Source organism: Salmo salar, chromosome 08 (assembly GCF_965601325.2).
Source record: "Salmo salar chromosome 08, fSalSal1, whole genome shotgun sequence".
Lineage (NCBI taxonomy): Eukaryota > Metazoa > Chordata > Actinopteri > Salmoniformes > Salmonidae > Salmo > Salmo salar.
Genome location: NC_138298.1, coordinates 16,870,932 through 16,942,792, shown reverse-complemented (window position 1 = coordinate 16,942,792; position 71,861 = coordinate 16,870,932). Strand labels below are relative to the sequence as shown.

The window sequence follows — 71,861 nt, the reverse complement described above, 5'->3', positions numbered from 1 at the left end:
GATCATCACCACCAGTGACCAATGCGTCACCATCTCCACAGGAGTGAACCGTCCCCTGGCTCTGGTGAAATACTGGTAAATACTCTGAGCCGGCACTGGCCGTGGTGGGGTCCTTCGTGGCTACAGAGGACGCTCCAGTCTGGATGTTTCTGCTGTGCCGTAGGTCCTCCTCTCTTTCAGACTTCTCTTGCTTCACCCCAGGACCTGCAGCCTCTGTATCTGCAGACTGACACAATAAGATAGGATGTTATTACCGGGACATCAGTTGTTCCCAAACTTTTATAGTCCCATACCTCTTCAAACATTCAACATCCAATTGCGTACCCCCTCTAGCACCAGGGTCAGCGCACTCTCAAATGTTGTTTTTTGCTATCATTGTAAGCCTGCAACACACACACACACACACACACACACACACACACACACACACACACACACACACACACACACACACACACACCACACACACACACACACACACACAACATTTATTAAACATAAGAATGAGTGTGAGTTTTTGCCACAACCCGGCTCGTGGGAAGTGACAAAGAGCTCTTATAGGACCAGTGCACAAATAATAATATAATAATAATCAATAATTTTGCTCTTTATTTAGCCATCTTACATATAAAACTTTATTTGTTCATCGAAAATTGTGATTAACTCACCACAGTTTAATGAGAAGTGTGTGCTTGAAAGGACGCACATAACTACAATGTTGGGTTGTATTGGAGAGTCTCAGTCTTAAATCATTTTCCACACACAGTCTGTGCCAGTATTTAGTTTTCATGCTAGTGAGGGCCAAGAATCCACTCTCACATAGGTACGTGGTTGCAAAGGGCATCAGTGTCTTAACAGCGCGATTTGCCAAGGCAGGATACTCTGAGCTCAGCCCAATCCAGAAATCTGGTAGTGGCTTCTGATTAAATGAAATTTTCACAGAACCGCTTGTTGCAATTTCGATGAGGCTCTCTTGTTCAGATATCGGTAAGTGGACTGGAGGCAGGGCATGAAAGAGACAACGAATCTAGTTGTTTATGTCATCCGTTTCGGGAAAGTACCTGCGTAATTGCGCACCCAACTCACTCAGGTCCTTCGCTATATCACATTTGACATTATCTGTAAACTTGAGTTCATTTGCACACAAAAAAAATCATACAATGATGGAAAGACCTGTGTGTTGTTGTCCAACTTCTTAATCATAGCCTCAATTTTGTCCCGCACATTGAATATATTTGCGGAGAGTCCCTGTAATCGTAGATTCAGATCATTCAGGTGAGAAAAAACATCACCCAGATAGGCCAGTCATGTGAGAAACTCGTCATCATGCAAGCGGTCAGACAAGTGAGAATTATGGTCAGTAAAGAAAACTTGCTCGTCTCTCAATTCAAAAAAGCGTGTCAATACTTTTCCCCTTGATAACCAGCACACTTCTGTATGTTGTAAATGCGTTACATGGTCGAGAGTTCAGGGCCTTGCTTTAACAAAGTTAACCATTTTCACTGTAATGTCGAAAACATCTTTGAAACCGTCAGGCATTCCCTTGGCAGCAAGAGCCTCTCGGTGGATGCTGCAGTGTACCCAAGTGGCGTCGGGTGCAACTGTTTGCACGCACGTTACCACTCCACTATGTCTCCCTGTCATGGCTTTTGCACCATCAGTACAGATACCAACACATCTTGACCACCAAAGTTCGTTTAACCTGTTAGGGCTAGGGGGCAGTATTGACACGGCCGGATAAAAAAACGTACCCAATTTTATCTGGTTACTACTCCTGCCCAGTAACTAGAATATGCATATAATTATTGGCTTTGGATAGAAAACACCCTAAAGTTTCTAAAACTGTTTGAATGGTGTCTGTGAGTATAACAGAACTCATATAGCAGGCAAAAACTTGAGAAAATTCCAAACAGGAAGCGCCCTCTCTGACAAGTTGTTGTTCATCTTGGCTCTTTTTATTGAAGACTGAGGATCTTTGCCGTAATGTGACACTTCCTACGGCTCCCATAGGCTCTCAGAACCCGGGAAAAAGCTGAATGATATCGAGGCAGCCTCTGGCTGAAACACATTATCGCGTTTGGATAGTGGCAGGTCAGAGTACTCTGAGACTCACGCTCGTGCACGAGGGCACGAGATGTATTTATTTTCTCTCTCTTTGTACGTATACAGGCTTTCCCGGTCGGAATATTATCGCTTTTTTACGAGAAAAATGGCATAAAAATTTATTTTAAACAGCGGTTGACATGCTTCGAAGTACGGTAATGGAATATTTAGAATTTTTTTGTCACGAAATGCGCCATGCTCGTCACCCTTATTTACCCTTTCGGATAGTGTCTTGAACGCACGAACAAAACACCGCTATTTGGATATAACAATGGATTATTTGGGACCAAACCAACATTTGTTATTGAAGTAGAAGTCCTGGGAGTGCATTCTGACAAAGACAGCAAAGGTAATAACATTTTTCTTATAGTAAATCTGACTTTGGTGAGTGCTAAACTTGCTGGGTGTCTAAATAGCTAGCCCTGTGATGCCGGGCTATCTACTGAGAATATTGCAAAATGTGCTTTCACCGAAAAGCTATTTTAAAATCGGACATATCGAGTGCATAGAGGAGTTCTGTACCTATAATTCTTAAAATAATTGTTATGTTTTTTGTGAACGTTTATCGTGAGTAATTTAGTAAATTCACCGGCAGTGTTCGGTGGGAATGCTAGTCACATGCTAGTCACATGCTAATGTAAAAAGCAGTTTTTTGATATAAATATTAACTTGATTGAACAAAACATGCATGTATTGTATAACATAATGTCCTAGGATTGTCATCTGATGAAGATCAAAGGTTAGTGCTGCATTTAGCTGTGGTTTGGGTTTATGTGACATTATATGCTAGCTTGAAAAATGGGTGTCTGATTATTTCTGGCTGGGTACTCTGCTGACATAATCTAATGTTTTGCTTTCGTTGTAAAGCCTTTTTGAAATCGGACAGTGTGGTTAGATTACCGAGAGTCTTGTCTTTAAAATGGTGTAAAATAGTCATGTGTTTGAGAAATTGTAATAGCATTTCTAAGGTATTTGAATAACGCGCCACGGGATTACACTGGCTGTTGAGTAGGTGGGACGCTAGCCCATAGAAGTTAATGTCACAAAGCAGTCATGTACTTAAAAAATATCCTCTCCTGTTGTCCTGGTTTCCAGAAGAGGATGTCTTCCTTAATTGACCCCCCATCAACGTAACGGACATGTGCCAGGCCCGCCACGTCTGTTGACTCATTATTTCACTGAACACTAGATGGTTTAATTGAATTTTTGTCTGTAAAACGAGGCTACTCAGGCGAGAAAAAAACTTCACCCAAATGTATAGCCCCGTTGGAACATATAAATGGTCTGTTTGAAAATGTGAAGAATTATATAGATATTATTTTTTAAATGCGAATCACATTTTTATTTGGCGTACCCCCGACGGCATTGCGCGTACCCCCCCAGTTTGGGAATACCTGCGGTACATGAGAATTTAATAATGTTATAGGGAGGTCTTATGGCAGATACATTTACATCTTAATTTAAGCAAGTGAATAGCTGAGGGGAGCCTTTCTGAAATAAACAGGCCACATTTGATTTACCAAGTAACACATTTATTATACAACATTATTACACTAACCTCTATCAAGATAATGTGCTGGGTTGAGGTTCTACTCCCCTCATCAACAGTGATTGGTTGATCATCTCTCCATGTATTGTGTCCCGCTGGCTTCACAATGCTTCCGTGGCCTCCAGTGAGATGTCCTTCACCTGAAAGTGATTGGGGGAAAAGAGGCGGTTAGGTTAGCTACTGTCAATGCTATATTGTACACTATTGACAGTTTTGACACTGTGTGGAATTGGCAAGGATGTAAGGTAACACTTCTCATAACTCCTTGATATACTATTTATTGATAAATGTATTATGTTCCATGCATCACATTTTTTTCATTGAGTAAATAATAGGAAATGCAGTAAATCAAGAATCTGGTTAGAATGTGGTGTCTTTGCCCAAGATGGCTAAGTAGTCAGGGGAATTATTAGCTACAGATTGTAACACTAGATAATGTGATTTAACCCAAACATTTTGGTATCCATTGTACTGGGAGTTACAGGTCTAGCTATGCAAAACGTCTGCAGAGATGTTTTAACTAAGCTGGTATTGGCAATACTATCTTCGTTCTCAATTTGTGGAAAGAGTGTCATAAAATGTCAGTGTCCAGTTGCAGGGGGTTCATTTGAATTTAGAAAATGTGTCAAAGACTCCATGAAGTACTCCATGAACTAATCCAAGAATGTGTACTCCGACAACTTGTGTATTTCAAATCTTCTCTCCTTGATTGAGACAGGTGGGGGTCCACCCCAAAGTGCTGCATGACAGACACCCGTCTCATCAATGAGAGAAGAATTGAAATAGACAAGATGGCGGCGCGCACACATTGTTGGATGACAGAATGGAGCAAAACATTGATTTATTTTTAATAATGGAGCATTTTCTACATTCAAACGTAGCCCCTGCCACTGGACAGAGACATTTTAGGAGACTCCTGTTTCCACCAATTGAGAACGAAGATAGTATTGCCAAGACCAGGTTAGCTGGAAAATCTCTGCTTTGTATAGGCAAACCTGTAACTCCCAGTATAATGCCTGTATACCATTATTTATGTTGTTGTTGTTGCTTAAATCACATCTGGTGTTACAATCTACATCTGAACACGTGCAGAGGCGAACCACGACGACAGGCACCGTGCGACTCAGTGGTGTAAAGTACTTAAGTCGTTTTTGGGGCTATCTGTACTTTACTATTTATATTTTTGACAACTTTTACTTCACTACATTCCTAAAGAAAATGATGTACTTTTTACTCCATACATTTTCCCTGACACCCAAAAGTATTGCTTACATTTTGAATGCTTAGCAGGACAGGAAAATGGTCAAATTCAAGCACTTATCAAGAGAACACTCCTGGTCATCCTACTGCCTCTGATCTGGCAGACTCAATAAACACAAATGCTTCGTTTGTAAATTATGTCTGAGTGTTTGAGTGTGCCACAGGGCTATCTGTACATTTAAAAAAAAACAAGAAAACGTGCAGTCTGGTTTGCTTAATATAAGGAATTTGAAAATGATATTTACTTTTGATACTTAAGTATATTTCAAACCAAATACTTTAAGACTTTTACTCAAGTAGTATTTTACTGGGTGACTTTTACTTGAGTCATTTTCTATTAAGGCATCTTTACTTTTACTCAAGTATGACAACGGGGTACTTTTTCCACCAGTGGAGCTACTGTACATATGAACAACTTAGGCCGCGCAGCATCAGCCTTCTGCAAAATGTACCTCTTGCCGTTCCTCTGTATCGGTCGAGGATCTTGACACTACTGGGACGACTGGCGAGGACGCGCTCTCGCATTGTCCTCTCTGCGCGCTCCCGTGCCACCTTCAGTTCCAGTAGCTGTAGTTTCCTCCGTAATGTCCTGTTTTCTTTCTGGCTTTGAGTTATTTCCAAACGAAACACTGCATAGTCGTCGTCTACGAGTTTACATATATCTGCAACAGCAGCATTCGCTAGCACCTCCATGATGGAGGCTATTTGAGTTTGAAAAACCATACAGTTAGCCATTGTTAACTAACATTAGCAGCTAGCTAGTGTTACTTAGATACGCGAATTAAAGACTGCATGGGGTACATATGTGATGCTGTGCGGGTAAATAAACGTCTAAATAACAACAATAAAAACGCTAACGTGTAAAATGTTATTCGACACTGTTCACTTCCGTTTACACTGGCGAGAAAGGATGTTACATGGATTAGGAATTAGAATACCGGTAATAGAAAGGACATAAACCTTCTTATGGGGTCGTTACCACAGCCACAAAGTCATAAACCCCGCCCATTTCTACAATGTATTTTATTAAAATGCGATTTTAAACTTAACCACACTGCTAACCGTATCTCTAACCTTAAATTAAAACCAAAAAGCACATTTTTGTTTTCATGAATCTTTACGATATAGCCAATTTTGACTTTGCCTGTGATGGGATAAAGGTCAGCCATTTCTGTCAGGGAGTTGGTCAACCATGCCTTGCCAGTGCTGTGATAAAATATTGACCTGACCTAAAATAATGAATTTGAAGAATGTATCTGCACTGCATGTTTGTTAGCTAACTAGCTAGCCTGTTTTAGAGGAATAATTCTATGAATTTTTCAAATTAACTGCCAATATACCATACACTGGCTGAAATCAGTTGATGATAGGACATAGACAAGTTGTAAATGCAACAAGTACTGATATACTATCATATAATAGCACTCACAGCTTTCCAAGAAAACACAACTTGAGACATTTATGGTCTGTTTACATAAACTGTACTTATAATTATGACAATATTTTACGTTGACGAATTCTATTATACCATTTTTTATATCACACGCCTTACTTTTATTTTCCTGTATAAACAAAATCAGGATTATGCCCCTACTGCCAATCATTCCAATTCGATTGGTTTGGATTTCTCCCTGACCAACATGGCTGCCATTTCGATCCATTCTAGAACTTTTAGGATTTATGACAAAGCCCCTCTAGTAATTTAGTGGGATCTCTATGGGATGTTATTGGTGTTATTGATCGTTCAAAGGGTGTGGCTAAATGAAAAGGTTATATCATGCGCGCTGTTCTTTTAAATACTCTACTGCCTATTACATTAGACATCAAATCTCCTTTTCACGATCAATATCTTGCCAGCGCAGAGCATACTTGTTTAGAAAGAACAGTGTTTTAGCAAGAATATAGTAGAAAATAATATAAATACTTTATTCCATCTGCATCACCTCAGTAAGGTAAATATTAGGTTTACTGTCTCTCTAAAAACAGGTATTTACACAAGCCTGTTTCAAATGACAAGTTAACAAAGGGTTAATGTGGGAATGTGGTTAATTATACTCCTAAACAGAAGTAAACAGATGGAATACTCTGACCCAGTTTGTAGAGACAAGTCAGTCTGGAATAACAAGTACATGTGCACTTTAGTTCATAATATTTCATCACATGACCTGAAGGAAACAGCTTGAGGTCAAGGACTGTAGATTAAAAGGTGCTGTATGGTCAAACCGCCATCTGTATTGACCACGCAGCATTTACAGTGATATGGCCTCTGCAGAAGTCAGGGCATTCATACTTCTTGCACTTCACCAAGCAGCACAGAGCTGTTGTGAGTTTGTGTTTATTTTAGACCTCCCGCCCTCACCTACCGTCAACCAATCATGACAATGCGGCGCTATACGGAGCCCTCCACATTGTTACACAATTTGAGAGGCGCACGTCGATGTGGTACAGAGATCAATTTGGCTTCTGCGTGCCTCCGGAGGCTCCGCAATTGCGTCACACCATCCATACGGCACCTCCGACCACATTTTCAGATCAAGCATAAATTGGCTCTTATCACAGTGACATGGTGACATACACTCTCCTATGTATTTATTTGGACAGTGAAGCTAATACTTTTAATTTGGTTGTACTCCAGCATTTTGGATTTTAAATCAAATGTTTTATGAGGCAACAGACAGATTAAGTTGTGCCCAATAGAATAGAATGGTAAATCATGTATTGTGTCATTTGAGTCACTTTTGTTGTAAGTAAGAATATAATATGTTTATGAACACTGTTACATTAATGTGAATGCTGCCATGATTATGGATAGTCCAGAATGAATCGTGAATAATGATGAGTGAGAAAGTTACAAATGCACAAAGATCATACCCCCACGACATGCAACCTCTTACCATTACCAATAACAAGGGAGGTTAGGATAAAAAAAAAAAATTGTGGGGGGGTGATATTTATGCCTCTAACTTTTTCACTCATCATGGTAGCATCCACATTAATGTAGCAGTGTTATTATTATTTAATTACCTACATTATGTTATTTAAAGTTATCCCTTTGGAGCACAATATCACGTTGTTAAAATCTGCCTAAATTGAGCATGCCCATAAATTGGGCAATTGAAGGCATCTAGGGCTTATGTTAACTTTGGTTGTGGTTAAATTAAAATAATAGACCTTTAATAGACCTTAAATGTTGTAGGCAACATTGTATACAACATTATCGGTAAGTGACTTGATTCCTACTGTGCCAAAGCAATTTACAATTGTCAAACAGGAGTGACGAGTGTGTTGATATAACGGTAATTGTAAAAAAAAATAAATAAAAAAATAAATGGTTATGCATGCCAACATAAATTCATTAGTGGATAATTCAGAGAAGGAAAAGTGATCTTGTCAGGTGAAAATGATAAAACGTTTTACCATCGCAACATTTGATCACACACACAGAAACACACTGGATACACACACACAAACACACTGGATACACACACACAAACACACTGGATACACACACACACACACACACTGACACACACACACTGACACACACACACACACTGAACACACACACACTGGACACACAAACACACTGGACACACACACACACACTGAACAAACACACTCTGGACATGGACACACACACACACACTGGACACACACACACACACTGAAACACACACACACTGGACACAGACACACACACACGCTGGCCACCCATTCAAACTGGACAAACACAAATACACACAAACACTGGGCAAACACACTGGACACACACACACTCACTGGACACACACACACACACAAACACTGGAATGACACATACACACTCACTGGACACACACACTCACTCAAACGGACATACAAACACACTGGAAACACACTGGACACACACACACACTGGACACACACACACACACTGGACCCACTGGACACACACACACACTGGACAAACACACACACACACACACTAGACAAACACACACACACACACACTTACCTTTTTTTCGCACTATTGGTTAGAGCCTGTAAGTAAGCATTTCACTCTAAGGTCTGTTGCATTCGGCGCACGTGACAAATAAACTTTGATTTGATTTGAGACCTATTTATTAACATAAAGTCCACCACTGTAAGAGTCCTCAGTTGTAGTGAGAACATTGTGTCATATGTTTAAGGGGGGTTTCATGACTGTGATTCCAAAATGTTCCAGTGCTGAGGAACTGTGTGTCATTTTTTTCCCAGTACGGGAAAATAAAAATGTATGAAATGCTTGCATTCACTACTGTAAGTCGCTCTGGATAAGAGCGTCTGCTAAATGACTAAAATGTAAATGTAAATGTAAATTTGATGGACAGTCACATTCACCGTGGTTGTCTGAAGCGTGCTACAGAGTTCACAGCGGGCGATACCTCATTACGATTGGTTATTCTCCATCATTTGCAACAATTTCAATGAGCATCATTACTATCTTTCCTTTGCGGTACCTCAAACTGTCGTGATTACCAGCTGAGAAACTTTTATGAGTCGATTTTACTCCTGGCTCAAGAGTTTGTCTGGGCAGTGTCTTAACATAATCTTAAAACCTACTCTTAGGCCTCCCGAGTGGCGCAGTGGTCTAAGGCCACTAGAGATTTGGGGTTAGAGTCCAGGCTCTGTCGCAGCCAGCTTCGGCCGGGAGACCCATGGGGCGGCGCACAATTGGCCCAGCGTCGCCCGGGTTAGGGGAGGGTTTGGCCGGCAGGGATGTACTTATCCCATCGCGCACTAGCGACTCCTGTGGCGGGCCGGGCGTAGTGCACGCTGACACGGTCACCAGGTGTACGGCGTTTCCTCCGACACATTTGTGCGGCTGCCTTCCGGGTTAAGCGGGCATTGCGTCAAGAAGCAATGTGGCTTTGTTGGGATGGGTTTTGGAGGATGCACAGCTCTCCACCTTCGCCTCTCCCGAGTCCGTACGGGAGTTGCAGTGATGAGACAAGACTGTAACTACCAATTGGATACCAAAAAAAAGGGGTAACATTTTTTTTTTTTAAATACTCTGTGCAGGGAGTTTTTAAGTCTTAAAATAAGGTTCTTATAGGATTCTTAGGACATTTTCTGAGATGCTTTGTGGATACGGGCCCAGCACAAAGAGTCTGAGTAAAAGTGCTGATTGAGGATCAGGTCTTATTCATTACGATCTAAAAGACAAAACTGATCCTAGATTAGCAATCCTACTCTGATAGGCTTTGTGGATACAGTCCCTGACCTAATAGCATACAGACAGTAGTTCACAGTGGGCTCACCTCAGTGAGACTGTGTGTGGTCCTGTGCTGCTCAGCTGGTTCCTCTGTGGGTTCAGGAGGTGTAGTCTGGTTGTCCTCCATGACCATGGTCCCCTCAGAGTTCCCCAGACCCTCCTCACACCCCTCCTTCACCAGCAGCACCTCTGGACCCTCCTCCATCTCCACGTCATGAGTCCTACACTGTAGTTATAGAATGACTTCATTGTTGTTAAACCAACCATGGTGGACATTTATTTTTTATTTTACCTTTATTTAACCAGGTAGGCAAGTTGAGAACAAGTTCTCATTTACAATTGCGACCTGGCCAAGATAAAGCAAAGCAGTTTGACACATACAACAACACAGAGTTACACATGGAGTAAAACAAACATACAGTCAATAATATAGTAGAAAAATAAGTCTTTATACAAAGTGAGCAAATGAGGTGAGATAAGGGAGGTAAAGGCAAAAAAGGCCATGGTGGCAAAGTAAATACAATATAGCAAGTAAAACACTGGAATGGTAGATTTGCAGTGGAAGAAAGTGCAAAGTAGAAATAGAAATAATGGGGTGCAAAGGAGCAAAATAAATAAATAAATACAGTAGGGGAAGAGGTAGTTGTTTGGGCTAAATTATAGATGGGCTATGTACAGGTGCAGTAATATGTGAGCTGCTCTGACAGCTGGTGCTTAAAGCTAGTGAGGGAGATAAGTGTTTCCAGTTTTGGAGATTTTTTTAGTTCGTTCTAGTCATTGGCAGCAGAGAACTGGAAGGAGAGGCGGCCGAAGGAGGAATTGGCTTTGGGGGTGACCAGAGAGATATACCTGCTGGAGCGCGTGCTACAGGTGGGTGCTGCTATGGTGACCAGCGAGCTGCGATAAGGGGGAACGTTACCGAGCAGGGTCTTGTAGATGACCTGGAGCCAGTGGGTTTGGCGACGAGTATGAAGCGAGGACCAGCCGACGAGAGCGTACAGGTCGCAGTGGTGGGTAGTATATGGGGCTTTGGTGACAAAGTGATAGACTGCATCCAATTTATTGAGTAGGGTATTAGAGGCTATTTTGTAAATGACATCGCCGAAGTCGAGGATTGGTAGGATGGTCAGTTTTACGAGGGTATGTTTGGCAGCATGAGTGAAAGATGCTTTGTTGCGAAATAGGAAGCCAATTCTAGATTTAACTTTGGATTGGAGATGTTTGATATGAGTTTGGAAGGAGAGTTTACAGTCTAACCAGACACCTAGGTATTTGTAGTTGTCCACATATTCTAAGTCAGAACCGTCCAGAGTAGTGATGCTGGACAGGCGGGTAGGTGCAGGCAGCGATCGGTTGAAGAGCATGCATTTAGTTTTACTTGTATTTAAGAGCAGTTGGAGGCCACGGAAGGAGAGTTCTATGGCATTGAAGCTCGTCTGGAGGGTAGTTAACACAGTGTCCAAAGAAGGGCCAGAAGTATACAGAATGGTGTCGTCTGCGTAGAGGTGGATCAGAGACTCACCAGCAGCAAGAGCGACATCATTGATGTATACAGAGAAAAGTCGTCCCAAGAATTGAACCCTGTGGCACCCCCATAGACTGCCAGAGGCCCGGACAACAGGCCCTCCGATGTGACCCACTGAACTCTATCAGAGAAGTAGTTGGTAAACCAGGCGAGGCAATCATTTGAGAAACCAAGGCTGTTGAGTCGGCCGATGAGGATGTGGTGATTGATAGTCTCGAAAGCCTTGGCCAGGTCAATGAATACGGCTGCACATAAATGTGATGTTGTGGGAAAATATAAGTCAGCTATGATAAGTCAAAAGTCATCAGACAAACCTGACTAAACTATTTTGACGTGTACAGTAGCTATTTGTAAGTGTGTGGTTATATTTAGTAAGTACATGGTTATAAAGCGCTGTCAGGTGAATACAGATGTGATGTATACTAAAGAGTCTCAATGAAAGTCTTAAAATGAAAAGTCAAATTTTGTGTTTATTAAACAAACAACTTAAATACACCATAAGTAAACCACACATACATCAACAAAAAATTAGGCATGAACTTGATAAACTGCATTCACTTTCTCATTAAAAGTGTTTTGGGAAAAAAATTAAGTAGTTTAATGGAAGTAATCAAATGGGCATTTGTGAACATCATATAGCCTACACAGTACAAACACAATATGTAACAGATTTGTAGGCTTATATATGCCAATGTCTGGATGTAACATTCTACCCAGGAATATTCAACACCGAAATCTGTTACTCCTGTTATTCTAAACCTCAGAAGCTATTGAGTGGAATGGTTACTTTCTATGTTATAGAGCAGAGTGTTTTTTCTGCTGGTGTATCCTGAGGTAGCTCCTCTCTGAAAACCTCTTCCCGCAGTGCGTACAAGTGAATGGCCTCTCTCCTGTGTGGACCTTCAGGTGCATCTTCAAGTGGCCGGCCTGGGCAAAGCGCATGTGGCACTGGGTACAGCTATAGGGTTTCTCCCCAGTGTGCACCCTCTGGTGCCTCTTCAGGTTGCCAGCCTGGGTGAAGCGCATGTGACACTGGGTACAGCTGTAGGGTTTCTCCCCCGTGTGTACCCTCTGGTGGATCTCCACCTTCTGGGGGCAGCTGAAGCCTTTGTTACAGAACATGCAGAGGAACCGTTTATCTTTACTATTGCCTGATGTAGCTTCCCCTCTCTGAGCCTGGACTCTAGTCCTGTCGTTTGAGTTCAATACCTGATCGAAGAGGACGCTGCCATGTGAATCAGAAGGCCCCATCGACGTGGACAATGGGTCGCGATCCCTGAGTGTGTGTAAAGGGTAGTGGGTAGCGACATTTGGATTTGTCTCCAAGCTTTCCCTGTAATCTAAGAAATCTCTGCCCTGTGAGTGTCGATCTCCTAAGAGACTATCTGCATTCCATGTGGGAGGAATGTCGCCCTCCACTTTCACAGTCACTTCATCTACGGCCAGACCCTCCCCTGCCTTATATAGGCACCCTTCAGAGTATACACTTCTACTGCACCGGTTCCAGTCCCGTCTAGACAGATCAGTCTGTGTCTCTAAATCCAAGGGAATGTTGCTAGGGTCCATCTCTGAAGTGTAAGAACAAGACGGATCATTACCAGTTTCTGACGCGCCACCTGAGTCCGGATGGGAATGAACCGTCCTTGGGCTCGGGTTTCCATAATGTAAATACTCTGAGGCGGGAGCAGGAGGGCAGCCCAGTCTCCCCAGCCCCAGTCTCTCTGGGTCCGACATTTGGTCAGATCCTGTGTGTAAAAGCCTGTGTGTTACAGTTAAAATCTCTGTGTCTGTCTCTGACTTGAGGACGGCGTTCAGCGTTCCACTGACCTCCGTCACGCTGCGTCGGGTATTGGGTTGCGCTGGGGCGGTGTCGGGTTCATCCGTGGCTACAGGGGGCGCTCCAGACAATCCAGTCTGGATGTCCCTAATGTGCAGTGTGTCCTCCTCTCCTTCAGACCTCTCCTGCTTGACCCCAGGACCTGCAGCCTCTGCAGACTGACACAAGAAGAGAGGTGGTTATTACCGGTACATGAGTTGAATTGGAAAACAATGTCGTTCGGAAGTCTTACAAGCGCCCCTACGATGAGAATGTACATGCAAGCAAGTGAATAGCTGAGGGGAGCCTTTCTGAAATAAAGGGGCAACAAAGTAACTAATGTTTTATGCAACACTATTACACTAACCTCGATCACGATAATGTGCTGGGTTGAGGTTCCACTCCCCTCATCAACAGTGATTGGTTGGTCATCTCTCAATGTATTGTGTCCCGCTGGCTTCACAAAGTTCCTGTGGCCTCCAGTGAGATGTCCTTCACCTGAGAGAGTAATTGGAGGAAAATAAGCAGTTTGTTTAGCTACTGTCAACACTATATTGTACACTGTTGACCGTTTTTGGTATGTTGTACACTATTGACACTGTCTAGAGTTGGCAAGGATGTAAGCTAACACTTTGCATAACTTCTTGATATACTATTTATTGATCAATGTATAATGTTTGATGCATCACATTGTTTTAAATGAGTAAATAGGAAATGCAGTAATTTCAAGAATATTATATTTTGTCTTTGAGCAAGATAGCTAAGTAATCAGGGGAATTATGGCATACTATCCAAAAACTGACCTACCTCTTGCTATTCCTCTGTATCGGTCAAGGATCTTGATACTTGGACGACTGGCGAGGACGCGCTCTCGCATTGTCCTCTCTGCGCGCTCCCGTGCCACCTTCAGTTCCAGTAGTTTCCTCCGCAATGCCCTGTTTTCTTTCTGGCTTTGTGTTATTTCCAAACGAAACACTGCATAGTCGTCGTCTACGAGTTTACAGATTTCTGCCACGGCTGCATTCGCTAACACCTCCATGATGGAGGCTATTTGAGTATGAAAAACCATACAGTTAGCCATTGTTAGCAGCTAGCCAGTGTTACCTAGATAACCTCTATCAACCAAGTTCTGTCTCCAATGCGAATTAAGTATGTGATGCTATACAGTTAAATTAGTAATATTTTTAGTTGGGTGTTAATACACGCCTAAATAACAATAAAAACGCGAACGTGGAAATTGTTCTTGGACACTTCATTTCCGTAAAGATTATATACAACTTAGTCGTATTTATCAGTTGCCGGAATTCCACGTGCGTCCACTTATATCAGTACATTTTTAATTGCCTAAACATTACGAAACTTATATTCGATTGAATAAGTCTCACGTATTTTGACACTCCTAAACCTTATCTCACGAGGACCGATTTTGGGCGGCGTAAATCCTTTCACTTCGACTCTGCTTCCGTTTACTTCATCTTCCTGTGAGTTTCCGGCAGACTTGACTCTGTGTTGCTGACTTTTACAGGTCGGAGTGTGAATTGCACAATATGTCACAGAAAAGAAGGGAAAAAATTAATCTCCCCACTATCTAACGCTACACATATACAACTTTATACCAATAATTTAGCCCTACCAGATCCTACTCCAGGCCAACAGCTGCTGCCACTACCACATCTATTTTCTGGGATTTACGCTCCATCAGTGCAGACAATTAATAACCATAGCAATAAAAGCAATAAATCCTACCTTACTAAAACGCATCCTCTCTGGATCTCTCTCTTCAGACCTGCTCACTGGGGGGCTCCCAGTGAAATCACTCACCCTTGGGCAGTGGCGATTTTAGCATGTAAATCTTGGTGGGGTAAACAAAACAAAAAATGTTAGATGCATGCCAGTGTAACCGGCACCTTTATGCGTTGTGTTCTTGTAAGGTGTAGATGGAAGACAAGGCCCTGGAAACAATTCTGCCGGTTGTCTCTCTTTTAACGACTGCATGGAATGGGTACAAATACAAGGCAAAAGTTTATGCTGCCGTCTGGACTCCCATACAAGTATATTTGCCTCTCCTCATCACGCTCTGAGCAAACTCCGCAGTAAAAGCATCAACAAAAAAATACATTGTACAAAAATGTACAATAAATGTTCATATTTTCAAAAAACTCACATTTCGTTTTATAAATGTTGTACACCAATACACTAATAATCTGCTAATAAGTGCTCAATATTTCTTAGAGAGTGTACTATTGTACCATTATACCTGAGGCATACTAATGAAGCAACAACGCCATTTTTTAAATGACCGGACAGGTAACAAAATGAACGACAGCTAACTAGGCACATTAAATATTAAATACAAAATCGTCACATTTCACAACATTCATGCATGGAATGGGTAAAAATACAAGGCTAAAATTAACGCTGCCGTCTGGACTCCCATACAAGTCTATGTGTCTGACAAAAGACAGTGCAGAATACCCGTAAGAAAATCATCAGAAAACTCATGCTGTCTGCACCTGAAAGAGACCCTCTCCCACAACAAAGCTATCGACCGAGGTAAAGACAGTTTAAAATGGGATATTCGAGGAATATTCGCGCTTTCAAACCACTTGAGCCACACACTCTAAATAAGTGTCATGATGTTGGAAAAATTGGCACAACATTGCACAGGTCTTATTTTCACGATCTGGACATTAATTCGCGTTCCAAAGCTTATAAACATGTGTAAATGTGAGCAGCATTTTGTTTTCCTAGTTGAATTAGTTAGGGAGTGTAAACAAAGTACAAACTTTTTTTACATTCATTACATGCTCCTGGGTCATGTGACCTACTTGACTCAAACAAGGTTCAGAATGTCCAGACTACCCTTCTATATTGCACACCCTTTGATTTGTCCATTTTCATCTCACGTTTTACATGAATTTGTCAAACTTTCAAATTTCAATAGCTCTTTGGTCATGTGACCTACTGACTTCAAACAAGGTTCAGAATGTCCACTCAGTGGGCCTACACATTGCACACCCTTTAGTTTGTCAATTTTCATCTCACACGTTTTTACATGAATTTTTAAAACTTTCAAAATTCAATAGCTCCTAGGTCATGTGACCTACTGACTCAAACAAACTTCAGAATGTCCACGGACTAGCCTTATATATTGCACACTCTTGTTTGTGTACTGTGAAATCAAGCAGTGTAACGTACATTTTTCATAGTTTTACATTTCAATAGCTGCTTGGTCATGTCAATTACCCACCTAAGAAGCGTGAGGTGGATATACACCCATATTGCATAATCTGTATCTTCTATATTGTTGTACATTAATATTAGTTTGACAATTAGGAGGTTCAGTCCAGTGTTGTGTTTACCCTTTTCTTTAATATTTATCTATCTATAATAATTGGTAGTTCTAAGTACCTATTTTCCCTGTTTTGTATTTTGCTACAGTATTTAACAGCGGTACACAATAGGAGAGAGACAGATAATATCTCCTTTCATTGTTAATATCAACCATAAAGGAAAAGGGCAAAGTACGAGAGTCATGTTATTAATTGTCCAAAGCAGGGATGGAGAGTAAGCTAGTAAGGTAGGCTGCAGTGGGTTTGCTGGTCAATACATATACTGAACATGTACCCACAGTAATGGTGGCCAGAAAATCAATGAATAAAAATCGAATATTGACAGAAATTGTAGACCTTTAATCTTTTCCAAAATGTCAACAGACACTTTACTTCAAATAAGTATGAAACATTTCACAGTGTTAACTTTCTCTTTATCCCTGGTTGATGTACATTTCAGAGCCTCTTCAGTGTGGATGGGGCATAGCATACATTTTCAACAACAAAGACAGCACTTCCAGTTTCTGTTCTTAACTCTGTTCAACTCTTTTGTCTTCATTCCTAGGCACAGCACATGGAACCAACGTTGGCATGCAAAACATTAAATCTGTAACAAAACAAAGCGTAACTTGTTATAAATAATATCAAATATCAATGCAGTATGACCAATTAGCCATCCATTGTGTTATATCATAAATTGTCTTACATGCCGTCACTGTTGTCAAAAGATTATAAACGTTAAATAAAGTTACTAGTCAGTCTTTGGGCCACAACCAGGTTCTTTATCAGTGGCACACATGAAGCAGTTGTTGGCTTTGTTGAACTCTGAAATCATAGGCATGAACTGAACATATGGCTGTCCCACACAACCACATAAAAATAAAGAATTTACATTTACTTTGAATTAAATGTCATTACATATCAGAAATTTTTAGTATATCCTCAGCCATTTCTTTTCGCAGTTGCTCCATGTGTTTTTGTTAAGGTTCTATATCAATTTGGGAGGGGATGTTGGGGAAGTTCTATGCAACTTTCTTGGCCATCTACACCAAAAAAATAAAATAGAGTTTTTGACGTAATTGTCACATAACAGCTTATTATTGAAAATATAACTATCAAACCTGCATTACAAAGACCCGGCAGCTGAAGGTGTCCTGCTGCATGGTGTGAGTTATTTCCCCTCATTTCCACTTTGCGTCCACCCAGTCGTCTTTTCCATGGCAAGATCTTCTCATTTTGAAGTATTCTCTTTTTTTATGTAAACATAATGGAATTCTGATTAGTTATAGGCAAATTAATACACAGGCCAAAACTGTATGCTGATTTCCTTATCACTATAATCTAGTAGAGGTAATTTCCTTTATGCCCCATTCTACACACAGCCTAAATTATAGGCACTGAACCATTTACAGGAGAATAATACAAGTAGCATATAGGACGGACATTCCCAAATACAGCATACACATACATAGAGGCATTTTTCAGCTATGATTTTACCACTCAGAATCCAGAATGGATATGACAATGGGGCCAGCACAGGATGTAATACACCCTTACAACAATCTACTTTTTGATCTTCTTGACTTCTTATCTGGTAAACTGCTACTGTCTGTCAAGAAAAGAGCCCCCATTAGGGGTTAGTGTATTCCAGTAAAAAAGGGGCTGGTTTAGATTAAAAACTATTGCTCTGTGTCCCCGTTCATAGGGGCATGAGAGACTAGTCAGAGGTAGAATTGAGTTGGCACTTTATTGGCCCAAAGACCCACAAGGTTGAGGTTATCATTGGCAGTAATTAGTAATTTATATATTTTTTGCAGTGATGCATTGTGTCTTCTAACTGTCCAAGAATAGGATCCAAAGTGTTAGGAAATATTTGTTCCCATAAATACAAAGGAGGATGTCTGTTCTCATACCTCTGGCACTTAAGTCAGATAGCCAGACTGTGTAAAAACTTTATGATGGGGCCAGCAACGGAGTTCCCATTGACTAAGCACCACGGAGACCAATCAGGAGAGAATACATACAGGTCAAGGGTGCCAATTGAAAGTCAAGGGGTGTGTCTGTGCCTTTTGGATTACTCTCTTGCAAGCCGAAGAACACCATCCCAACCGTGAAGCACGGGGGTGGCAGCATGTTGTGGGGGTGCTTTGCTGCAGGAGGGACTGGTGCACTTCACAAAATAGATGGCATCATGAGGCAGGAAAATTATGTGGATATATTGAAGCAGCATCTCAAGACATCAGTCAGGAAGTTAAAGCCTAGTCGCAAATGGGTCTTCCAAATGGACAATCACCGCAAGCATACTTCCAAAGTTGTGGCAAAATGGCTTAAGGACAACAAAGTCAAGGTATTGGAGTGGCCACCACAAAGCCCTGACCTCAATTCTATAGAAAATGTGTGGGCAGAACTGAAAAGCGTGTGCGAGCAAGGAGGCCTACAAACCTGACTCAGTTACACCAGCTCTGTCAGGAGGAATGGGCCAAAATTCACCCAACTTATTGTGGGAAGCTTGTGGAAGGCTACCCGAAATGTTTGACCCAAGTTAAACAATTTAAAGGCAATGCTACCAAATACTAATTGAGTGTATGTAAACGTCTGACCCACTGGGAATGTGATGAAATAAATAAAAGCTGAAATAAATAATTATTTCTACCATTTTTCTGACATTTCACATTCTTAAAATAGTGGTGATCCTAACTGACCTAAAACAGGGAATTTTTACTAGGATTAAATGTCAGGAATTGTGAAAAACTGAGTTTAAATGTACAGTGAAGGAAAAAAGTAGTTGATCCCCTTGATCCCTGATTTTGTACGTTTGCCCACTGACAAGAAATGATCAGTCTATAATTTTAATGGTAGGTTTATTTGAACAGTGAGAGACAGAATAACATAAAAAAAATCCAGAAAAACGCATGTCAAAAATGTTATAAAATGATTTGCATTTTAATGAGGGAAATAAGTATTTGACCCCTCTGCAAAACATGACTTAGTACTTGGTGGCAAAACCCTTGTTGGCAATCACAGAGGTCAGACGTTTCTTGTAGTTGGCCACCAGGTTTGCACACATCTCAGGAGGGATTTTGTCCCACTCCTCTTTGCAGATCTTCTCCAAGTCATTAAGGTTTCGAGGCTGACGTTTGGCAACTCGAACCTTCAGCTCCCTTCACAGATTTTCTATGGGATTAAGGTCTGGAGACTGGCTAGGCCACTCCAGGACCTTAATGTGCTTCTTCTTGAGTCACTCCTTTGTTGCCTTGGCCGTGTGTTTTGGGTCATTGTCATGCTGGAATACCCATCCACGACCAATTTTCAATGCCCTGGCTGAGGGAAGGAGGTTCTCACCCAAGATTTGACGGTACATGGCCCCGTCCATCGTCCCTTTGATGCGGTGAAGTTGTCCTGTCCCCTTAGCAGAAAAACACCCCAAAGCATAATGTTTCCACCTCCATGTTTGACGGTGGGGATGGTGTTCTTGGGATCATAGGCAGCATTCCTCCTCCTCCAAACACGGCGAGTTGAGTTGATGCCAAAGAGCTCCATTTTGGTCTCATCTGACCACAACACTTTCACTAGTTGTCCTCTGAATCATTCAGATGTTCATTGGCAAACTTCAGACGGGCATGTAAAGGTGCTTTCTTGAGCAGGGGGACCTTGCAGGTGCTGCAGGAATTCAGTCCTTCACGGCGTAGTGTGTTACCAATTGTTTTCTTGGTGACTATGGTCCCAGCTGCCTTGAGATCATTGACAAGATCCTCCCGTGTAGTTCTGGGCTGATTCCTCACCGTTCTCACGATTATTGAAACTCCACGAGGTGAGATCTTGCATGGAGCCCCAGGCCGAGGGAGATTGACAGTTCTTTTGTGTTTCTTCCATTTGCGAATAATCGCACCAACTGTTGTCACCTTCTCACCAAGCTGCTTGGCGATGGTCTTGTAGCCCATTCCAGCCTTGTGTAGGTCTACAATCTTGTCCCTGACATCCTTGGAGAGCTCGTTGGTCTTGGCCATGGTGGAGAGTTTGGAATCTGATTGATTGCTTCTGTGGACAGGTGTCTTTTATACAGGTAACAAACTGAGATTAGGAGCACACCCTTTAAGAGTGTGCTCCTAATCTCAGCTGGTTACCTGTATAAAAGACGCCTGGGAGCCAGAAATCTTTCTGATAGAGAGGGGGTCAAATACTTATTTCCCTCATTAAAATGCAAATCAATTTATAACATTTTTGACATGCGTTTTTCTGGATTTTTTTGTTGTTATTCTGTCTCTCACTGTTCAAGTAAACCTAACATTAAAATTATAGACTGATCATTTCTTTGTCTGTGGGCAAACAGCAGGGGATCAAATACTTTTTTCCCTCACTGAACATATAGCCTAGATACAGTAATAGATCTTCAATGGGAATTTTCTTCATTCATAAAATGAAATCAATACAACTTATGTTTACATACAAAAACACACAATGTATGAACTTGACCAGGTAATTGACGAAAACTCCAGAGTAGAGTTCTCTGCCATGTTTTTAAAGTCTATTTTCTAAACTCTTCCTGCAGGTGGTTGGCTAGAGGCTAACAGAGGAGACTGGGCGGCCATCTTGGATTCCCATAGATGGGGAGGACATCACTGAGCAGGCCAGGACCAGCGGCGACATAGTGGAGGTCAGTGGATGGGACAGTGTCTTCAAGTCTGGGCTGGGGAACAACACTGTTAACTGTCGGGGTAGGTTCCTTGTCAATCATTGGCTTATTGGTGAAATCAGCAGTCAGACAATATCTTCTTTAAGTCAATCAATCAAACCTTTATTAATGCAATTTCAGACAGAAGTTGACAATGGAAACACAGCATGTGTGTTTCAAAGTAAGTTCTGCATCCCACCTAAGGACGCAGCTGATTTTATACATGTGATCACTCCCTGGTGGTATGATCACCTACGTCAATGTATGTATACAGCAATACCTTATAAGGTAACCTAGTACAGTAGCTTCTCTGAATTCATTAGCATTGTCCACTGTCACACAAGATCAAAATGTCAAAACCAGACAGTGGTTACTTCTCTTTATCTAGTTTCGGTCTGACTCAGACCCAGCCTGCAAGCACACTCTTACAACAGCCAGGGTTTAACCACAAAGACTAATATAGATGGCTTGTGCAACGTATAGTGGCAGAGTTTTAGGCACATAGCAACAGTATCTATTATAAGGCCTGCAGAAAAACATAAGAATCTTAAGGTCCCCTTAATCAATAATGGGGAGGGTCTTTTGGACCCTAACCCCTTCATAACCACAATCAGAAACAGACATTCTAACACAGAACAACAACCAAACTTGGTCTCCATGACAACAGACTGGCAGAGACGAGGGCAAGGTGTAGATTTGGTCTACGGGGAGGTGTCCATATGCGGCGGGAGAGAACAGAGACTTGGCTAGCGATGCTCCATCATTCTCCTATAGTTGTGATTCAGAGAGACTGATGGCGCCTCAGGTTAACCCCCTAACAGGTGCTGCCTTCAATAGGATCTATCAACTGGACCATGGATCCTGCAACAACACAAACACTGCCTGACCTTCATCCTCCTCACACTCTCCTTATGTTAAACCAGACCTCAGACAATGTCAGTCCCTCAACACTAAATGGCTACACAAGCCCACTGAGAAATGACAGTAGTAGTAACGCTATCAACAGATCTAATGGCAAAGATAAGCGTTTCCCCAAACAGGTGGAGATCCACAAGAGGATGCACACAGGGGTTGTACACTTTTGGCTGTACCCAGTGTCAGATGCGCTTTTCCAATGCTTGTCACCTGAAGAGGCACCAGAGGGTCCGCACAGGGGAGAAATTGTTCAGCTGCCACCTATGCCGGATCAGTTTCTCCCACTCGTCCAGCCTGAAGAGGCGCCAGAGGGTCCACACGGGATAAATCTATTAGCTGCCCCCAGTGTGACAAAAGGTTCTTCCACCAGTATCATCTGAAGATGTTACTTGAAGGTCCACATGGGAGAGAGGCCGCTCGCCTGTAAGCAATGAGTTTCTCATAGAGGAGCTATCTCAGGAATGACCAGCAGAAAATATACACGGCCCATGTATAGAGCAATGTAGTCATAGTTAGTTAGTTTGTAGTTAATTCTGTTGGTTTTGGATGAAGTAGGGAACTGGATGAGGTGAACTGAGGAAAGAATGAGTATGATAAGGCAGGGTTGATGGTTGGTGTGATGGCGTCTGTAAAAATGCTTCTCTGATAAAGTGACAACCTTGTCCTGTTTGATCCCGGTGTTTTATAATGTAGAAATGATAGTGCCTTAATTCATGTTTACTTGACATGAAGATGTGTGTAATGTTGAACCTTTTCCAAAGTATTCTCAAATAAATGTTATCAAAGCGAGGGTACCAAATGTACAGGAAGGCAGAGGCTACGAATATGGAGTTTTCATCCCCTCTTTCTCAAATCTAAGGATCCAAATCACATTCTGCGCATGTTATTTACGCATGTTCACGTTTCTCTATTTACTCACCCTCTTCTGAACCCAAAAGCAATTTGATCAATATGATGATATAGCCGATGTCTCTGCCTCGTATGTCTGAACAGCTGCGATTTTAATGAAAGTTCCAAAAATATGTATGAAGGCTACAACCTTCTCTGTCTGGTGTAACTGATATTGCCGTAACAATAGTCTCAAACAAGACGGTCTACACATTGGGACAAAACAATTAGCGTTTTGTGTGATGATATAATCTTTATAGTTATGCTGCCATATAGCCAGTTTTTTCTGCCTCCTTTTTAGCCCATGTTTGCAATGATGATGAAAAAATGACATTGCTAGACGACTGTTACAAGAGACATAACTATGTTTTTTCAAATGTTTGTGTACAGTTGAAGTCGGAAGTTTACATACACCTAGGTTTGAGTCATTAAAACTCGTTTTTCAACCACTCCACAAATTTCTTGTTAACAAACTATAGTTTTGGCAAGTTGGTTAGGACATCTGATTTGTGCATGACACAAGTAATTTTTCCAACAATTGTTTACAGACAGATTATTTTACTTATAATTCACTGTATCACAATTCCGGTGGGTCAGAAGTTTACATACACTAAGTTGACTGTGCCTTTAAACAGCTTGGAAAATTCCAGAAAATTATGTCATGGCTTTAGAAGCTCCTGATTAGGCTAATTGACATAATTTGAGTCAATTGGAGGTGTACCTGTGGATGTATTTCAAGGCCTACCTTCAGACTCAGTGCCTCTTTCCTCAAAAGAAATCAGCCAAGACCTCAGAAAAAAATTGTAGACCTCCACAAGTCTGGTTCATCCTTGGGAGCAATTTCCAAACGCCTGAAGGTCCCACGTTCATCTGTACAAACAATAGTACGCAAGTATAAACACCATGGGACCATGCAACCGTCATATCGCTCAGGAAGGAGACGTGTTCTGTCTCCTAGAGATGAACGTACTTTGGTGCGAAAAGTACAAATCAATCCCAGAACAACAGCAAAGGACCGTGTGAAGATGCTGGAGGAAAAAGGTTCAAAAGTATCTATATCCACAGTAAAATGATTCCTATATCGACATAACCTGAAAGGCCGCTCAGCAAGGAAGAACTTCCATAAAAAAGCCAGACTACGGTTTGCAACTGCACATGGGGACAAAGATCATACTTTTTGGAGAAATGTCCTCTGGTCTGATGAAACAAAAATAGAACTGTTTGGCCATAATGACCATCATTATGTTTGGAGGAAAAGGGGGATGCTTGCAAGCCGAAGAACACCATTCCAACCGTGAAGCACGCGGGTAGCAGCATCATGTTGTGGGGGTGCTTTGCTGCAGGAGGGACTGGTACACTTCACAAAATAGATGGCATCATGAGCAAGGAAAATTGAAGCAGCATCTCAAGACATCAGTCAGGAAGTTAAAGCTTGGTCGCAAATGGGTCTTCCAAATGGACAATGACCCCAAGCATATTTCCAAAGTTGTCAAAATGGCTTAAGGACAACAATGTCAAGGTATTGAAGTGGCCATCAAAGTCCTGACCTAAATCCTATAGAAAATTTGTGGGCAGAACTGAAAAACCATGTGTGAGCAAGGAGGCCTACAAACCTGACTCAGTTACACCAGCTCTGTCAGGAGGAATGGGCCAAAATTCACCCAACTTATTGTGGGAAGCTTGTGGAAGGCTACCCAAAACGTTTGACCCAAGTTAAACAATTTAAAGGCAATGCTACCAAATACTAATTAAGTGTATGTAAACTTCTGACCCACTGGGAATGTGATGAAAGAAATAAAAGCTGAAAGAAATAATTCTCTCAACTATTATTCTGACATTTCACATTCTTCAAATAAAGTGGTGATCCTAACTGACCTAAGACAGGGAATTTTTACGAGGATTAAATGTCAGGAATTGTAAAAAACTGAGTTTAAATGTAATTAGCTAAGGTATATGTAAACTTCCGACTTCAACTGTACAAGCGGCAGTGGAGTCACGGAGTTACTCAGCACTGAGCATCAGCTGAAATGATTAGGCTAGTAGATCCCGCATGCGCAGAAATCTCTATTTTTAGCAACAGCAAGTTGGGTTCCAGAAAATCCAGAACCGCAGCCACTTGGTTACAGTAAAAGTAATGTGTTACCATATTGAGAAAGGTTATTCTACTCTTCATGTATCGTTTTGTGCAATAAAACTACTGTACACGTTATGTGAGTGTATGAGCATTTTGTTGAAATGAAATACGAACTTTACTCTGTGCTGACTGACTTGGTTATTTTTGTATCATTGCAGTTTCCCTTCTCATTTGAACCAAAACATTATACTTAATTATTGAATCAACCGTTATGGAAATGTTTTTAAACTCCAAAAGCCCCATATTGTTAGTTACTTTAATCACAGTGTTAGAAATGGGCTTGACTGTGGTTAACATTTTGTTTCTGTGTGTACAGCAAAGAGTTTCTTATATAAACCTGTATATCCTTTTCTGTAAAATGAGTGTTTGCAGTCAATGAGGACCTGCTGAAATCTGGTGTTGCTGGCGGTAGAGACTGGACCTCTGAAGCGGCTGGCTCCAGATCAGGACCTTGGATCAGGAGCCTTCACTCTTCCTTCCCGAGTCGGAACCAGGACCGAACCACAAGGGACAAAAACTCCACCACCACACAGAACACAACCAGTGGACAGGTGGACTGAACAACCTCAGTACTGGTGGTCATCAGAGAGACCGAGGCTCCAGTCAGGGATCCAGTCTGCAGCCCAGACCCTTCTCTTTACAGTCTCAGTGCAGGGATGGAGCAGGGCCTGGAGCTGATAGAGATAGACCCTCCTGTTCCTATGATACAAACACCACAGTATCAATGATGAACAGAACAGGTCACCCTGGGCTTCAGCCTTCATAGAGAGTAGTGGGAGACCCCGCTGGTGGGAGTCTATCAGGAAGTCTGTCTTCTCCTTCAGGGTCTCATCTTTAATATAGATCCTTTCTGTTCAGTGTAAACACAAGTGGTCCGAGTATGGAAAGCTATGAGGTGAGGAACATAGCAGAAACTGATATTCTGTTTGAAACTGCTGGCGAGTGAAGATGACAGTGAGAATGAGAGGGTTTCAGTGGCGAAAAAGGAAGGACACAACAGAAGTAAAGTTGTCGTGGAAACCCTTAGACTCGTCTTTAGTCAGAGTGAGTGTTTTGGAAATCCGTTTGAAGTCTCGATAGTTGTCATGGAATGCATTAGGTGAAGTGGTGTCAGAGTCACAAGAAGTGGGTTTATTTAGATTTTTTCTGCGGAGTAGAAGAGGTGTGCATTATGTCTCAAGAAGATATGAGTGGATGGTTTTGTGTATGGATCTTCAAAGCAGAACGCCTATCAACAGGATTATATCTGGGATGGCGCATACTGTGTACAGATATAATACCCGAGGAAGTAGGTGGAGTTATTGGAGCAGGTTGACTGACCCGTATGGCAATAACTCCACCTACTTCCTCAGGTCTTAAATGAAGAAATACACTTAATCCACAATCTCTCCCTCATGTAAAGTTGGGCTATGTGAGATACCCTTTAAGAGCCTACATGCTAAATATTTGGTAAGGTGTCAAGTGTATGCAGACAGGAAGAGTATCGAATGCTAGTGGAGGTTAGATGCTGCAATTGAGGTGGCGAACATGCACCCGAATTCTCGGATTGCCCTGTTAGATCGCACAAGACACAATTGGCAAAAGTAAGGGCTGTCCAGCGTGTGTCCTACCTGGAGGCGGTGAGAAGAGTTGAAGGAACGAGTAGAGTTGTAGATGCAATGGCATCAGTGAATGTGTGTAAAAATGTGTGCTTTGTAGCATTTATTGCAATGGTCATTACCTGCACAGCACACATGGAGAAGAAATCGGACTAAATTGGCATCACTGTAAGTGCAGCTGAACGTTTTTTGGGGGACTCAGGGATTTGACAGAAGAGGCGGTACAAGTAACCCTATCAACGAATATACTGCCCTTACAGACTCCTGAGCCTGTGTCGGGATGTGATTTAAATTGGAATGTGACTGAAGGGGGAGTTTTATTTTTTACTTTGTATAATGTCGGTTTTAACCCGTAGTTTACCACCCATACAGTAGGTGGCGGCATGCAGCTCTAACAGTTGTTTGCGAACCGTCATAATATCAAAGAAGTTAACGGAAGTGACCAGTTACCAAGAACAATTTCCACTTTTGAATTTGTATGGGTTATTTAGATGTTTATTAACATCATGGAACTCACAATATGACTCATTAAACTAGACAGTATCACATACTAACCTCAGGTAGTCTTTAATTCGCGTTGGAGACGGGACTTGGTTGATTTATGTTATCTAGGTAACGCTAGCAAGCTAGCTGCTAACCTTAGCTAACAATAATGGCTAACAGTAATTGTATGGTTTTTCACACTCAAATAGCCTCCGTCATGGAGGTGCTAGCGAATGCTGCCGTGGCAGAGATCTGTAAACTCGTAGACGACGACTATGCAGTGTTTCGTTTAGAAATAACTCAAAGCCAGAAAGAAAACCGGGGATTACGGAGGAAACTACAGCTACTGGAACTGAAGGTGTCACGGGAGCGGGCAGAGAGGACAATACGAGAGCGCGTCCTCGCCAGTCGTCCCAGTAGTGTAAAAGTCGTCGACCGATGCAGAATAGCAAGAGGTACATTTGACAAAAGGTCGCCCGTTTATGCCTGTAGCCCCATTACTCTCTGCATTAGGCAGCAGATCCGACCAGTTTACTTGTAGCTGCACTAGGTCTAGGTCAGCCATATTTTCTGAGTAGATTAAAACAACGGAGCCGGCGCGAGACATGGCTCAGAAAGCATACCTCAATCCAGGGATTAAAAAATGCTTTGTATTCTGAATTGTCCAATTATCTCAACTGTTACACTGAGAAAATTGAAAGACTGCTAGTTTTTCTGGAAAACTGGACCGCTCATTATCATGCTAGGTAGCAGAAGCCACAGCAGCCATTTTGGGAATGGCAGTGTCAGCCAATCAGCTCCATTGTTGTTCAACGCCATTCCATAATGGCTACTGTTAGCTAGCATGAGGACAAACATGGCAGTTTACTTAACTAGCACACTTCAATATTCTCTGTGTAACAGTTGGGATAATGGGACAAGAGTGTCCAACGCAATTCTCAATTGAAGTACATTTTCTAAACCATATCTCACTCGGCTCCACGTCTTAATTTACACAGGAAGTCTGTCAAATCCTAGTGCAGCTGTAAACAAGCAGATAGGATCTGCTTGATACCCTCTGCACGTGTTCGGATGTGTTAGCCAGAAGTGTGTCTTGGTCAGTTGTTGAATAATAAGCTAATAATACCCCCAATTAATTAGCTATCTTGCGCAAAGACACATGATCATATTCTAACCAGACTCTTATCTGATTCTTGATTTACTGCATTTCCTATTTTTTACTCAATGGAAACAATGTGATACATGGAACATTATACATTGATCAATAAATAGTATATTAAGAAGTTGAGAAGTGTTACCTTGCATTCTTGCCAATTCTAGACAGTCATAACTGTCAATAGTGTACAATATAGCATTGACAGTAGCTAACCTAACCACCTCTTTTCCCCCAATCACTCTCTCAGGTGAAGGACATCTCACTGATGGCTACAGAAGCATTGTGAAGCCAGCGGGACACAATACATGGAGAGATGACCAACCAATCACTGTTGATGAGGGGAGTGGAACCTCAACCCAGCACATTATCATGATAGAGGTTAGTGTAATAGTGTTGCATAAAAATTACAGTACATCAAATGTGGCCATTTTATTTCAGAAAGGCTCCCCTCAGCTGTTGCTTACATCCTCATTTATCTGTGAGACTTTAATATTACATTGTTATCCAATTCTACTCATGTACCGGTAATAACTGGGGATGGGCATTTGAAATATTTTCACTATTCAAACAATTATAATTGTATTTAATTGAGACAAAGCCTTTTCATAGTTAATAGGCCTATGATTTCTTTCCTTCCAAAATTAATACTGTTGCAAGTATTCGAATACTAACCTCCATTCAGATATTCAAATAACCTCTCCCATTCCTGGTAATAACCTCCACTCTTCTTATGTCAGTCTGCAGAGGATGCAGGTCCTGGGGTCAAGCAGGAGAGGACTGGAGGAGAGGAGGACCCACGACACAGCATTGACATCCAGACTGGAGCAGCGTCTGGAGTGGCGCCCCCTGTAGCCACAGAGGACCTGTCCGCTGCCACGGTGCCCCAGGCCAAGACACAGCACAGCATCACGGAGGTCAGTGGAATGTGGAATGCCGTCCTTAAGTCAGAGACAGACACCAAGACTTTAACTGTGACACACAGAATCTGACCACAGATCAGATCCATAAAGACTGAGTCTGGGGCCACTAGGCTGTCCTGTTCCCAGCTCAGAGTATTTACCGGTATTTCACCAGAGCCAGAGGACGGTTCATTCCCCCTGGAGATGGTGAGGCGTTAGACACTAGTGTTGATGATCTATCTTGTTCTTACACTACAGAGATGGACCCTGGCAACATGCCCTTGGGTTTAGAGACACAGACTGATCTGTCTAGAGGGGACTGGAACCGGTACAATAGTATTGCATACTCTGAAGGGTGCCTAGATAAGAAAGGGGAGGTTATAGTCTTTGGTAGATGAGATTACTTTGAAAGTGGAGGGTGACGCTCCTCCCACATGGAATGCAGATAGTCACATAGGAGACGGACACTCATTGCAAATATTTCTTAGATTACAGGGGAAGCTTTGAGACAAATCCAAATGTCACGACCCACTTCCCTGTGCATGCGTTCAGGGATCGCGATCCAGTGTTAATGTCGATGGCACTTTCCGATTCACACGGCCGTGTCCTTTTCGATCAGGTTTTGAACTCAAATGACAGGGCTAGAGCCCAGGCTCAGGAAGGTCGCGCAACATCAGGGGTTAGTAAAGAGAAACGGTTCCTCTGCATGTTCTGTAACAAAGGCTTTAGCTGCCTTCATTGGGTGGAGATCTACCAGAGGGTCCACACAGGGGTGAAACCCTTCAGCTGTATTCAGAGTTACATGCACTTAGCCCAGGCTTGCACCCTGAAGAGGCACCAGAGGTTCCACACAGGGGAGAAATCCTACAGCTGCACCCAGTGTGAGAAGAGGTTCTCCCGCCAGAACCACCTGAAGATGCACCTGAAGGTCCACACAGGAGAGAGGCTGTTCGCCTGTACGCACTGCGGGAAGAGGTTCTCAAAGAGGAGCTATCTCAGGATACGCCAGCAGAATTACCATTCCAGTCTATAACATAGAAAATAACCATTCTCCTCAATAGCTTCTGAGGTTTAGATCAAACCCTGCATTAAAGACAAATATACATTTTCTTTGTTGTTGGCAAAACATATCCACCGATGCATTTGGAGTAACAGATTTCAGTATAGAATATTACTGGGTAGAATATTGCATCTATACATTGTGTGATATACAGTGCCTAGTGAAAGTCTACATACACCTTGCACAGTCTTCACATTTTGCTGCCTTAGAATTAAGTCTAAAAAGGGATTAAATTGGACATAGAAAGTTAAAGTATTGTGGTGGCAACACCTAACCCTGGAATAGTTGTATTCTTCACAAATTACACACATTTTAATGCCAAATACACACCAGAATGACTTTCCAAGAGGTGTTGAGTGATCCTGACTTAAATCTGAGACAATGTTTGAATATTGCTGTCCATCAATTATTCCCAATCAAATGTACTGAATTTGAGCAATATTGACCGGAACAATTTAATATAATTAATATACAAGTAAAAGAATATAAAGACTTGAGTAAATTAAGGATAAAGTGTGTGTGTGTGTTTGACGTACCAGTCAAAAGTTTGGACACCTACTCATTCCAAGTTTGATTTATTTTCACTATTTTCTACATTGTAGAATAATAGTGAAGACGTCAAAACTATGAAATAACACACAAGGAATCATGTAGTAACCAGAAAAGTGTTAAACAAATCAAAATATATTTGAGATTCTTCAAATTAGTCACCCTTTGCCTTGATGACAGCTTTGCACAGTCTTGCCATTTTCAACCAGTTTCATGAGGTAGTCACCTGGAATGCATTTTTAAAAAATGAATTTGTGGAATCTGTCTGTCCTGAGTGGTGCAGCGGTCTAAGGCACTGCATCTCAGTGCAAGAGGTGTCACTGCAGTCCCTGGTTCGAGTCCAGGCTGTATCACATCTGGCTGTGATTGGGAGTCCCATAGGGCAGCGCACATTTGGCCCAGCATCGTCCGGGTTTGGCCGGAGTAGGCTGTCATGGTAAATAAGAATTTGTTCTTAACTGACTTTTATAGTTAAATAAAACGTATTTTTTTTTAATTGCCTTGACGACAACTTTGCACACTCTTGGCATTCTCTCAACCAGCTTCATGAGGAATGCTTTTCCAATGGTCTTGAAGGAGTTCCTACATATGCTGAGCACTTGTTGGCTGCTTTTCCTTCACTCTGCGGTCCAACTCATCCCAAACCAACTCAATTGAGTTGAGGTCAGGTGATTGTGGCGGCCAGGACATCTGATGCAGCACTCCATCACTCTCCTCGGTCAAATAGCCCTTACACAGCCTGTAGGTGTGTTTTGGGTCATTGTCTTGTTGAAAAACAAATGATAGTCACACTAAGCACAAACCAGATGGGATGGCGTATCGCTGCAAAATGCTGTGGTAGCCATACTTGTTAATTGTGCCTTGAATTCTAAATAAATCACAAACAGTGTCACCAGCAAAGCACAATCAAATCAAATGTATTTATATAGCCCTTCTTACATCAGCTGATATCTCAAAGTGCTGTACAGAAACCAGGGGGGCCAGCACAGAAAAAAAAAATGTATGAAATTGTATGAAATGTATGCATTCACTACTGTAAGTCGCTCTGGATAAGAGCGTCTGCTAAATGACTAAAATGTAAATGTAAAAATGTGTAGAAGCACGGTGGCTAGGAAAAACTCCCTAGAAAAGGCCAAAACCTAGGAAGAAACCTAGAGAGGAACCAGGCTATAAGGGGTGGCCAGTCCTCTTGTGGCTGTTTCCGAGTGGAGATTATAACAGAACATGGCCCAGATGTTCACATTTTCATAAATGACCAGCATGGTCCATCACATCTCCTACTCCATGCTTCACGGTGGGAACCACACATGCAGAAATCATCCATTCACCTACTTTGCGTCTCACAAAGACACGGCGGTTGGAACCAAAAATCTCACATTTGGACTCATCAGACCAAAGGAAAGATTTCCACCGGTCTAATGTCCATTCTCGTGTTTCTTGGCCCAAGCAAGTCTCTTCTTATTGGTGTCCTTTAGTAGTGGTTTCTTTGCAGCAATTCGACCATAAAGGCCTGATTCACTGTCTCCTCTGAACAGTTGATGTTGAGATGTGTCTGTTACTTGAACTCTGAAGCATTTACTTGGGCTGCAATTTCTGAAGCTGGTAACTCTAATGAACTTATCCTCTGCAGCAGAGGTAACTCTGGGTCTTCCTTTCCTGGCAATCCTCATGAGAGCCAATTTCATGATGGCACTTGATGGTTTTTGCGACTGCACTTGAAGGAACTTTAAAAGTTTTACGGATTGACTGACCTTCGTGTCTTAAAGTAATGATGGACTGTCATTTCTTTTTACTTATTTGAGCTGTTCATGCCATAATATGGACTTGGTCTTTTACCAAATAGGGCTATCTTCTGTATAACACCCCTACCTTGTCACAACACATCTGACTGGCTCAAACGCATTAAGAAGGAAAGAAATTCCACAAATCAACTTAAGGCACACCTGTTAATTGAAATGCATTCCAGGTGACTACCTCACGGAGCTGATTGAGACAATGCCAAGTGTGCGCGAAGCGTGGCTACTTTGAAGAATCTAAAATATACACTGCTCAAAAAAATAAAGGGAACACTTAAACAACACAATGTATCTCCAAGTCAATCACACTTCTGTGAAATCAAACTGTCCACTTAGGAAGCAACACTGATTGACAATAAATTTCACATGCTGTTGTGCAAATGGAATAGACAACAGGTGGAAATTATAGGCAATTAGCAAGACACCCCCAATAAAGGAGTGGTTCTGCAGGTGGTGACCACAGACCACTTCTCAGTTCCTATGCTTCCTGGCTGTTGTTTTTGGTCACTTGTGAATGCTGGCGGTGCTTTCACTCTAGTGGTAGCATGAGATGGAGTCTACAACCCACACAAGTGGCTCAGGTAGTGCAGCTCATCCAGGATGGCACATCAATGCGAGCTGTGGCAAGAAGGTTTGCTGTGTCTGTCAGCGTAGTGTCCAGAGCATGGAGGCGCTACCAGGAGACAAGCCAGTACATCAGGAGACGTGGAGGAGGCCGTAGGAGGGCAACAACCCAGCAGCAGGACCGCTACCTCCGCCTTTGTGCAAGGAGGAGCAGGAGAAGGACTGCCAGAGCCCTGCAAAATGACCTCCAGCAGGCCACAAATGTGCATGTGTCTGCTCATACGGTCAGAAACAGACTCCATGAGGGTGGTATGAGGGCCCGACGTGCACAGGTGGGGGTTGTGCTTACAGCCCAACACCGTGCAGGACGTTTGGCATTTGCCAGAGAACACCAAGATTGGCAAATTCGCCACTGGCGCCCTGTGCTCTTCACAGATGAAAGCAGGTTCACACTGAGCATGTGACAGACGTGACAGAGTCTGGAGACGCCGTGGAGAACGTTCTGCTGCCTGCAACATCCTCCAGCATGACCGGTTTGGCGGTGGGTCAGTAATGGTGTGGGGTGGCATTTCTTTGGGGGGGCCACACAGCCCTCCATGTGCTCGCCAGAGGTAGCCTGACTGCCATTAGGTACCGAGATGAGATCCTCAGACCCCTTGTGAGACCATATGCTGGTGCGGTTGGCCTTGGGTTCCTCCTAATGCAAGACAATGCTAGACCTCATGTGGCTGGAGTGTGTCAGCAGTTCCTGCAAGAGGAAGGCATTGATGCTATGGACTGGCCCGCCCGTTCCCCAGACCTGAATCCAATTGAGGACATCATGTCTCGCTCCATCCACCAACGCCACGTTGCACCACAGACTGTCCAGGAGTTGGCGGATGCTTTAGTCCAGGTCTGGGAGGAGATCCCTCAGGAGACCATCCGCCACCTCATCAGGTGCATGCCCAGTTATTGTAGGGAGGTCATACAGGCACGTGGAGGCCACACACACTACTGAGCCTCATTTTGACTTGTTTTAAGGACATTACATCAAAGTTGGATCAGCCTGTAGTGTGGTTTTCCACTTTAATTTTGAGTGTGACTCCAAATCCAGACCTCCATGGGTTGATAAATTGAATTTCCATTAATTATTTTTGTGTGATTTTGTTGTCAGCACATTCAACTATGTAAAGAAAAAAGTATTTAATAAGATTATTTCTTTCATTCCGATCTAGGATGTGTTGTTTAAGTGTTCCCTTTATTTTTTTGAGCAGTATATTTTGATTTGTTTAACACGTTTTGGGTTATTTCATAGTTGTGATGTCTTCACTATTATTCTACAATGTAGAAAATAGCACAAATAAAGAAAATCCCTGGAATGAGTAGGTGTGTCCAAACTTTTGACTGGAACTGAATATGCCAAAAAAGTATTTTACACATTGTGTTTTGTTTGTACTGTGTAGGCTATGATGTTAAAAAATGCCTATTTCATTTCTTCCATTCAACTACCTAATTTTTTTCGCCAGATACTTTTAATTCGAAAATGAATTCAGTTCATCAGGTTCATGCTAATTTTTAGTTGAGACGTTGTGTGGTTATCATGTTGTGTATTTAAAACTTGTTTGTTTAATAAACACAAAATGGGACTTTTCATTCTAAGACTTTCATTGAGACTTATTTTAACATACATTAAATATGATCCGCATACACACAACAGTGCTTTATAACTAATACACTTCAAAATAGTTTAGTCAGGTTTGTCTGATGACTTTTGACTTATCATAGCTGACTTATTTTTACCCACAACATCATATTTATGTCCATCTGATGGGTTTAACAACAATGAAGTCATTCTATAACTACAGTATAGGACTCAAACATAGTGGGGATGGGTAAACACTCCGGCGTCATACTTGCTAACATGAGAAAAAGTTAAAGTTAAACTGTTTCTCTGTCTCAAAATGCACATCAGCCAAATAACATCGTTGATTAACTTGCACATGATAAGAGGGTTAGCCAATTAAAATTGTCCACGTAGTTGGACGTGATCCAACACTTGTTCATTAAATCCAAAGATTCTCCTCTTCCTCTCTGTGAAAGCATTCTGATAATCAAAGCAACTAGATCACATACGTTTGACTGACTGGTCATATAGTGTAGCGCGCCTAGTTCTTCATAATTGCCACAGATTGTGGCATAAGGTTAGAATTCCACATAAAAAGTTATATAACTTTTTTCCTTTTGAAATGTAGAATGAAATGTATTGTGTGAAGGGAATTGCAGCCAACAGCTTGAAAATTAAGATTTAGAATGAATTTAATAAGGAGCTACGTCTTTCTTCAGCCTTTCAGACAAAGATATTGCATAAGCTATTACACGGACGTGTCGCTATTACACGGATGTGTCCACTTAAATGTAGGCCTACAATCTTTTTATTAATTTTTATAATCCTCTACTTTGTCACATGCATTATTTGACTCGAGGACCAACAGTGGAGCGTTTTTTCCTCGAATAAAAACTTTCTCCCGAGGGGGATCGAAGCTCACGGCCATCATATCTCTCCGTCTCTGGGTTTATCACGCCACCAATCAGTGATGGCAGTCAAGAGGAAATTATAGCAATTTGACAAGACCACGAGCATCTTCAACTTTTTTTTACGATGTACGCGAATATAACTTGTTGTATAATCCTCCTACATCTTTAGTGCTATGAAAGCACATTAATATATGTTAAACGGATAGGCAAAAACTTTTTGGTCAAATATGGGAGGTAGTAGCCTAGTCAAGGATGCATCATCATGCAATATTGGGACACAACACTTTACAGACCTAGACCTAGTGGAACAAAATAACCTTGAATTTGTAGGTTTTAAAATAATCCCTCTGGTGGCCAAATTGACCAATTTTAATTAATGCCGTTGGTTTGTGGATAAAAAGTCTACGGTCTTTGATAGGGTGATGTGGAATTTGTTACAGGAAATAATCACTACCACCTTGTGAGATTAGCGTAAGGATAACATGTGCCAGGTTATCTGATCGGACCAGCTAGAATGTAAAGAAAGAGAAAGGGGGATACCTAGTCAGTTGTACAACTAAATGCATTCAACCCAACCCCTCTGAATCAGAGAGGTGCAGGGGGCTGCCTTAAACAACATCCACGTCATCTGCGCCCGAGGAGCAGTTGTTTAGCTTTTTATCATGTGCAAGTAAATCAACAATTTGAATTGGCTGATGCACATTTTGAGACTGAGAAACTGTTTATAATGTCAGCAAGTATGGCCCATCCATGTTGAGTGTGTTTATTATTTTTGTGTATGTACCTGAGGGAGTGTATGTCTGTATCACCTCTCTGTTCCAGGAGGAGGAGGGTCCAGAGGTGCTGCTGGTGAAGGAGGAGGAGGGTCTGGGGAACCCTGAGGGGACCATAATCATGGAGGACAATCAGACTACACCTCCTCCTGAACCCACAGAGGAACCAGCTGAGCATCACAGGACCACACACAGTCTCACTGAGGTGAGCCCACTGTGAACTACTGTCTGAATGGTATTAGGTCAGGGTCTGTATCCTCAAAGCCTCTCAGAGTAGGAGTGCTGATCTAGGATCAGTTTAGCCTTTTAGATCATAATGAATAGGATCATATGTAAAAATCAGCACTCCTACTCTGAGATTCTTTGTGGATACGGGCCCAGGTCTTGATAAATGTTGTCTTAAGTGTGGGACCATGCCTTTGAATTTAAAACCATGTAAAACAATCAAATCAACTAACAAGTTTCCATAGTACTCATAGCAATCCCTCATTGCCCAATCAGAAGATGCTCCATATCAGGATGTCTTGATCCAACATCCTCTCACTCTATATCTCTTAGTCAGTAGACATGGAGGATGGGAAGCCTGATCTGCTAATAGTCAAAGAGGAGACAATAGAAGATGGATCAGAGAGCATTGACCTGCTGAGTGGACAAAAGATGGGGGAGCAAGGTAAGAGAGAAATACATCTGGGTCTTTTTATAAATAATTGGGATCAAAATTTCAAAATGGTTTGAAACAAAAATATTTATGATTTTCTTGCAGTTCCAGAGTGTACTTAAAGGAATATATGCAAATTGTCCCTTAACGCCACCTATACAACAACATAGGCCCAAGACTATACATCCTCTAAAGAAGGGTTCATACAGACACTGGAAAGTCAAATTCAAGTACTTTCAGGGACTTTTTTGTCAGGCACTTAATAGTAATTAAGTGTAAGGACCTCAATATTGTACAATTGTATAATTTATATCATTGGTAATATAGGGCCTAATATAGAACCCCCCCACCACCACAAAGTGTCCCCCCAAAAAAGTAAACCATTACCACTTTTTTTAGGCCTTTTCAATGCATTGATATTGAAATTAGTATTTCATTCAAAAATATGAGAATAATGTGGAATTGCCTGACTAAATAGATTGGTTGCATGCATGGCAGTTTTCCTGTAGCCGACGCAGGCACACATAATAAAGCCGTGAACAACGGTAGCATCAAACTCACCGTTTGAATCTCACCATCAGTTGTTTGTTTATGAAGAGAAAGCGACCAAAAACCAGGTTTCTTTTGTACTGAAAGGATTTGTATGGAAAGCCAAGTTGAAGCCAGCATTAGATGTTGTCATCCTCATAATAACCACACATGGTTTTACCGAAACAGAGTAGCGCAACACCGTTCAATTGAAGCGGCGGGAAACAAACGAAAGTGGCCACATTTCTCACAAAAACGGGTCAAAAATGAAATTGCAGATAATTATAAGGGAGCAGGAGGACTTAAAAATTGGCTACAATAATTACAAGGACTTTTCAAGCACCAAATTGAGGAAATGTCTTATTTTCAAGGAAGCCAATTCCAGTACTTGAATTTCTGAGCTCCAAATGAAAGTTCAAGTAGGCTACTTCAAGCCCCCTGTATTGTTTAAAATTACAGGTGTAACATGGAAACCAAAATGTATTTGTCATGTCATTTCATTACCAGATCAAATTGTGATGAAGCCCACTAGGCTGTGTAATGTGTTGGCATTATATCCAGAATAATTCATAGGAATAGCTTGGGTGGGTGTTGCGCAATTGTCTATCCTTCACAATTGTGCACAGTAGATTCGGTGTAATAGTCTATTCTACACAATTGTGCACAGTAGACTCGGTGTCCAATCTGAAGCACAAAAACATACGAAAACATCAACCCATTACCTTGATGCTTTCTCTGTTAAATCTTACGAGACCCTGTTGTAAATCAAGCAGACGACAACAGATCAACATCAAGTCACTAGGGACATTAGATCCAACGTGGATCCAGGCACAACTGTCTTCACAGGCATAACAAAAGAGACAAATATTCTGGACATTCCTCGCAAACACCTTTTTTTCCAGCACTTGTGCCGATGTTTTATCGCATTTGTTATCATTAACAGCTGTTCATCACTTGAATGTAATTCAAAAAAAGTCTGACGATGTGTGAAAATATCACAGCATAATTAAACAGCTCGACATCAAATGCGCATCCAAAAAGTATAATGTAATTATTGAAGAACCACGTTAAAGTCTCAAGGTAAGGTGACTCATTCGGTTGGAAGCATTCGATTTTGCAATCTTTTTGGGGATTTGTGTCCATAAACTGTTTTCACCCCGTAACACATGGACACACGAAATGTTACATAGTTGCACTGTATTTCTGAGATCTCTATACAAAAAACTGTCCCGACAGCTAGATCGAAGATTCTTACAGGGTTAAAGTTAGTCTAATTTAACTGTTTAATGCCTAATATATGATATAATGGCAACACTGCCATAAATTTAAGGATAGAAAATTAATGTTTTATGTCACACAGTGTTCGACAAATCCGTCAAGACACAAACCATGAGAAAGGGTTAACAGGTTTTAAATCAACTCGGCAATTTTATTGAAGATATACTATATATACACAAAAGTATTTGGACACCCCTTCAAATTAGTGGTTTCGGCTATTTCATCAACATCCGTATAAAATCGTGCACACAGGCATGCAATCTCCATAGACAAACATTGGCAGTAGAATGGCCTTACTGAAGAGCTGTGACATTCAACGTGGCAATGTCATAGCATGCCACCTTTCCAACAAGTCAGTTAATCAAATTTCTGCCCTGCTAGAGCTGCCCCGGTCAACTGTAAGTACTGTTCTTGTGAAGTAGAAACGTCTTGGAGCAACAACGGCTCAGCCACGAAGTGGTAGGCCACACAGGCTCACAGAACAAGACCTCGAGTGCTGAAGCGTGTAGTGTGTAAAAATAGTCTGTTCTCGGTTGCAACACTCACTACCGAGATCCAAACTCCCTCTGGAAGCAACGTCTGCATAAGCACTATTCGGCAGGAACTTCATTTAAATGGGTTTCCGTGGCGGGCAGCTACACACAAGCCTAAGATTACCGTGCGCAATGCCAAGTGTCGGCTGGAGTGGTGTAAAGCTTGCCTCCATTGGATTCTGGAGCAGTGGAAACGCGGTCTCTGGAGTGATGAATCACGCTTCACCCTCTGGAAGTCCGACGGATGAATCTGGGTTTGGCGGATGCCAGGAGAACACTACCTGCCCCAATGCAAAGTGCCAACTGTAAAGTTTGGTGGAGGAGGAATAATGGTCTGGGGCTGTTTTTCATGGTTCGGGCTAGGCCCCTTAGTTCCAGTGAAGGGAAATCTAAACGCTACAGCATACAATGACATTCTAGATGATTCTGTGCTTCCAACTTTGTGGCAACAGTTTGGGGAAGGACTTTTCCTGTTTCAGCATGACAATGCCCCTGTGCACAAAGCGAGGTCCATACAGAAATGGTTTGTCGATCGGTGAGGAAGAATTGACTGGCCTGCACAGTGCCTTGACCTCAACCCCATCGAACACCTTTAGGATGAATTGGAACGCCGACTGCGAGCCAGGCCTAATCGCCCAACATCAGTGCCCAACCTCACTAATGCTCATGGCTGAATGGAAGCAAGTCCTTGCAGAAATGTTCCAACATCTAGTGGAACGCCTTCCCAGAAGAGTGGAGGCTGTTATAGCAGCAAAGGGGGACCAACGCCATATTAATGCCCATGATTTTGGAATGAGATGTTCGAGGAGCAGGTGTCCACATACTTTTGGGCTTGTAGTGTATCTATTGCCCCCCCCGCCATACCTTAATGTAATGACACCAAAAAAATGTGGCAGATTATTATCAATGTCTTATCAGCAGCTGTAACAATTTGTCCAGCGTAGGAAATCCTCACTGGTACCATAGTTTATAGAAAGACCCACATACAGAACATAATAGATATACTTCAATGGAAATAGTGATGCACCTGGCTATTTAATCAATACAACTTATGTTTACATACAAAAACACACCTTATATTGTATGAACTTCACCAGGTAATTGACTCAAACTCCATATGTAGAGTTCTCTGCCAAGATTGTAAAGTCTACTTTGTAACCTCTTCCTACAGATGGTTGGCTGGAGGCTAACAGAAGAGACTGGGCGGCCATTTTGGAATCCCAGACCCAGATGGGTGCAGCCAAGGGCCCAGGGGACAACATCACTGAGCAGGCCAGGACCAGAGGCGAAATAGTGGAGGTCAGTGGATGGGACAGCATCTTCAACTCTGGGCTGGGGAACAACACTGTTAACTACAACCAGAAACAGACAGTCGAACACAAAACAACAACTGAACTTAGTCTCCATGACAACAGACTGGCTGAGACCAGAGCGGGGCGTAGATTTGGTCTGCAGGGATGGGGATGTGTCGGTTCGCGGCGGGAGAGAATAGACACAGACTCGGCTAGTGATGCTCCGTCCTGCTCCTATAGTTGTGATTCAGAGAGACTGATGGCGCCTCAGGTTAACCCCTTAACAGGTGCTGCCTTCAGCATACCTTCTATAGGATCTATCAACTGGAACATGGACCCTGCGACATCACAGACACTCCCTGGCCTTCGTCCTCCTCACACTGACCTAATGTTAAACCAGACCTCAGACAATGCCAGTGCCTCAACACTAAATGGCTACACAAACCCATTGACAAATGACAGTAGTAGTAATGCTATCAGTAGATCCGGTGGCAAAGAGAAGCGCTTCCCGTGTTCGTTCTGTGGGAAAGCCTTCAGTTTCCCCAAACAGGTGAAGATCCACCAGAGGATGCACACGGGGGAGAAACCGTTCAGCTGCCACCTGTGCAGGGCCAGTTTTTCAGACTCATCCAACCTGAAGAGGCACCAGAGGGTCCACACAGGGGAGAAACCATACAGCTGCCCTCAGTGTGAGAAGAGGTTCTCCCACCAGCACCAGCTGAAGAGGCACCTGATGGTCCACACAGGAGAGAGGCCGTTCTCCTGTATGCACTGCGGGAAGAGATTCTCAGAGAGGAGCTACCTCAGAATACACCAACAGAAAATGCACACAGCCCATGTGTAATGGTGACATGTAATGTAGTATTAGCTATTTTGTAGTTAATTCTGTTTTTGATGTAGTACAGAACTGGATGAGGTAAAATGAGGATGATGAAAATGAGTGTGATGAGGAAGAGTAGATGATATGGTGATAGTTGGTGTGATGGTGTCTATAAAAATGCTTCACTGATGAAAAGTGACAACCTTGTCCTGTTTGATGCCAGTGTTTCATAATGAGGCACTGATATTGCCTTAATTCATGTTTATTAATGTAGCAAAGCTGTGTGTAATGTTGAACCTATTTCAAGGCGTTCTAAAATTCATTTTATCAAAGTGAGGGTACCTGATTTACATAAAGGATAAAGTGTTACCATAGGGATAAAGGTTATTCTGGTCACATGTATCATTTTATGCAATAAAAGTACTGTACTTCACAATATTACAATTTTGTTGAAATTAAATACAAAATTGACTCTGTGCTGACTGACTTGGTTATTTTTTTATCATGGTAGGGACTTAGTTTCCCTTCTCTCAGTCGAACCAAAACATTATACTTAATTCTTGAATCAACACATGGACAATTTTTATAAACTCCAATGACTTCATATTATTGGTTACTTGAATCACAATATTAGAGTTTGGCTTGACTGTGGTTAACATTTTATGTCTACAGTAAAGAGATTCTTATATAAACCTTTTCTATGCTCTTCTGTACATTTTGTGTTTACAGTCTGCAGTCCATGAGGACCTGCTGATATCTGGTGTTGCTGGCGGGAGAAACTGGACCTCTGAAGTGGCTGGTCACAAACCCTGGCCCCGGATCAGAACCCTGGATCAGGAGCCATCGCTCTTCCTTCACGAGTCGGAACAAGGACCGAACCACCACCACCACACGGAACAAAACCAGTGGACAGGTGGAAGTCCTGTTGGTCATCAAAAAGACAGAGGCCCCAAACAGGGATCCAGTCTGCAGCCCAGATCCTTCTCTTCACAGTCTCAGTGCAGGGATGGGGCTGATAGACCCTCCTGTTCTCATGATGCAAACACCACAGTATCTATGATGAACAGAGCAGGTCACCCTGGGCTTCAGCCTTCACAGAGAGTGGTGGGAGACCCCCCTGGTAGGAGTCTAACGGGAAGTCTGTCTTCTCCAGGATCTTGTCTAATGCCTGGTGAATGGGTTCATAGAAGGCCTGGGCATGGACCTCGGCCTAGCCTTCCTCAGCTGCCTCATGGGTACCCCATGAATACAGACAGTGTCAGGATGGCCGTTCACAACGAGAGTTACCTAGCCTATAACACAGCACCCAATCCCAACAACACCCAAACAATGGCTACAGGTCAAGGAGGGAGCTCAAAGACGCCTGCTTCTACCACCTCTGGTGTCATTGGGTCACAACGTGGGAGGCCGAGCATTAGGACAGACGCGGACAAGCCGTACGCCTGCCCCACGTGTGGGAAGCGCTTCGCTAGGGCACACTATTTGAGGGAGCACCAGACCGTTCACACCAAGGAGAAGCCCTTCAAGTGCAAACTATGCTACAAGAGCTTCTCCTTCCTGAGTAACCTTACCAGACATCGGAGTGTGCACAACCGGGAGAAATCGTAGCACTGTGGCTTGAGATGTATGTTTGGGATAGTTATCATGTGAAGTGTCTTGGGTTAAGAGGGTAATTAAACCACTAACCCTTAACTGGTCATTTGAAACAGGCGTGTGTAAACTGTTTTTAGAGAGTAAACCTAGGCTAGAACAAAGAAAGTTGAATATTTACCTTACAGAGGTAATTGATTGAATAAAGTCCTATTATTTTACTCTTTTTGCTAACACATTGTTCTTTCTAAACAAGGCTGCTCTCAGCTTAAAAGATACTGGTCATAGCAGATATGTGTAATGTAATAAGCTGTACCTTATTTCAAATAACAGTGCACATACTTTTTTCATTTAACCATACCCTTTGATGACTATTTAACAGTCGGATGGCCTGGAGATGTAAGCTGGTTTTCAGTCTCTCTGTCCCAGCTTTGATGCACCTGTACTGTCTCCACCTTCTAGATGGTAGCGGGGTGAACAGGCATCCTTGATGATCTTCCTGTGACATTGGGTGCTGTTGATGTCCTGGAGGGCAGGCAGTGTGCCAATGGGGATGCGTTGGGGCTAACTGCACCACCCTCTAGAGAGCCCTGCGGTTGCGGACGGCGCAATTGCCGTACCAGGCAGTGATACAGGATGCTCTCATTGGTGCATCTTTGGGGCCAAGCCAAATTTCTTCAACCTCATGAGGTCTATTTTTGTGTTTTTGTATGGATGTCATTTTTTCTTCCCCTTTCCTAAATGTTTTATTTTTTCTATGGTTTACCGCCCTGTACAGTAGGTGGCGGTATGCACCTTTAACAGTTGTTTGCAAACTGCCGTAATACCGAAGAAGAAAGTGAACAGTGACCGAGAACATTTTCCACGTTAAGCGTTTTTTGGTTCTTATTTAGACGTTTATTAACACCATTTAACTGCACAGCATCACATACTTACCTCATAATTCGCGTTGGAGACGGGACTTGGTTGATATATGTTATGTTGGTAACGCTAGCTAACTGCTAACAATGGCTAACTGTATGGTTTTTCACACTCAAATAGCCTCCATTATGGAGGTATTAGCGAATGCAGCCGTGGCAGAGGTCTGTAAACTCGTAGACGACGACTATGCAGTGTTTCGTTTAGAAATAACACAAAGCCAGAAAGAAAACAGGACATTGCGGAGGAAACTACAGCTACTGGAACTGAAGGTGGCACGGGAGCGCGCCCTTCCCAGTAGTGTCAAGATCCTCGACAGATACAGAGGAATGGCAAGAGGTACATTTAGCAGAAGGCTGAGGCTGCAGGGCCCTGTCGACCCGTTCCGCTCTGCGCATGTGTGACTTTAAATGTGTTAACCATAATTGGGTCTTGGTCCGTTTTTGGATAGTATGGTATAATTCCACTGATTATTTAGGTATCTTGCAAAGACAATATCATATTCTAACCAGATTATTGATTAGCTGCATTTACTATTATTTACTAATTGAAAACAATATGACGCATGGAACATAATCAATCGATCTATAAATAGTACATCAATAAGTTATGCTTAGTGTTACATCCTTGCCAATTCCCGACAGTGAGTACGTTGACATGCACAGTAATATTTCGATATTAAACTGATTATGGCAGTAGGCCGATTATGCGATAATCATGTAAACACACTGTTTATGTTAATCGGCATAATGTCCAATCGAATTAAGCATACGCCAATTAAATCATCTGGTTTTCTGAGCAATCTTTAATATTATTAGAGCATGTAAACACCTTAATCAGCGTTGTGGCTGTGTATTTGATCTGCCATGTGTTAGCAACAGCCGAGAGAACCTCCCTCTACACAAGTGAAGTCTGATTGATTGCCTTAATTCTGCTGTCAAACTTTTTAATTATGCAATCCAACATTTTTACTGGATATGTGTGCAACAAAAGTTCAACATTCACCTTTTCCTACTAGTTTTGTCAAGTCTATGCATACAATATGATGTATATGTTGGAGATACCCAATGTGTGCACCACACAGAACACTGCAACAGCAATGCTGTGAGGCAAATGATACGTTCCAATGGGAATGAATGTACTTCTGGTGTCCCAAAACCCAATGACAATGTCGGTGTAATGGAGGCGTGAGTTCTGAACAACTGAAAGTATGCATCTTAGAAGTAGTTTTCACATTACAAACTTTATATGTCTGAACTCTGAATCAAATATGCTGCCCAAAAATAACATGCGGTAGAGCATTTATTTTGATTGGCAATTTTCTACATTCATCAGAGTGCCATCAGGTAGTGTGATATCAGATGTCTCCATGTAAAGAGGATTATTAGGGAAATCGTTGTTCTTGCAAAACATGTCTACGTTTTAATCAAACTATTATATTAATCTGTACGGAAGTCCAGAGAGGACATCGACGATCACAACTTCATGACCACGACATAACAAAAGTAGTTTTGTAGAGCTCACGAGATATACTATAAATAGGAGTGGACACATTGATGATAGATTGACAGTGTGGCTGAGGTGATTGCTACACTGAGGGATGGTACATTTCATACCAACATCATGCTTTCATTTGTGTTTGGAGCTCATTATCAGTTTATAAGTTAGAATGTTAGCAAGCTAAATGTCCCTTACCTTGAGCTAAGAGCTCGTGGGGCCTCTATGCCCTGAACGAGCACATTCCCCCAGGCTGTTTGCCACCCCCAAGACCACAGTCAATCGCCTGCAAGCAACAACGCAGCTACAGAGCCTTCAAAAATTATTCACACCACTTGACTTATTCCATATTTTGTTGTTACAGGCTGAATTTTCTCACGGATCTACACACAAAACCCCATAATGACAAAGTGAAAACATGTTTTTAGAAATGTTTGCTAATTTATAGAAAATGTAAATACAGAAATATCTAATTTACCTAAGTATTCACATATCTGAGTCAATACTTTCAAGAAGCACCTTTGGAAGCGATTACAGCTGTGAGTCTAAGTCTCTAAGAGCTTTTCACACCTGGATTGTGCAACATTTGCCCATTATTCTTTTCAAAATTCTTCAAGCTCTGTCAAATTCGTTGTTTGTCATTGCTAGAAACCATTTTTAAGTCTTTCCATAGATTTAAGTAGATTCATGTCAAAACTGTAACTCGGCCACTCAGGACATCCACTGTCTTCTTGGTAAGCAACTCCAGTGTAGATTTGGCCTTCTGTTTTAAGTTATTCTCCAGCTGAAAGGTGAATTCATCTCCCAGTGTCTGGTGGACAGCAGACTGAAACAGGTTTTCCTCTTGGATTTTACTTGTGCTTAGCTCCATTCCGTTTCTTTTTTTATCCTGAAAAACTCCCCAGCCCTTAACAATTACAAGCTTAACCATAATATGATGCACCCACCACTGTGTGTGAAAATATGGAGAGTGGTACTCAGTAATGTGTTATATTTGGGGCAAATCCAATACAACACTTTGTATTCAGGACAAAAAGTGTATTGCTTTGACACATTTTTTTTCTGTATTATTTAGTGCCTTGTTGCAAACAGGATGCATGTTTTGGAATATTTGTATTCTGTACAGGCTTCCTTCTTTTCACTCTTTCATTTAGGTTAGTATTGTGGAGTAATTACAATGGTGTTGATCCATCCTCAGTTTTCTCCTCCTGTAGCTGTTTTAAAGTCACCTTTGGCCTCATGGTGAAATCCCTGAGTGTTTTCCTTCCTCTCCGGCAACTGAGTTCTTTGTAGTAACTGGGTGTACTGGGTGTACACCATCCAAAGTGTAATTAATAACTTCACCATGCTCAAAGGGATATTCAATGTCTGCTTTTTTCATATAATTGTATCTACCAATAGGTGTCCTTCTTTGTGATGCATTGGAAAACCTCCCTGGTCTTTGTGGTTGAATCTGTGTTTGAAATGTACTGCTCGACTGAGGGACCTTACAATTATCTGTATGTGTGGGGTACAGAGTTTGAGGTAGTCATTTAAAAATCATGTTAACTTATTATGTGACTTGTTAAGCACATTTTTACTCCTGAACTTATTTAGGCTTGCCATAACAAAGGGGTTGAATACTTAATGACTCAAGACATATCAGATTTACATTTTTGTTAACTTGTAAAAATGTCAAAAAACACAATTCCACTTTGACATTACGGGGTATTGTGTGTCGGCCGGTGACAAAAAAAATACATCTAAATTGAATCCATTTCAAATTCAGGCTGTAACAAAATGTGGAAAATGTCAAGGGGTGTGAAGGCACTGTAACTTGTCTAGAAGGCCAGCATCCCGGAGTTGCCTCTTCACTGTTGATGTTGAGACTGGTGTTCTGTGGGGAATATTTAATACAATTGCCAGTTGAGGACTTGTGAGGCATCTGTTTCTCAAACTAGACACTCTAGCTGTGCTGTGCTAACATAATTGATCATTAGAAAACCCTTTTGCAATTATCTTTTCAAAATGATAAACGTGGATTAGCTAACACAATGTGCCATTGGAACACAGGAGTGATGGTTGCTGATAATGGGCCTCTGTTCACCTATGTAGATTTTCATTAAAAAATCTGCCGTTTCCAGCTACAATAGTCTACAACATTAACAATGTCTAGACTGTATTTCTGCTCAATTTGATGTTATTTTAATGGACAAAAAATGTGCTTTTCTTTCAAAAATAAGGACATTTTAAGTGACTCCAAACTTTTGAACGGTAGTGTATGTCCTCTCTGGACTTCCATAAATCTGACTATCCACAATAATCACATTATTGTATTATTGTGTGCATGTAACTGTACTCTGTGTCAAAATGGTCAATAGAGTTGAGCATTGACAGTAGCTAACCTAACCATCTCTTTTCAACCCAATCACTCTCTCAGGTGAAGGACATCTCACTGGAGGCCACAGGAGCTTTGTGAAGCCAGCAGGACACAATACATGGAGAGGTGACCAACCAATCACTGTTGATGAGGGGAGTGGAACCTCAACCCAGCACATTATAGTGATCGAGGTTAGTGTAATAGTATTACATCAAAATGGCCAGTTTATTTTAGAAAGGCTTCCCTCAGCTATTCACTTCCTTACATGTACATCCTCATTTATCTGCCATAGAGGAGCTTGTGAGACTTCCTTACTACATTGTTATCCAATTTAACTCATGTACCGGTATTAACCTCCTCTTTTCTTGTGTCAGTCTGCAGAGGCAGCAGGTCCTGGGGTCAAGCTGGAGAGGTCTGAAGGAGATGGGGACCCACGGCAAAGCAGAGACATCCAGCCTGGAGCAGCTGGGGCGCCCCCTGTAGCCACAGAGGACCCCACCACCACCCCAGCGTCCCCCAGGACCCGATGCAGCATCATGGAGGTCAGTGGAACGCCGAACGCCGCCCTCAAGTCAGAGACAAACACAGAAACAGAGACTTTAACAGGGCTGGGGCGACTGGACTGTCCTGCTCCTCGCTCAGAGTATTTACTTCACGGGAACCTGAGCCCGAGGACAGTTCTGTCCCATCGGGACTCAGGTGATGCGGTACAGACTTGCAATGATCTGTCCTGTTCATATGCTACAGAGACAGAGATTATACCTGGTGACATGCCTGTGGTATTAGATACACAGACTAATCCAATGAGAGGGGACTGGAACCAGTACAGTAGTAGTGTATACTCTGAAGGGTCCCTAGATAAGAAAGGAGAGGGTCTGGTCGCAGATGAGGTGACTGTGAAAGTGGAGGATGACGCTCCTCTGACATGGAATGCAGACGAGACTCGGTTACGAGGAGGACACTCGCATGGTAACGCTAGTGACTTCTTAGACTACAGGGAAAGCTTAGAGACCAATCTAAATGTTGTGACCCATTCCCCTTTTCACTCACTCAGGGATCGTGACCCAGTGTCCACATCGATGGGGCCTTCTGATTCACACGGCTGCGTCCTTTTTGATCAGGTGCTGAACTCAAACGACAGGACTAGGGCCCAGGCTCAGGGAGGGGGAGCCACATCAGGCAATAGTAAAGTGAAACGGTTCCTCTGCATGTTCTGTAACAAAGGCTTCAGCTGCCTACAGAAGGTGGAGATCCACCAGAGGGTCCACACAGGGGTGAAACCCTACAGCTGTACCCAGTGTGATATGCGCTTCGCTGAGGCTGGCAGCCTGAAGAGGCACCAGAGGGTCCACACAGGGGAGAAACCCTTCAGCTGTACCCAGTGTCATATGCGCTTTTCCCACTCGTCCAGCCTGAAGAGGCACCATAGGGTCCACAACCCTACATCTGCCCCCAGTGTGAGAAGAGGTTCTCCCACCAGAACCAGGTGAAAATGCATCTGAAGGTCCACACGGGAGAAAGGCCATTCACCTCTACCCACTGCAGGAAGAGCTTTTCAGAGAGGCGCTACCTCAGGATACACCAGCAGAGTAAACATTCCACTCGATAGCTTCTGACGTTTAGCTCAAACCCTGCATTAAAGACAAAGATTAATTGTTATTGTTGTCAGCAGATAAGACCCACAGATGCATTTGGAATCAAGAGATGAACAGATTTCAGTGTTGAATATTCCTGGGTAGAATATTTCATCAAGACACTGTGTGATATATAAGACTAAAAAGTCTGTCACATATTGTGTTTGTACTGTGTAGGCTATATGATGTTCACAAATGCCTATTTCATTACTTCCATTCAACTACTTTCCCAAGACTCTTTTAATGGAAAAATGATTGCGGTTTATCAAATTAATGGAGATTTTTAGTTTAGACGTGTATGTGTGGTTTTCATATGGTGTATTTAACACTTGTTTATTTAATAAACACAAAATGGGCCTTTTCATTCTTAGACTTTCATTGCGACTCGTTTTGGCCCTGTACTCCAGCACTTTGGATTTGAAAATGACTGAGGTTAATATGTAGACTTTCAGCTTTAATTTGAGCATATGTATTTTCATCCATATAACCTTTTAGAATTTTCTGCACTTTTTGTACATAGTCCCCCCTTTTTAGAGGACCAAAAGTATTGTAAATTCATTTAAGTGTATTGAAGTAGTCAAGTTTAGTATTTGATCCCATATTCAATGATTACATCAAGCTTGTGACTCTACAAACTTATTGGATGCATTTGCTGTTTGTTTTGTTTGTTTCATATTATTTGATGCGTCTTTCACTCATTATTCAAGATTCATTCAGGATTATCTGTAATCATGGTAGCATCCACATTAATATATACAGTTGAAGTCGGAAGTTTACATACAGTGAGGGAAAAAAGTATTTGATCCCCTGCTGATTTTGTACATTTGCCCACTGACAAAGAAATGATCAGTCTATAATTTTAATGTTATAAATTGATTTGCATTTTAATGAGGGAAATAAGTATTTGACCCTCTCTCAATCAGAAAGATTTCTGGCTCCCAGGTGTCTTTTATACAGGTAACGAGCTGAGATTAGGAGCACACTCTTAAAGGGAGTGCTCCTAATCTCAGTTTGTTACCTGTATAAAAGACACCTGTCCACAGAAGCAATAATTCAATCAGATTCCAAACTCTCCACCATGGCCAAGACCAACGAGCTCTCCAAGGATGTCAGGGACAAGATTGTAGACCTACACAAGGCTGGAATGGGCTACAAGACCATCGCCAAGCAGTTTGGTGAGAAGGTGACAACAGTTGGTGCGATTATTCGCAAATGGAAGAAACACAAAAGAACTGTCAATCTCCCTCGGCCTGGGGCTCCATGCAAGATCTCACCTCGTGGAGTTGCAATAATCATGAGAACGGTGAGGAATCAGCCCAGAACTACACGGGAGGATCTTGTCAATGATCTCAAGGCAGCTGGGACCATAGTCACCAAGAAAACAATTGGTAACACACTACGCAGTGAAGGACTGAAATCCTGCAGCGCCTGCAAGGTCCCCCTGCTCAAGAATACATATACATGCCCGTCTGAAGTTTGCCAATGAACATCTGAATGATTCAGAGGACAACTGGGTGAAAGTGTTGTGGTCAGATGAGACCAAAATGGAGCTCTTTGGCATCAACTCAACTCGCCGTGTTTGGAGGAGGAGGAATGCTGCCTATGATCCCAAGAACACCATCCCCACCGTCAAACATGGAGGTGGAAACATTATGCTTTGGGGTGTTTTTCTGGGGACAGGACAACTTCACCGCATCAAAGGGACGATGGACGGGGCCATGTACCGTCAAATCTTGGGTGAGAACCTCCTTCCCTCAGCCAGGGCATTGAAAATGGGTCGTGGATGGGTATTCCAGCATGACAATGACCCAATACACACGGCCAAGGTAACAAAGGAGTGGCTTAAGAAGAAGCACATTAAGGTCCTGGAGTGGCCTAGCCAGTCTCCAGACCTTAATCCCATAGAAAATCTGTGGAGGGAGCTGAAGGTTCGAGTTGCCAAACGTCAGCCTTGAAACCTTAATTACTTGGAGAAGATCTGCAAAGAGGAGTGGGACAAAATCCCTCCTGAGATGTGTGCAAACCTGGTGGCCAACTACAAGAAACGTTTGACCTCTGATTGCCAACAAGGGTTTTGCCACCAAGTACTAAGTCATGTTTTGCAGAGGGGTCAAATACTTATTTCCCTCATTAAAATGCAAATCATTTTATAACATTTTTGACATGCGTTTCTCTGGATTTTTTGGGTTATTTTGTCTCTCGCTGTTCAAATAAACCTACCATTAAAATTATAGACTGATCATTTCTTTGTCAGTGGGCAAACGTACAAAATCAGCAGGGGATCAAATACTTTTTTCCCTCACTATATTTCTCCCTTACCTTGCTCCCCCATCTTTAGCCCACTCAGCAGATCAATGCTCTCTGATCCATCTTGTATGGTCTCTTATTTGATTAGCAGCAGATCAGGCTTCCTATACTACATGTCAAATAAAATAAAATGTTATTGGTCACATACACATGGTTAGTAGATGTTAATGCGAGTGTAGCAAAATGCTCTTACAGTCTACTGACTGTAAGAGAAACCGAGTAAGAGGATGTTTGATCAAGAAATATGATATGAGCACCCTGCTATGGAGCATCTTCTGATTGGGCAATGAGGGATTGCTATGAGTACTATGCAAACATGTTAGTTGATTTGATTACTTGACACTCTTTAATGGTGTGATAATTGAAAGGCATGGTCCCACACTTAGGATACAATGTATCAAGATTTGGGCCCGTATCCACAAAAAGTCTCAGAGTAGGTGCTGATCGATGATCAGTTCCCTACCTGTCTATATAGTCTTATTCATTATGATCTAAAAGGCACTCCTACTCTGAGAGGCTTTTTGAAAACGGGCCCTGACCGAATACCATTCAGCCAGTAGTTCACAATAGGCTCACCTCAGTGTGACTGTGTGTGGTTCTGTGCTGCTTAACTGGCTCCTATGTGGGTTCAGGAGGAGGTGTAGTCTGGTTGTCCTCCATGACCATGTTCCCCTCAGGCTTTCCCAGACCCTCCTCACACCCCTCTTTCACCAGCAGCACCTCTGGACCCTCCTCCTGGAAAAGAGAGGTGATACAGATTACACAGACATGCACTCCTTCAGGTACGCACACACAGATAATAAACACACTTTCAACATGGAGTGTTTACCCATCTCCACTACGCTTGAGTTCTATACTGTAGTTATATAATTACTTGCTATTTGTAAACCCATCATGGTGTTGTGAATAAAAAGAAATCAGCTGAAGCCTGGTAAAGATCCATCCAGTCCTGCTAGTTATAGACCTATTGCACTTACATAAAATCTCTGTAAACTAATAGAAAAGTAGATTGTGGTTTGATTGCTGCATTATCTGGAACATAGGGGTCTATTAAGTCCATCTCAGAGTGTATTCAGAAAAAGGTCTACCCTTGATGCATTGGTTACAGTTAGTACCTAGGTGACCAAAGCTTTGGCAATGAAGGAAGTGATGTCAATAGTATATTTTGACACATAAAAAGCATATGATACAATGTGGAGGGAAGGTCTACTGATTACACTGAATGGCATGTGTATAGGTGGGAGAATGTACAACTGGATTAGGGATTTGTTTGACCGAACCTTCCAGGTCAGGTTGGAATCGGAGTTATCAAGAGAATATGAGGTGGAAAATGGAACTCCAGATGGTAGCACCATTAGTCCCACCTTATTCACGTTGATGATATCTTAGGGAATATCGGACAGGGTATGGGGCGGCCTTAAAGGCAGATGATGGTGCCATTGTAATAGATAACAGGCAAGGAGCTGTTTTAGCAGCAGAGGAATGATCCTTATCATGGTGTTTCAAGTTATCTGTATCTAAACCATGTTCGCGAAACAAAAAGATAAAGGAAGATGTCAGTGTTTGATTATATGGACAATGATTGGAAAGGGTAACAGAATTTAAGTATTTGGGGCTATGGTTTGATAAAAGGCTTACATGGAGGTGTCATGTTACATGTATTGAGACTAAATGTAAGAAAGTATTCAATCTTATGAGGACAACAGTTGGGCATGACTGGGGGGCAGATAGGCAATCTTTTGGCCCAAAGATCGGGAAAAGGGTTGATGAATATGAACTCTGGGACCTTGTTATTGGGCCATCTGTGGCAATAGGAAATGTGCCACTGTGGTTTTATACAAGATTATACAGTATGTTGATATTAGTCTTATCCAACGTTTCCTAAACTCAGTCCTCGGGACTCCAAAGAGGGCACGTTTTGGTTTTTGCTCTAGCACTACACTAAGCCTACTGGATGACAAATAGTTTTTCACCATGCAGAATAACTTTTCCCTACATAACATAGGTACAGCAGATCCCCTTATTGTATGGGACACTTTTAAATGTCAATCAAATCAATCAAATATATTTATAAAGCCCTTCTTACATCAGCTGATATCACAAAGTGCTGTACAGAAACCCAGCCTAAAACCCCAAACAGCAAGCAATGCAGGCGTAGAAGCACGGTGGCTAGGAAAAACTCCCTAGAAAGGCAGGAACCTAGGAAGAAACCTAGAGAGGAACCAGACTATGAGGGGTGGCCAGTCCTTTTCTGGCTGTGCCGGGTGGAGATTATAACAGAACATGGCCAAGATGTTCAAATGTTCATAGATGACCAGCAGAGTCATATAATAATAATCACAGTGGTTGTAGAGGGTGCAACAGGTCAGTACCTCAGGAGTAAATGTCAGTTGGCTTTTCATAGCTGATCATTGAGTATCTCTACCGCTCCTGCTGTCTCTAGAGAGTTGAAAACAGCAGGTCTGGGACAGGTAGCACGTCCGGTAAAATGGCATAAGGAGTTTATCTTAAAAAGGAAAAAGAGGAACTAACAGTACAAATAGATAGCTATAAAAACAGTACCATAGAGGGACAGAATAAGTTAGAGGAAAAACAAATAGAAATGGAGGAACTTATTCAAGAAAGATCAAGTGTAATATATTATAAAAATAAAGCGAACTGGATCGAATATGGGAAAAATGCACCAAATATTTGTTTTATCTTCAACATAGAAATTATTCACCAACTTACAGTTTGAAGGAGGAAGCAAAGTACTTTAAGCATATGTTTTAATTTCAGTCTTCTCCATTAAAAAGGTATTGTAGGATATTATTCATCCTAATTAGACAGGTGTTTTACATGGACAATACATTGGAGATAATATACAGTGCATTCGGAAGGTATTCAGACCCCATGACTTTTTCCACATTTTGTTACGTTACAGCCTTATTCTAAAATTGATTAAAATGTTTTTTTTCCCTCATCAATCTACACAAAATAACCCATAATAAAGCTAAAACTGTTTTTTAAAATCATTTTAAAAGGCTTATGTAAATAATACTAATGTAAATAAGGTATGTTTTTTATTTTTAATACATTTGCAAAAATGTCTAAACCTGTTTTCGCTTTGTCATTATGGGGTATTGTGTGTAGATTGATGTGGAAAAACCCCAATTTAAATAGATTTTAGAATAAGGCTGTAACATAACAAAAGGGGGGGGGGGGGAAATCAATGGGTCTGAATACTTTCCAAATGCACATTAAGACAAATACTGGAAACAAAAGAACACTATGACATTTTTTTGGAGGGGGAAACCAGGTCTGGTATTCCTTTGGTAAAGGCCTTTGATAAAGTACGACTGGAATTTATATATAAAACGCCTGGACTATTTTAATTTGAGAATCTCTTATACAATGGGTTAAAGTTATGTATAGTAAAAACAGCAGTAAAATAGTAAATAATGGCTACTTCTCTGAAAGTATTAAATTGTCAAGAGGAGTAAAACAAGGTTGTCCACTATCGGCATATCTATTTATTGCCATCGAAATGCTAACTTTTAAAATCAGATCCAACAATAATATCAAGGGGCTAGAAATCCAGGGCTTAAAAACAAAGGTGTCATTGTACGCTGATGATTCATGTTTTCTTTTAAATCCGTAATTTCAATCCCTGCACAGCCTCTTAAAGGATCTAGATAATTTGTCTAACCTCTCTGGATTATAACCAAATTATGATAAATGCCATATTACATCTTTTAAAAAAAAGTACTTTTACATTACTGTGTAGTTTCCCAATAAAATGATCCGACAGTGAAGCGGACATACTCGGTATTCACATCGTGAAATAAATAAATTCTCACTACGATACATTTTAATAGAAAGTTAGCCAGATTAGATAAGATTTTGCTACCATGGAAAGGACAACACCTGTCTATTTGTGGAAAAATCACCCTGATTAATTCTTTAGTCATATCCCAGTTTACCCATTTATTTATGGGAAAATCACCCTGACTAATTCTTTAGTCATATCCCAGTTTACCCATTTATTTATGTTCCACTTTATTTGGAATGGCAAGCCAGGCAAAATTAAAATGGGCCTATTTCTATTATGAATATGAATTCGGAGGGCAGAAATGATTAAATATGAAAACATAGGACCTCTCACTAAAGGCTTCAGTCATACAAAAACTATACTTAAATCCTAGCTGGTTCTCCAGCAGATATGTAAAAATGGCTCATTTTGTGTTCAAGAATGGCCTTTTTCCATTCATTCAGATTGCAACCTCTCACTTTCAGTTATTTGAAAATGAAAAGATCTCCATAATATCGCTATTTTTAAAACAAGCAATAGAAAGCTGGTTGCAATTTAAATTTAATCCACCAGAAAAAAAAACAGAACAAATATTAGAACAAATACATGACCAAAAGTATGTGGACACCTGCTCGTCGAACATCTCATTCCAAAATCATGGGCATTAATATGGAGTTGGTCCCCCCTTTGCTGCTTTAACAGCCTCCACTCTTCTGGGAAGGCTTTCCACTAGATGTTGAAACATTGCTGCGGGGACTTGCTTCCATTCAGCCACGAGCATTAGTGAGGTCGAGCACTGATGTTGGGCGATTAGGCCTGGCTCGCAGTCGGTGTTCCAATTCATCCCAAAGGCTTGTGTGGCCTACCACTTTGTGGCTGAGCCGTTGTTGCTCCTAGACGTTTCCACTTCACAATAACAGCATTTACATTTGACCGGAGTAGCTCTTGCAGGGCAGAATTTTGACTGACTTGTTGGAAAGGTGACATTCTGTGACGGTGCCACGTTAAAAGTCACTGAGCTCTTCAGTAAGGCCATTCTACTGCCAATGTTTGTCTATGGAGATTGCATGGCGGTGTGCTCGATTTTATACACCTGTAAGCAACAGGTGTGGCTGAAATAGCCGAATCCACTAATTTAAAGGGGTGTCCACATACACTACCGTTCAAAAGTTTGGGGTCACTTAGAAATGAAAAACATACATGAAATGAGTTGAAAAATTAATAGGAAATATAGTCAAGATGTTGACAAGGTTATAAATAATGATTTTTAATTGAAATAATAATTGTCGTTCAAACTTTGCTTTCATCAAAGAATCATTTGCAGCAATTGCAGACTTTTAGCATTCTAGTTGTCAATGTGTTGAGGTAATCTGAAGAGATTTCACCCCATGCTTTCTGAAGCACCTCCCACAAGTTGGATTGGCTTGATGGCCACTTCTTACGGTCAAGCTGCTCCCACAACAGCTCAATAGGGTTGAGATCTGGGGACTGTGCTGGCCACTCCATTATAGACAGAATACCAGCTGACTGCTTCTTCCATAAATAGTTCTTGCATAGTTTGGAGCTGTGCTGTGGGTCATTGTCCTGTTGTAGGAGGAAATTGGCTCCAATTAAGCGCCGTCCACAGGGTATGGCATGGCGTTGCAAAATGGAGTGATAGCCTTCCTTCTTCAAGATCCCTTTTACCTTGTACAAATCTCCCACTTTACCACCAACAAAGCACCCCCAGACCATCACATTGCCTCCACCATGCTTGACAGATGGCGTCAAGCACTCCTCCAGCATCTTTTCATTTTTTCTGCATCTCACAAATGTTCTTCTTTGTGATCTGAACACCTCAAACTTAGATGTCTGTCCATAACACTTTTTTCCAATCTTCCTGTGTCTGTGTTCTTTTGCCCATCTTAAACTTTTTTTTTTATTGGTCTGAGATATTGCTTTTTCTTTGCAACTCTGCCTAGAAGGCCAGCATCCCGGAGTCGCCTCTTCACTGTTGACGTTGAGACTGGTGTTTTGCGGGTAATATTTAATAAAGCTGCCAGTTGAGGACTTGTGAGGCGTCTGTTTCTCAAACTAGACACTAATGTACTTGTCCTCTTGCTCAGTTTCGCACCGGGGCCTCCCACTGTTTCTATTCTAGTCAGAGACAGTTTCCGCTGTTCTGTGAAGGGAGTAGTACACCGCGTTGTACGAGATCTGCAGTTTCTTGGCAATTTATCGCATGGAATAGCCTTAACTTCTCAGAACAATAATAGACTGATGAGTTTCAGCAGAAAGTACATTGTTTCTGGCCATTTTGAGCCTGTAATCGAACACACAAATGCTGATGCTCCAGATACTCAACTAGTCTAAAGAAGGCTAGTTTTATTGCTTCTCTAATCAGCACAACAGTTTTCAGCTGAGCTAACATAATTGCAAAAGGGTTTTCTAATGATCAATTAGCCTTTTAAAATGATAAACTTGGACAAACACAACGTGCCATTGGAACAAAGGAGTGATGGTTGCTGATAATGGGCCTATTTACACCTATGTAAATATACCATGAAAAATCTGCCGGTTCCAGCTACAATAGTCATTTACAACATGAACAATGTCTACACTGTATTTCTGATCAATTTGATGTTATTTTAATGGACAAAATGTTTTGCTTTTCTTTCAAAAACAAGGACATTTCTAAGTGACCCCAAACTTTTGAACGGTAGTATACGTTTGTATATATCGTTTATTATGGTTAAATTCAAATATACTAATCGATTAAAATAAAAATGGAACATTTTTAAAAACATTGTAATCTTTGTAAATTATATCATAAATAGGACTGGTGGAGTTGTCGCACATGCAGTTAACAAAAATATATGAAAATGTCTGCTCTATCCAAAATTACAACCAACTGATTGCAGCATTGCCACAAAAAATGGAGGAGGCAAGTGGAAAGGGGAGAAGGTAAGGAACTTGTCTGTCGGCCGTGCATTAAAGACCAACATTTGCTAAAGATAATTGTGATAAATAAAAAAGTAAACCAGTTTAATTTGAGGACCAAAAAATGTACAGCTGCACCATACAAAATAGTTCTGGATGTACTGATTCCATGGCACATGGTTTATGAACTGATACACAAAATGACGCCGGATTCAAATCAATTTAAATTATTATACAGAATTCTTGCAACCAATGGAATGTTAGTGGCTTACGAAAGTATTCACCCCCCTTGGTATTTTTCCTATTTTGCTGCCTTACAACCTGGAGTTAACTTTAATTCTATTTTTTTGGGGGGGGTTATCATTTGATTTACACAACATGCCTACTACTTTGAAGATGCAAAATATTTTTTGTGTAACAAACAAATAAGACAAAAAAACTGAAGTTGAGCGTGCATAACTATTCACCCACCCAAAGTCAATACTTTGTAGAGCCACCTTTTGCAGCAATTACAGCTGCAAGTCTCTTGGGGTATGTCTCTATAAGCTTGGCACATCTAGCCACTGGGATTTTTGCCCATTCTTCAAGGCAAAACTGCTCCAGCTCCTTCAAGCTGGTGTTCTCAATTGGTTTGAGGTCTGGGCTTTGACTAGGCCATTCAAATGGTTCCCCTTAAACCACTCGAGTGTTGCTTTGGCAGTATGCTTAGGATCATTGTTCTGCTGGAAGGTGAACCTCCGTCCCAGTCTCAAATCTCTGGAAGACTGAAACAGGTTTCCCCCTTATAGAGAATTTCCCTGTATTTAGCACCATCCATTATTCTTTCAATTCTGACCAGTCTCCCAGTCCCTTCCAATGAAAAACAAATCACAGCATGATGCTGCCACCACCATGCTTCACTGTGGGGATGGAGTTCTCGGGGTGATGAGAGGTGTTGGGTTTGCTTCAGACATAGAGTTTTCCTTGATGGCCAAAAAGCTACATTTTAGTCTCATCTGACCAGAGTACCTTCTTCCATATGTTTGGGGAGTCTCCCACATGTCTTTTAGCGAACACCAAACTCGTTTGCTGATTTTTTTTCTTTAAGCAATGGCTTTTTTCTGGCCACTCTTCCGTAAAGCCCAGCTCTGTGGAGTGTACGGCTTAGTGGTCCTATGGACAGATACTCCAATCTCTGCTGTGGAGCGTTGCAGCTCCTTCAGGGTTATCTTTGGTCTCTTTGTTGCCTCTCTGATTAATGCCCTCATTGCCTGGTCCGTGAGATTTGGTGGGCGGCCCTCTCTTGGCTGGTTTGTTGTGGTGCCATATTCTTTCTATTTTTTAATAATGATTTAATGGTGCTCCGTGGGATGTTCAAAGTTTGTGATATTTTTTTAACCCAACCCTGATCTGTACTTCTCCACAATTTTGTCCCTGATCTGTTTGGAGAGCTCCTTAGTCTTCATGGTGCCACTTGCTAAGTGATGTTGCAGACTCTGGGGCCTTTCAGAACAGGTGTATATATACTGAGATCATGTGACAGATCATGTGACACTTAAATAAAGTCCACCTGTGTGCAATCTAACTAATTATGTGACTTCTGAAGATAATTGGTTGCGCCAGATCTTATTTAGGGGCTTCATAGCAAAGGGGGTGAATACACACAGTATGCACCCACCACTTTTCTGTTTAAAATTTTTTAGATTTTTTTTAAACAAGGTATTTTTTTAATTTCACTTCACCAATTTGGACTATTTTGTGTATGTCCATTACATGAAATTTAAATTACAGGTTGTAATGCAACAAAATAGGAAAAACACTTTAAGGCACTGTATATATATGGGGGATACAACCATCCCAGCTCTGCAGATTTGCTGTGAAGAGACAGAATCATTAGACCCCTTGTTTTGGTACTACCCATAAGTAGCTTGTTTTTGGTTGGAGGTTCAGGAATGGTTGAAAAAATGCAACATTTACTTGGCGCTAACTCTGCAAATAGCACGGCTGGGTGATTTGATAAGTCATAATCAATAATTGAATAATACTATTAGCAAAGGTGTTTCTTTCATTTACAATCTGTAGAAACTGTGAGAATTGAAAGGTTCAGAACTTTTGTGAAACATCACAGCACAATGGAAAAATATATGGCAGCTGGAAATCCAAACTGGATGGTCTTCAGAGATAGATGGGAGGGGTTGGGGTAGCTGAAGGCTGGGTGTGAATACTAAAGTAAATTTGATTGCTGTATTTCATTTAATATACAATTTCTAAAAACATGTTTTCACTTTGTCATTATGGGGTATTTTGTGTAGATGGGTGAGAAATAAAAATCAAATTAATTTTGAATTCAGGCTGTAACAACTAAATGTGGAATAAATCATGGGGCATAGGGCTAGGGGGCAGTATTGACACGGCTGGATAAAAAAAACATACCCGATTTAATCTGGTTACCACTCCTACCCAGTAACTAGAATATGCATATACTTATTACATATGGATAGAAAACACCCTAAATTTTCTAAAACTGTTTGAATGGTGTCTGTGAGTATAACAGAACTCATTTGGCAGGCAAAACCCTGAGACATTTTCTGACAGGAAGTGGATACCTGATGTGTTGTATTACCTTTAAACCTATCCCATTGAAAAACACAGGGGCTGAGGAATATTTTGGCACTTCCTATTGCTTCCACTAGATGTCACCAGCCTTTACAAAGTGTTTTGAGTCTTCTGGAGGGAGATCTGACCGAACAAGATCCATGGAACGATGATGGCCCATTAGACACCTGGCGCGCGAGTTCATGTTGGGTACCCTCGTTCCAATACGTTATAAAAGAGTATGCATTCGTCCACCTTGAATATTATTCATGTTCTGGTTAAAAAAGGCCCTAATGATTTATGCTATACAACGTTTGACATGTTTGAACGAACGTAAATATATTTTTTCCCCTCGTTCATGACGAGAAGTCCGGCTGGCTTAGATCATGTGCTAACAAGACGGAGATTTTTGGACATAAATGATGAGCTTTTTTGAACAAAACTACATTCGTTATGGACCTGTGATACCTGGAAGTGACATCTGATGAAGAGAATCAAAGGTAATGGATTATTTACATAGTATTTTCGATTTTAGATCTCCCCAACATGACGTCTAGTCTGTATCGCAACGCGTATTTTTCTGGGCGCAGTGCTCAGATTATTGCAAAGTGTGATTTCCCAGTAAGGTTATTTTTAAATCTGGCAAGTTGATTGCGTTCAAGAGATGTAAATCTATAATTCTTTAAATGACAATATAATATTTTAATTATTTAATTTGTGACGCTGACTTGACTGCCGGTTATTGGAGGGAAACGATTTCCTCAACATCAATGCCATAGTAAAACGCTGTTTTTGGATATAAATATGAACTTGATAGAACTAAAAATGCATGCATTGTCTAACATAATGTCCTAGGAGTGTCATCTGATGGAGATTGTAAAAGGTTAGTGCATCATTTTAGCTGGTTTTATGGTTTTGGTGACCCTGTCTTTGAATTGACAAAACATTACACACAACTCTTGTAAATGTACTGTCCTAACATACTCTAAATTTATGCTTTCGCCGTAAAACCTTTTTGAAATCGTAAAACGTGGTTAGATTAAGGAGATGTTTATCTTTCAAAGGGTGTAAAATAGTTGTGTTTGAAAGAGGTTAATACTTTTTTGTACAATGTTTTTTTTTTTTACAATACATCCACATACAAATGCTCACAAACATTCACATCACCTCTGCCCAGACCCACCTGCTCGCTCTCTGCCAAATGGCCTCAAACTGCACCATTTTGTTTCTCTGTCGCCGGCACACTTTCAACATTTAGATAATACAGCATTTGACCTTTCCATTGCTGAAATGTGAAAAGTTATCCAAGAATTGTTCCATAGGGTTGTTAGTGAATGATATTGGTTCTTGTAGAACACGTTTCATTTTCTTCCATATTGTTAAAGTGTTCTTAACTATGAAGCTGTTAATGTTCTTGTCTATTTTCAAAGAAGAAAGCTAAGTGAAACGATTCTGGATATGAAGCAATTGTATTTCAATATTGAAGCCGTGGACTGCAAACATGTTCAACATATTTAGCAATAGATGGGCCTAGATTTTGTTATTTCGTTTCTGTAAGCTACTTATTAACAAACTAGTCTATACTGGAACATTGGATATAACGTTTATTTAAAGCTTTCAGGAATTTTTGCAGGATATTTGATTTGCATGAACTGATAAAAAAAAAAGGAGCCCACTAGAGTATGTAACTCCAACCAAACCTTCATTGATTTGATCTTGGTGTCTGATAAATCTAATATTTCTAAAAGTGGTGTCATTCCCTTGGGGATTAGTGATCATTCACTGCACAAAAAATATAAAATAAGCTCTCTGTCACAACACAATAACTGTGAGACCACTGAAACATGATAACAAAGATGCATTTATTGATCAATTAAATAAAGTTAACTGGGACCCGTAACTTCCATGTCGAGATATGGATAATACTTGTGAAACACTTAAATAAAATACGTTTTTTTTTATAAAAACACAAAAAGAAACAGGTTGGAACTATTTCACCAAATGTTTAAGCATTGTGGATACTATGGCTCCATGGAAAACTGTTAGAACTGAACCTTAGATGAATCAGAAAATCCTTGAGGCCATTAAATCAAGAAATACTACTTTTCAAGAATATAACAGTACCAAAGATGAAGAGCCTCTCAATAGACACATAATCCTAAGGAAGAAATCTAGTCAGATTGACATCTTCAACAAAACATTTAAAAAACAAAAATAGTGAAAATAAGAATAATCCTAAGAAGTTGTGGCAGTCACTAAACAGTGATGGCAGAAGGCAAATTGTAAAATAGTTGGTCTGGAGGTCATTGGGGAAATAACATTTGACAAGGAAGTGGTAACTGATAAATTCAATACCTTTTTCACAACAGTTGCCACAAATTTGGTTGAGAAGCAACCCGATTGTACTGGAGTGTTTTGTTATGGTAAGGTTTGGATGCTACAGTTGTTCTCGTGAGAAAACCAATTTTCGGGATGTCTCATGGTCATCAACTCCAGCCCTTTCTCTCCACCACTAGCTACTGCACACACAATTATCGCTGTGAAAATAGCAAACATATTTCAGACACAATGCTGGACCTATTGCATTACTGCCAGCGCTAAGATTTATCATTGCATTAGGTTTGTTATTATAGAGTCTTTAGAATGAAAAGTCCCATTTTGTGTTTATTAAACATAAACAAGAGTAAAATACACCATATGACAGCCACACATCAACAAAAAGATTCAGCATGAACTTGATAAACTGCATTCATTTTCTCATCAGGTGTCTTGGGAAATTGTGTTATCATATCCTAGACAGTACAAACAATATGTAACAGACTTTTCAGGCTTATATATGCCTTTATATACAGGCTCAAAATGGCCAGAAACAAAGACCATTCTTCTGAAACTTGTCGGTCTATTCTTGTTCTGAGAAATTAAGGCTATTCTATGTGAGAAATTGCCAAGAAACTGACGATCTCGTACAACACTGTGTACTACTCCCTTCACAGAACAGAGCAAACTGTCTCTAACCAGAATAGAAAGGAGTGGGAGGCACCTGTGCACAACTGAGCAAGAGGACAAGTACATTGGTGTCTAGTTTGAGAAACAGATGCCTGACAAGTGCTCAACTGGCAGCTTCATTAAATAGTACCCGCAAAACACCAGTCTCAACGTCAAAAGTGAAGAGGCAACTCCGGGATGCTGGCCTTTGTTTCTGTCCATTTTGAGCCTGTAATCGAAACCACAAACGCTGATGCTCCAGATACTCAACTAGTCTAAAGAATCACAGGAGTGATGGTTGCTGATAATGTGCCTCTGCATGCCTATGTAGATATTCCATTTAAAAAAAAAGAAATCTGCCATTTCCAGCTACAATAGTCATTTACAACATTAACAATGTCTACACTGTATTTCTGCTCAATTTGATGTTATTTTAAATGGGATTATTTTTTTATTTTTTTCAAAAACAAGGACATTTCTAAGTGACCCCAAACTTTTGAGCGGTAGTGTATATCACACAATGTCTGGATGCAATATTCTACCCAGGAATATTCAACACTGAAATCTGTTTCTCTCGTTATTCCAAATGCATCTGTGGATCCATTCTGCTTACAACAATGAAAATTAATCTTTGTCTTTAATGCAGGGTTTGATCTAAATGTGAGAAGCTATCGAGCGCAATGGTTTCTTTCTATGTTATAGAGTGGAATGGTTTTTCTGTTGGTGTATCCTGAGGCATCTCCTTTCTGAAAACCTCTTCCCGCAGTGCGTACAGGCGAACGGCCTCTCTCCTGTGTGGACCTTCATGTGCATCTTCAGGTGGTCCTGGCGGGAGAACCTCTTCTCACACTGTGGGCAGCCGTAGGGTTTCTCCCCTGTGTGGACCCTCTGGTGCCTCTTCAGGTCACCAGCCTGGACAAAGCGCATCTGACACTGGGTACAGCTGAAGCATTTCACCCCTGTGTGGACCCTCTGGTGGATCTCCACCTTCTGGGGGCAGCTGAAGCCTTTGTTACAGAACATGCAGAAGAACCGTTTCTCTTTACTATTGCCTGATGTGGCTCCCCCTCCCTGAGTCTGGGCTCTAGTCCTGTCGTTTGAGTTCAATACCTGATCGAAACAGACGCTTCCATGTGAATCGGAAGGCCCCATCAACGCGGACACTGGGTCGCGACCCCTGAACGCATGTAAAGAGGAGGGGGTGGCGATATTTAGATTTGTCTCTAAGCTTCCCCTGTAACCTAAGAAATCTCTGCCTTGTGAGTGTCCCTCTACGAGGTGACTTTCTGCATTCCATGTGGGAGGAGTGTCGCCCTCCACTTTCACAGCCACTTCATCTATGACTATAACCTCCCCTTTCTTATCTAGGCACCCTTCAGAGTGTACACTACTACTGTACCGGTTCCAGTCCCCTTTAGACAGATCAGTCTGTGTCTCTAAACCCAAGGGCATGTTGCCTGGGTCCATCTCTGTAGCATAAGAACAAGAAGGATCATCACCGCCAATGTTTAACGCATCACCATAGCCATCCCCACGGGTATGAACCATCCTGTGGCTCTGATGAAATACCGGTAAATACTCCGAGCCAGGGGCAGGAGGACAGCCTAGTCTCCCCAGGCCCTGTCTCTCTGGGTCTGATCTGTGGTCAGATCCTGTGTGTAAAAGCCTGTGTGTTACAGTTAAAGTCTCTGTGTCTGTCTCTGACTTGAGGACGGTGTTCGGCATTCCACTGACCTCCGTGATGCTGCGTTGGGTCCTGGGCTGCGCTGGAGCGGTGTCCTCCGTGGCTACAGGGGGATCACCTGCCGCTCCAGTCTGGTTGTCTCTGCTGTGCCGTGGGTCCTCCTCTCCTTCAGATCTCTCCTGCTTGACCCCAGGACCTGCAGCCTCTGCAGACTGACACAAGAAGAGAGGACATTATCATCAGTACATGGGTTGAATTGGATAACAATGTCAAAGGGAAGTCTCAAGCTCCCCTATGATAGATAAATTAGGATGTAAATGTAAGCAAGTGAATAGCTGAGGGGAGCCTTTCTGAAATAAACAGGCCACATTTGATTTACCAAGTAACACATTTATTATACAACACTATTACACTAACCTCTATCAAGATAATGTGCTGGGTTGATGTTCCACTCCCCTCATCAACAGTGATTGGTTGATCATCTCTCCATGTATTGTGTTCTGCTGGCTTCGCAAAGCTCCTGTGGCCTCCAGTGAGATGTCCTTCACCTGAGAGAGTGATTGTGGGAAAAGAGGTGGTTAGGTTAGCTACGGTCAATGCAACGGTATATTGTACACTATTGACTCTGTGTAGAATTGACTTCTCATAACTTCTTGATATACTATTTATTGATTGATGTATTATGTTCCATGCATCACATTGTTTTTAATTAGTAAATAATAGGAAATCAAGAATCTGGTAAGAATTTTGTTGTGGGTCATCTTTGTATGTGTAACAGTTTAGCTTCCGTCCCTCTCCTCGCCCCGCCCCAACCTGGGCTTGAACCTGCACACATCAACAACAGTCACCCACGAAGCATCGTTACCCATTGCGCCACAATAGCCGCAGCTCTTGCAGAGCAAGGGGAACAACTACTTCAGGACTCAGAGCGAGTGACGTTACCGATTGAAACGCTAACTAACTAGCCATTTCACATCAGTTACTTCACCCCCCTTTTGACCGCCACCTTTTCCGCAGCAACCAGTGATCCGGGTCACGGCACCAATGTAACAGTTTACCTTCCGTCCATATCCTCGCCCCAACCTGGGCTTGAACCAGGGACCCTCTGCACACATCAACAACTGGGTTAGGACCCATCGTGCCTCAAAAGCCGCAGCCCTTGCAGAGCAAGGGAAACAACTACTTCAGGTCTCAGAGCGAGTAACGTCACCCGATTGAAACGCTATTAGCGCGCACCACCGCTAACTAACTAGCCATTTCACATCGGTTACATATGGTGTATGGTGCGTGGGTTACGATGATGCCACAGCAAGGAGTACTCTTGTTGATGCTGTTTATTACCTTCCACAAGTAAGATATTCACACTGTGCTGTGGGAGTTTAGTAGCAACTAGCTATACCGGTTCGTTAGTATGTGTTAGGATGTTTAGCTTTGGCACAAGATGAGCAGTGCGCTAAGTTTCATTAAACCATCAAGCAAAAGACTATCACCAGACGCATGCCCACTATATATTAAAGTCCCATAAACAACAGTAGCCAATAGGATTACAGGGAACGTACCAACACATGGTGAGCACCACAGAATCCCTATGGTTTGAGGTGCAATGACTGTACAATAGCTACACTATGATATTGGCTCTTCTTTGCATAAGATAACCAAGTAAATCAGGGGAATTATTGCATACTATCCAAAAACTGACCAAGACCCAAATCTGGGTGATACATCTACACATATGTGCAGAGGGGAACCGGGCGACAGGCTGTTGCCGCCTCGGCCTGCAAAATGTACCTCTTGCCATTCCTCTGTATCGGTCGAGGATCTTGACACTACTGGGACGACTGGCGAGGACGCGCTCTCGTATGGTCCGCTCTGCGCGCTCCCGTGCCACCTTCAGTTCCAATAGCTGTAGTTTCCTCCGTAATCCTCTGTTTTCTTTCTGGCTCTGAGTTACTTCCAAACGAAACACTGCATAGTCGTCGTCTACGAGTTTACAGATCTCTGCCACTGCTGCATTCGCTAGCACCTCCATGATGGAGGCTATTTGAGTGTGAAAACCCACACAGTTAGCCATTGTTAGCAGCTAGCTAGCTTTACCTCGATAACATCTATAAACCAAGTCTTGTATCAAACGTGAATTAAAGACTACATGGTTTAAGTATGAGTTCCAGGGTGTTAATGAACGTCTAAATGACAAAAAAGCTGCCGTGGAAATGGTTCTTCGTCTTCTTTGTTATCATGGCGTTCCATATTTGTTTGTGCATGCCGCCACCTACTGTACAGGATGTGTGGTAGATCATGACACAAAAAATAACCCTACACCGACATACACCACTATTTCATAAAAAATTGAATTAACACCACCCCATTTCACTACTTTGACCCCAACTGATCCTACAACAGGCTGATGGCCTAGGGAGGACATTACTCTTTAATTTAACACACCTTTTTCTCTTTTGCTGTAAAACCTTGTACACACCCAAGTACTTCTCTGCAGCTGCCACCACAACAGCTATTTTCTGTGATTTACATGCCATTACTGTGGTACAGTTGATTACTGTGGTCCAGGGTCTACTCTGACCCTGGCAACCGGTCTCTTTTGCCCTAGGCACTTCTAATCCTCAGCAACATGGGCACCCCCACAATTGACACAGTTAACAAAAAACAAAAAACTCTTACCCCAATACACTTCACATGATAACTATAATATGTCAGCTAAAGCAGTGGTTCTCAATTGGTTTTGCCTCGGGACCCAAATTGAACCATGTAGTTTCAGTCGTGACACAATATTCGCATTGCGAAAAATAACCGCCAAAATACAATCTGGAAAACTATTTTTAATTCTATATTGATATTAAATGTAGCAATTATATGACAAGAGAACAACATTCCCACCTTTCATTGTCAATAATTACTCACTGGTTTGATTACACAAAATTAACCAAAATGGCACTGCTAAAAGCTCTATATTAAAAATACTGTAAATAATTCAAAGTAATTTAATCTCTGAAAAATTTTAATTCATTATAATTTCTACACACGTTCAACCTGGTTTAAGTCGTTTAAGTTGAGACTAGTATTTTTTTGTAAGAAGAAAAATATACAGCATATACAGTTGAAGTCGGAAATTTACATACACCTTAGCCAAATACATTTAAACTCAGTTCATCACAATTCCTGACATTTAATCCAAGTAAAAATTCCCTGTTTTAGGTCAGTTAGGATCACCACTTTAATTTTAGAATGTGAAATGTCAGAATAATAGTAGAGAGAATTATTTCTTTCAGCTTTTATTTCTTTCATCACATTCCCAGTGGGTCAGAAGTTTACATACACTCAATTAGTATTTGGTAGCATTGCCTTTAAATTGTTTAACTTGGGTCAAACGTTTTGGGTAGCCTTCCACAAGCTTCCCACAATAGGTTGGGTGAATTTTGGCCCATTCCTCCTGACAGAGCTGGTGTAACTGAGTCAGGTTTGTAGGCCTCCTTGCTCGCACACACTTTTTCAATTATGCCCACAAATTGTCTATAGGGCAAACAGTTTTTGTTTCATCAGACCAGAGGACATTTCTACAAAAAGTATGATCTTTGTACACATGTGCAGTTGCAAACCGTAGTCTGACTTTTTTATGGCGGTGTCGGAGCAGTGGCTTCTTCCTTGCTGAGCGGCCTTTCAGGTTATGTCGATATAGGACTCGTTTCACTGTGGATATAGATACTTTTGTACCTGTTTCCGCTAGCATCTTCACAAGGTCCTTTGCTGTTGTTCTGGGATTGATTTGCACTTTTCGCACCAAAGTACGTTCACAGAATGCGTCTCCTTCCTGAGCGGTATGACGGCTGCGTTGTCCCATGGTGTTTATACTTGCATACTATTGTTTGTACAGATGAACGTGGTACCTTCAGGCATTTGGAAATTGCTCCCAAGGATGAACCAGACTTGTGGAGGTATACACATTTTATTCTGAGGTCTTGGCTAATTTCTTTTGATTTTCCCTTAATGTCAAGCAAAGAGGCACTGAGTTTGAAGGTAGGCCTTGAAATACATCCAGAGGTACACTTCCAATTGACTCAAATGATGTCAATTAGCCTATCAGAAGCTTCTAAAGCCATTACATCATTTTCTGGAATTTTCCAAGCTGTTTAAAGGCACAGTCAACTTAGTGTATGTAAACTTCTGACCCACTTGAATTGTGATACAGTAAATTATAAGTGAAATAATCTGAAAACAATTGTTGGAAAAATGACTTGTGTCATGCACAAAGTAGATGTCCTAACCGACTTTCCAAAACTATAGTTTGTTAACAAGAAATTTGTGGAGTGGTTGAAAAACAAGTTTAAATGACTCCAACATAAGTGTATGTTAACCTCCGACTTCAACTGTAATATATATAAATATATATACACTTTTTTGTTTTTACTCAGACACCTGCGACCCATTCCAAACCTCCCTGTGACCCACCAGTTGAGAATTGCTAAGCTAAAGAATGGCTCCCAGATATCCCTGGTGTACATCTCAAGCCACATGCTACAATTTCTCCCCATTGTGGACACTCCTATGTCTGATAAGGCTACTCAGGAAGGAGAAGCTCTTGTAACATACTTTGCACTTGAAGGGCCTCTCCTTGGAGTGAACGGTCTTGTGCCAATTCACATAGTTCGACTCAGTAAAGCGCTTCCCACACGTGGGGCAGGCGTACGGCTTGTCGGCGTCTGTCCTAATACTCTGCCTCCCACGTTGTGACCCAATGACACCAGAGGAGGTAGAAGCAGGAGCGACCAGCCTCAGGTGGTTAGTCTTTGAGCTCCCTCCTTGACCTCTAGCCATTGTTTGGGTGTTATTGGGATTGTGTGCTGTGTTATTGGCTAGGTACCTCTTGTGGTGAACGCCCGTCCTGACCCGGTCTGTATTGGTGGGGTAACTATGAGGCAGCTGAGGAAGGATAGATCCAGCTCCAGGCTTTCTATGAACACAGTCACTAAGCATTAGACAAGATCCTGAAGGAGAAGACAGACTTCCTGATAGACTTCCACCAGGGGTGTCTCCCACTACTCTCTATGAAGGCTGAAGCCCAGGGTGACTTATTCTGTTCATCATGGATACTGTGATGTTTGTATCATAGGAACAGGTGGGTCTATCTCTATCAGCCCCAGGCCCTGCTTCATCCCTGCATTGAGACTGTGGAGAGAAGGTTCTGGGCTGCAGACTAGATCTCTGACTGGAGCCTCTGTCTCTCTGATGACCACTAGGACTGAGGCTGTTCAGTCTACCTGTCCACTAGTTGTGTTCTATGTGGTGGTGGTGGGGTCTCTGTCCCTCGTGGTTGGGTCCTGGTTCTGACTTGGGAAGGAAGAGCGAAAGCTTCTCATCCAGGGTCCTGATCTGGGGCCAGAGTTTATGACCAGCCACCTCAGAGGTCCAGTCTCTCCCACCAGCAACACCGGATATCAGCAGGTCCTCATGGACTGCAGACTGTAAATACAAATTGAACAGAAAATTATAAAGGTTTATATAATAAACACTTTGCTGTACACACAGAAACATGACATAAAATGCTAACCACAGTCAACTACCTAACCATATGGAGCCATTAGAGTTTATTATTTAAAAAAATAAAATATGTGTTGATTCAAGAACGAAGTACAGTATGTTTTGGTTCGACTGAGATATAGGAAA

The 71,861-nt window shown here is 41.7% G+C and overlaps 5 protein-coding genes across 6 annotated transcripts in view; 2 read left to right on the top strand and 3 right to left on the bottom strand.

Moving 5' to 3' along the window:
• The window catches only part of LOC145881525 (uncharacterized), an 8,550-nt gene extending 2,640 nt beyond the window's left edge, over positions 1-5,910 (bottom strand). Inside the window, exons 1-3 of the mRNA XM_082978403.1 lie at positions 5,365-5,910; positions 3,662-3,792; positions 1-226 (exon numbers count right to left, since the gene is read on the bottom strand). The exon at positions 1-226 is cut by the window's left edge and continues 952 nt beyond it. Coding sequence (XP_082834529.1) covers positions 1-226; positions 3,662-3,792; positions 5,365-5,647 — 640 coding nt within the window. The 5' untranslated portion in view covers positions 5,648-5,910. The remainder of the gene's footprint in view (positions 227-3,661; positions 3,793-5,364) is intronic.
• Positions 5,911-12,120: 6,210 nt separating this feature from the next.
• Positions 12,121-14,989, bottom strand: LOC145850153 (uncharacterized). Its single transcript, XM_014209262.3, has 3 exons — positions 14,294-14,989; positions 13,854-13,984; positions 12,121-13,665 (listed from the first exon to the last, which is right to left on the bottom strand). The coding sequence occupies exons 1-3, from the start codon at positions 14,565-14,567 to the stop codon at positions 12,466-12,468; spliced, it is 1,605 nt and encodes a 534-aa protein (XP_014064737.1). The 5' UTR covers positions 14,568-14,989; the 3' UTR covers positions 12,121-12,465.
• Positions 14,990-27,421: 12,432 nt separating this feature from the next.
• LOC106610078 (uncharacterized) lies at positions 27,422-43,739 on the top strand. Of its 2 annotated transcripts, XM_014209228.3 has the most exons (7): positions 27,422-27,963; positions 28,912-29,042; positions 29,402-29,578; positions 36,869-37,024; positions 37,378-37,489; positions 40,988-41,115; positions 42,658-43,739. In XM_014209228.3, the coding sequence occupies exons 1-7, from the start codon at positions 27,678-27,680 to the stop codon at positions 43,534-43,536; spliced, it is 1,869 nt and encodes a 622-aa protein (XP_014064703.1). In that variant the 5' UTR covers positions 27,422-27,677; the 3' UTR covers positions 43,537-43,739. The 2 variants fall into 2 exon arrangements, with proteins under 2 accessions (XP_014064703.1, XP_014064704.1); XM_014209229.3 differs by lacking the exon at positions 42,658-43,739 and having other exon boundaries at positions 40,988-42,404.
• A 134-nt stretch (positions 43,740-43,873) lies between these two features.
• On the top strand, positions 43,874-53,175 carry LOC106610135 (uncharacterized). Its single transcript, XM_014209308.3, has 3 exons — positions 43,874-44,775; positions 48,353-48,483; positions 48,667-53,175. Exons 1-3 carry the CDS (start codon positions 44,526-44,528, stop codon positions 49,780-49,782), a joined length of 1,497 nt encoding a protein of 498 aa, XP_014064783.3. The 5' UTR covers positions 43,874-44,525; the 3' UTR covers positions 49,783-53,175.
• A 10,184-nt stretch (positions 53,176-63,359) lies between these two features.
• On the bottom strand, positions 63,360-68,486 carry LOC106610095 (uncharacterized). Its single transcript, XM_014209259.3, has 3 exons — positions 67,974-68,486; positions 66,603-66,733; positions 63,360-66,397 (listed from the first exon to the last, which is right to left on the bottom strand). Exons 1-3 carry the CDS (start codon positions 68,254-68,256, stop codon positions 65,198-65,200), a joined length of 1,614 nt encoding a protein of 537 aa, XP_014064734.2. The 5' UTR covers positions 68,257-68,486; the 3' UTR covers positions 63,360-65,197.
• Positions 68,487-71,861: the final 3,375 nt, after the last annotated feature.

Coding starts and splice junctions, on each gene's coding strand:
- LOC106610095 (XM_014209259.3), bottom strand. CDS start 68,256: ATGGCTAACTGTGTGGGTTTTCACACTCAAATAGCCTCCATCATGGAG. Junction 66,734..67,973: donor ATACAGAGGAATGGCAAGAG/GTACATTTTGCA, acceptor TCACTCTCTCAG/GTGAAGGACATCTCACTGGA. Junction 66,398..66,602: donor AGCACATTATCTTGATAGAG/GTTAGTGTAATA, acceptor TTCTTGTGTCAG/TCTGCAGAGGCTGCAGGTCC.
- LOC145850153 (XM_014209262.3), bottom strand. CDS start 14,567: ATGGCTAACTGTATGGTTTTTCATACTCAAATAGCCTCCATCATGGAG. Junction 13,985..14,293: donor ATACAGAGGAATAGCAAGAG/GTAGGTCAGTTT, acceptor TTACTCTCTCAG/GTGAAGGACATCTCACTGGA. Junction 13,666..13,853: donor AGCACATTATCGTGATCGAG/GTTAGTGTAATA, acceptor TTCTTGTGTCAG/TCTGCAGAGGCTGCAGGTCC.
- LOC106610135 (XM_014209308.3), top strand. CDS start 44,526: ATGGCTAACTGTATGGTTTTTCACACTCAAATAGCCTCCATTATGGAG. Junction 44,776..48,352: donor ATACAGAGGAATGGCAAGAG/GTACATTTAGCA, acceptor TCACTCTCTCAG/GTGAAGGACATCTCACTGGA. Junction 48,484..48,666: donor AGCACATTATAGTGATCGAG/GTTAGTGTAATA, acceptor TTCTTGTGTCAG/TCTGCAGAGGCAGCAGGTCC.
- LOC106610078 (XM_014209228.3), top strand. CDS start 27,678: ATGGCTAACAGTAATTGTATGGTTTTTCACACTCAAATAGCCTCCGTC. Junction 27,964..28,911: donor CCGATGCAGAATAGCAAGAG/GTACATTTGACA, acceptor TCACTCTCTCAG/GTGAAGGACATCTCACTGAT. Junction 37,490..40,987: donor ACAAAAGATGGGGGAGCAAG/GTAAGAGAGAAA, acceptor CTCTTCCTACAG/ATGGTTGGCTGGAGGCTAAC.